The 72089-nt window shown below is 36.9% G+C and overlaps 4 protein-coding genes across 4 annotated transcripts; 2 read left to right on the forward strand and 2 right to left on the reverse strand.

Moving 5' to 3' along the window:
• Positions 1-9757: 9757 nt before the first annotated feature.
• LOC120415731 (uncharacterized) lies at positions 9758-10523 on the forward strand. Its single transcript, XM_039577327.2, has 2 exons — positions 9758-10012; positions 10083-10523. Exons 1-2 carry the CDS (start codon positions 9815-9817, stop codon positions 10248-10250), a joined length of 366 nt encoding a protein of 121 aa, XP_039433261.1. The 5' UTR covers positions 9758-9814; the 3' UTR covers positions 10251-10523.
• Positions 10524-14746: 4223 nt separating this feature from the next.
• LOC128093263 (uncharacterized) lies at positions 14747-15223 on the reverse strand. Its single transcript, XM_052709396.1, has 2 exons — positions 15005-15223; positions 14747-14941 (listed from the first exon to the last, which is right to left on the reverse strand). The coding sequence occupies exons 1-2, from the start codon at positions 15221-15223 to the stop codon at positions 14771-14773; spliced, it is 390 nt and encodes a 129-aa protein (XP_052565356.1). The 3' UTR covers positions 14747-14770.
• Positions 15224-24232: 9009 nt separating this feature from the next.
• On the forward strand, positions 24233-24737 carry LOC128093240 (uncharacterized). The gene is made up of 2 exons (XM_052709321.1): positions 24233-24453; positions 24522-24737. Exons 1-2 carry the CDS (start codon positions 24259-24261, stop codon positions 24702-24704), a joined length of 378 nt encoding a protein of 125 aa, XP_052565281.1. The 5' UTR covers positions 24233-24258; the 3' UTR covers positions 24705-24737.
• Positions 24738-29193: 4456 nt separating this feature from the next.
• On the reverse strand, positions 29194-29847 carry LOC120415732 (uncharacterized). Its single transcript, XM_039577328.2, has 2 exons — positions 29609-29847; positions 29194-29544 (listed from the first exon to the last, which is right to left on the reverse strand). The coding sequence occupies exons 1-2, from the start codon at positions 29807-29809 to the stop codon at positions 29362-29364; spliced, it is 384 nt and encodes a 127-aa protein (XP_039433262.1). The 5' UTR covers positions 29810-29847; the 3' UTR covers positions 29194-29361.
• Between the last annotated feature and the right edge of the window lie 42242 nt (positions 29848-72089).

Genomic DNA, 72089 nt, shown 5'->3' on the forward strand with positions numbered 1-72089 from the left:
ATGCAGCTAGTGCTCAGTGCTCCATCGTTTTTTCGATTTTTTTCGCCGTAATTGATTGTGGTTACCCGCGAGTTTGCTTCTCCAGCATGCCAAAGGCCGGCCGTGGCCGTGGCAGTTCGAGTGCGGCCTCGAAAAACCCGCGAAGTTCGTCTACCGGCCGTGTGCAAAAAGGTAAACAAACCAACGCCGTGTCGGCCGCCATCGCGCAGGGGAGCGTCAGCGCTGAAGGCATCGACAAAAAGCTACTACATCCTGGATATGTCCCAAGATCACCAGTGCGAACCCGTTCCGGTACTTCCGGTGCCACGACCAGTGGCACATCAACATCCGCCAACATCCCCATCAGGAACGAGTTCCAGATGCTGAGCGAAGACGAAGAAAATAACAACTCTGACGGTAGCAGCACTACCGACGACGACGACGACGATGATGGTCGTGCACGGAAAAAAGTGCCGACGTCAAAAAAGAACAACTCTCCAGCGGAACGTAGACCACCTCCAATTTTTGTTTTGGACACGTTAGCGGACGATGTTGACGAGTTGCTGGAAGGCCTCGGATATTGTCTGAAAATCGGTAAGTCGGCAGTGCAAGTGATCACACTGACCAAAAAGAATTTCGACCTGGTGTTTGAAGAATTGAAGCGTAGCAACTTCAACTTCTACACATTCAACCCCGAGAAGCCCCCTGTTAAGGTTGTCTTGCAGGGTTATCAAGACCGTCCGATCTCCGACCTGAAGGGCCACCTTTCGGACGCCGGAATAAAACCGCGGGAGATTAAAGTGCTCTCGCGAAAGACAACGGTAACAGGTACACACACACTGTACCTGTTGTACTTCGACCGCGGCACCGTCAAGATCCAAGACCTGCGGCGGACTAAAACGTTGGACGGTTTTTGGGTAAACTGGCGGTTTTACACCAAGAACCCGACGGACGTAGCGCAATGCCACCGTTGCCAGAAATTCGGCCACGGCTCGCGGAACTGCAACCTCCGGCCCCGCTGCGTGAAGTGCGGTGAGTCACACCTCTCGGAGGCGTGCGCACTGCCACGAAAGGCGGACTTGGGGGACAAGGCAGAACAAACCAAGCCGCGCATAAAGTGCGCGAACTGTGACGGCAACCATACCGGCAATTACCGCGGATGCGTCGCGCGCAAGGCCTACCTCGAGGAGCAGGAAAAGAGGAAGAAGAAAGCGTCCCACCCTCCTCAGCGAAGTACGAGCGCAGCCGTTCCTGCAGCTGGACAGCGTACGGTTCCAGCGGAAAACTCAGCGTTCCCTCCTGGTTGGGGGCGTTCGTTCGCCAGCGTGGTCGCTGCCGGTAGCGGCAGTACGGCCCAGCAAGAAGTCACCGGGGAAGATCTCTTCACCCTGCCGGAGTTCTTTGCTCTCGCGGGGGAGATGATGACGCGGTTTCGGAGCTGCCGGAACAAGGCAGAACAATTCCTGGCCCTTGGGGAACTGATGATCAAACACATCTACAAAGGATAAATTTTCTGTGATCTAGTATTAAGCTTTCTCTTCCTCTATCCCCTTTCCTTTGCAATTTCTGTAAGTTTTTTTAATAGTTTTTTCTTACTCTTGCTAGTGCCTTAGTTAAAGAAATAATTGTTCCTAAATGGATTATGATGCAACACACAGCTGTAAGGAACTCCAAAACTCTGTTATGCACTTCAAAATAACTCATTGTATCTTGATTATTCACCAATAAAACCAAATTGAAATTGAATTAAATCGGACCATTAGTTGCCGAGATATCGACGTTAGAGAATGGTGGGTTGTTTGGGTGAGACTTGGAAAACATCAATTTTTCTGTTTTTAAACCTTTGCATGGCAATATCTCAGAAACTAAGGGCCGTATCAACAAAGTTCAAAAAAGCAAAATATAGAGAGTTTTCTCAGCCTTTCAAAAATATTTATTTCAAGGGTCGGCAAACATTTGCACAAATTAAAATAAAGAATAACTGTGACTTTTTAAAAAAACAGTTATTTAAAAATGGCTATAACTTTAAAACGATAAATACTCTAAAAAATTAAAATTTCACTAAAGAATATTTTTTTTTGAATTAAATATACTTTATTGAATCTTTCTTATAATAATTACATTTGGTTTACATAATAAGTGGTCAGCTGTGGCTCTTCAGCTTTAGTTTGCTTTTCGTGATTTAAACACTGTTCATTTTCTTAACTTTAAAAGTATATGATTTATCATTTTTGTAACACTAGGTACAATGAGAAAAAAAAAATTAAGAAAACATAACCTAACCTAAAACTAACTTAATCTTACCATAAACTAAACCAATCCTTGAATCAAGGGGTATTCAGATATAGCACATTTTTCCCTGAATTTCAAACATTTTTCTTGAATCTTCTGATCCAACATTTTTACTTCTGCTAATTCATGAACCTCACTTGATCTTGTCCAGCCAGGAACATTCAAAACCATTTTGAGTACCTTGTTTTGGACACGCTGGAGCTTCAATTTATGAGTTCTAGCGCAACACTCCCAAACAGGTACTGCATACTCAATAACGGGGTAAATTATTTGTTTGAAAACGGCTAGCTTATTTTTCAAAGATAGCTTTGATTTTCTGTTTATTAAAGGATACAAACACCTGATGAGAATGCTGCACTTGTTCAATATTTTATCTACATGCTGCCGAAACAATAGTTTCGAGTCAAGTATGAGACCTAAATAGACAACATCCTTTGACCAGGGTATTGAAACATCATTCATTTTAATCAAAACATCATCCTTTGGGACAAATCTGGCCGATTTGGAAAGTGGAAAAATGATGGTTTGAGTTTTGGCTGCATTTATGCGAATTTTCCAGTCGCCAAAGTATTCGGAAAGAACGTCAAGACCCTTCTGAAGACGGCCAACTAAATATCTGGTTATTTTACCCTTATAAATAACGGCAGTGTCATCAGCAAAAAGTGACAACACACCATTACCAGGAAGAGTAGGCAAATCAGATGTAAAAATATTGTACAGAAGTGGGCCAAGAATACTTCCTTGGGGAACCCCAGCATCAATGTTGAATAATCCAGAAGCAATCCCATTCAGAAAAACGTTTCTTAATCCACCATTAGGTGGGTGGTGCCTTCCTCTTATATACAAAGTTTTAATGAAATAAGTTTATGAAATACATACATAAACCTGATACAGACTTTTCCAGAAAACATGCAAACTCTCATTTGAAGCAATGTGGCAACCGGGCGTTTCGCATCTGGCGCGACTCTCGCACGTAAACAAAAAGACCCGGCCTTTTGAGGTTATGCAAAAAATCACCCTTTTTTGTATCTACAAAAATCTTTTTCTTGGCATAACTTTTTAAATACTTTACTAAACAAAATAAAACTTAATAGGGCCTTAGGGGGCCCCAAAACAAACAGAATAAGGCGGATCCGGCCAAAATAGGTTCAGTCAGTTCTGAGATAATCGTGTGGAAAAAAAATCGTGTCTACACACATCCCCACAGACATTTGTTCAGAATTTGATTCTGAGTCGATAGGTATACGTGAAGGTATATCTACGAGGTGTATTTAAGAAGTTCATTTTTGAGTGATTTTATAGCCTTGCCTCAGTGAGGTGAGGAAGGCAAAACCTTGAACGATCTCTCCGAAAGATAGTGCTGGATAATTTTGATAAGATACATTGGAAAACCGTATAAATACAGTTTATGTATCAAACCATCATGCCAAACATTGTCAAAAGCCTTCTCAACATCCAACAAAGCCATAGCAGTTGATTTAGACTCAAGCTTGTTCTGCTTGATGATTTTAGTTACTCTCGTAAGCTGATGAGCAGTATTATGCCCCTTTCGGAAGCCAAACTGCTCATTCAAAATTATATTATTATCGTTGGTAAAATCCAAAAGCCTTGAATAGATGACCTTCTCAAAGAGTTTGGACAGACTACTCAAAAGACTAATGGGACGATAACTTGTTGGCGATGTTGGATCTTTTTGAGGCTTCAAAATTGGTATGACTTTGCCCAGTTTCCAATTGGTGGGGAAGTAACCAAGTTGCAAACATTTATTGAAAATATTGGCTAGATGTTGAAAGAACTGATCACTCTGTTTTTTCAACACTAGATTAAAAATGTTATCAAAGCCTGGAGCTTTCATATTTTTCATTTGTTTAACTGCAACTTTGACTTCCTCACCAGAAACATGGGAATCTGCAGAAAATTCAAAGGTAGAGTCATTGATTGTTGAAATACTATTGGCAACTGATGTTTCTTTACGGCTGGTCATGGAAGCGCCAAGATTATGTGAACTAACAAAATGAAGCCCAAGTGCATTTGCCTTTTCCTCGGATGTAATCAAAGGAGAATCCTCAACAATAAGAGGAGGAATAGGCTTTGGTTTGTTTTTAAGAACTTTTGAAAGTTTCCAAAATGGTTTTGAATAATTCCCAAGCTGAGCAGTTCTCTAGGATTTCGGTCATTCGATTTTTTTTGTATTTTTTAATCCGACTGAAACTTTTTTGGTGCCTTCGGTATGCCCAAAGAAGCCATTTTGCATCATTAGTTTGTCCATATAATTTTCCATACAAATTCGGCAGCTGTCCATACAAAAATGATGTATGAAAATTCAAAAATCTGTATCTTTTGAAGGAATTTTTTGATCGATTTGGTGTCTTCGGCAAAGTTGTAGGTATGGATACGGACTACACTGGAAAAAAATAATACACGGTAAAAAAAATTTGGTGATTTTTTTATTTAACTTTTTATCACTAAAACTTGATTTACAAAAAAACACTATTTTTAATTTTTTTTATTTTTTGATATGTTTTAGAAGGCATAAAATGCCAACTTTTCAGAAATTTCCAGGTTGTGCAAAAAATCACTGACCGAGTTATGAATTTTTTAATCAATACTGATTTTTTCAAAAAATCGAAATTTTGGTCGTAAAAATTTTTCAACTTCATTTTTCGATGTAAAATCAAATTTGCAATCAAAAAGTACTTTACTGAAATTTTGATAAAGTGCACCGTTTTCAAGTTATAGCCATATTTAAGTGACTTTTTTGAAAATAGTCGCAGTTTTTCATTTTTTTAAATTAGTGCACATGTTTGCCCAGTTTTGAAAAAAATATTTTTGAAAAGCTGAGAAAATTCTCTATATTTTGCTTATTTGGACTTTGTTGATACGACCTTTAGTTGCTGAGATATTGCAATGCAAAGGTTTAAAAACAGGAAAATTGATGTTTTCTAAGTTTCACCCAAACAACCCACCATTTTCTATCGTCAATATCTCAGCAACTAATGGTCCGATTTTCAATGTTAATATATGAAACATTTGTGAAATTTTCCGATCTCTTCGAAAAAAATATTTTTGGAATTTTCAAATCAAGACTAACATTTCACAAAGGCCAAACATTCAATATTACGCCCTTTTAAAATGTTTGTCTTGATTTGAAAATTCCAAAAATATTTTTTTCGAAAAGATCGGAAAATTTCACAATTGTTTCATATATTAACATTGAAAATCGGACCATTAGTTGCTGAGATATTGACGATAGAAAATGGTGGGTTGTTTGGGTGAAACTTAGAAAACATCAATTTTCCTGTTTTTAAACCTTTGCATTGCAATATCTCAGCAACTAAAGGTCGTATCAACATAGTCCAAATAAGCAAAATATAGAGAATTTTCTCAGCTTTTCAAAAATATTTTTTTCAAAACTGGGCAAACATGTGCACTAATTTAAAAAAATGAAAAACTGCGACTATTTTCAAAAAAGTCACTTAAATATGGCTATAACTTGAAAACGGTGCACTTTATCAAAATTTTAGTAAAGTACTTTTTGATTGCAAATTTGATTTTACATCGAAAAATGAAGTTGAAAAATTTTTACGACCAAAATTTCGATTTTTTGAAAAAATCAGTATTGATTAAAAAATTCATAACTCGGTCAGTGATTTTTTGCACAACCTGGAAATTTCTGAAAAGTTGGCATTTTATGTCTTCTAAAACATATCAAAAAATAAAAAAAATTAAAAATAGTGTTTTTTTGTAAATCAAGTTTTAGTGATAAAAAGTTAAATAAAAAAATCACCAAATTTTTTTTTACCGTGTATTATTTTTTCCAGTGTAGTCCGTATCCATACCTACAACTTTGCCGAAGACACCAAATCGATCAAAAAATTCCTTCAAAAGATACAGATTTTTGAATTTTCATACATCATTTTTGTATGGACAGCTGCCGAATTTGTATGGAAAATTATATGGACAAACTAATGATGCAAAATGGCTTCTTTGGGCATACCGAAGGCACCAAAAAAGTTTCAGCCGGATTAAAAAATACAAAAATTAAAATTGAAGAAAAAAGACCGATTTCGTAGAGAATTGCTCAGCTGGCTTACATGTTTTGAAAATTCTTGATTTCTAATATTGTCAAGTCGGTCTTGTATGATTTTGTTCAAATTGTTAACTGAAATCTTTTTATCATAGTCCCCAGTCCGTTGATATTGTCTCCTATAAACATTCCTAAGTCTAATCAAGTGTTTAGTATCTACGTCAATATCAGTTACCTTAAAATTAACAGGAACCTCCCGAACGTTGGCAGCCTCTGCTTGGTTGATAGCCTGCTGGATCACCTCCAGCGAACGATCAATATCAGCAGAAGTTTCCGGGTGTTGATCATAGTCGATGTTGCTGTCTACCACTTGCTGAAACTGCTGCCAGTCAACGTTGTGGTAATCTTTCCGGGTTGGTTGCCGCTGCGGAGTAACGGAAGCTCCAACCTCCACAACCACCGGATAGTGATCAGAACTCAACTCTTCAAACACCTCAGGATGAGCCACGTTCTCAGCCATATTGGTAATGAAGAAATCGATGATTGAGTGATTCCCAGACCGAGCCACCCTCGTTGGACGATCCGGACTCACAACGTTGTAGTATCCGTTTTGCAGATCGTTGTGCAGAATCACTCCGTTCCGATTCCTCCTGCTGTTGCCCCAAACTTCATGCTTCGCGTTGAGGTCACCAGCGATGATGTACTTTGCGCTCCGCCGTGTCAGCTTCTGGATATCGCCCTTCAGTTTTGCTGCTGAACCATCTCTGGCATTCACCTGACGTGGGCAGTATGCAGCAATGAAGAGTACTGGGCCAACCGAAGTGAGAATTTCCACTCCAACGGCCTCGATGATGTCCAGCTTAAAGTGTGGCAGCCGGCGTGGCTTGAGATCACGATGAACAGCGACAAGCACACCTCCTCCTCCAGACGTGGTCCTGTCGAGCTGCGTCGCAATCTTGTAGTTTTGCAGATAAACTTTTTCACCGGGCTTCAGATGAGTTTCCGTGATGGCAGCTACGTCGATCTCCTTCTCGCGAAGAAAATCCACCAGCTCTAAGTTCTTCCTCCTAATGGAGCAAGCGTTCCAATTCAGCAGCTTGAGGGACCTACGATCCATACTGGATGACGAACGAGGTCAGCACTTCAATCTGCTGGGTCTTGGTTTTGCATCCACGCAGTGCAGCGGACATCTGTTTGAAAATATTGAGGAGTTCGGTTGAGGTGTAAAGATCATTACCATTTTCCTCAACTGCTGGTTCTTGGGTTGGTCTTGGCTCCTGGCTGAAGCCCGGTGGTGGCGGTCTCGGCTCCTGGCTGGAACCCGGCCGTGGATGATTCATCTCAGCTCTCTTCCTGGGATCCAACGGTAACGGTGCCAAGTTCGGGACCTGGCGTCGCGGTTGAAGAGGTGGAAAATTTTGCTCCACCAGGGCTGGAGGAGTTCTACGACGCTGAGGCTGATTCTTCGTCGATGCTTGCTGCCGAATTTTCACGAACTCAGCTCTCTTGGGGCACTTTCGGTCGGTTGACGAATGCTCACCGTTGCAGTTGAGGCACTTCACCAGCGAATCTTGGATGCACTGGGATGTGATGTGCGCATCGGTACCACATTTGGCGCAACGACGCTTCAGGTGGCAGTTCTTACCTCCGTGCCCGAAACTCAGGCAGTTGAAGCATTGTGTGACGTCGCGGTGCACTGGTCGGTATCGCTCCCACGACACGATAATGTTGAAAACCGCTCGAATTGCCTTCAGCTCAGGAAGCGTCGTCGATCCCTTAGCCAAATGCAGCAGGTAGAGCTGGTCACGGTACTTGATGTCTTTGTTGCGTCGGCTCATTTTGTGCACGGCCAACACATCCAGTTTCAAAACTTTTAGCTCGGCAGCTAATTCCTCCACTGGCATGTCGTACAGACCTCTGACGACGATTTTGTACGGCTTATCCATGACGACATCATGTGTAAAGTACTCCGCCTCGTTTTCGGTCAAGTAATCCTTGACCAGTTGATAGTGCTGCCTGGATTGCACCAGCACCTTAAATCCGTCCTGACACAGACGAATGTTGCCTTGGACTTTCCCAGACTTGATGAGTTCAACCAGCCCCGCTCGAAAGTCGATCGTTGCTGCTGATTGCCTCACATAAAAAGGAGGCAGTTTCTCCTTTCGCTGTTTCACTTCATTCTCCTTTGCTTCCGCTACCTGGTCCTCGTCAGGCAGTCCAGTGAACTTGTTGTTCTTCAAAAGCTGCTCCTCGTGCGATGAAGAGTTCTCCTCCTCCTCATCCATCGGTACAGTACCGTCGCTCTTTTTCGTCTTTTTGCTGTTCGATGTCACTTCCAAAAGCACCTTCCTTTTGGAAATTCCCGGTTTTTGGCCATCAGTTGAGGCCTCAACCTTCCTTTTGGAAATTCCCACTTTTTTGCCTGCTTGAGCCGCAGGTAGGGCAATATTGCCGGCGTTTTGCGCCGGGACGCGACGAGTCATGTTGATTCAGACAACCTTCACCAACGAATGCTCGGATAACAATCATTTCACTAAAGTATTTTTTCGAATATTAACAACTCGTTCAAAGATTTTTTGCACAACCTGGAAATTTCTGAAAAGTTGGCATTCGATGTCCCCTTAAACATATAAAAAAGTTGCTGAGTTGAGTTTTAATGACAAAAAGTGAAATTAAAAATCACCAATTTTTTTAAGGTGTATCATTTTTTTCAGTGTAGTCCTTATCCATACCTACAAGTTTGCCGAAACACCAAATCGATCAAAAAATTCCTTCAAAAGATACAGATTTTTGAATTTTCAAACATCATTTTTGCCAAATTTGTATGGTAAACAACATGGGCAAACTAATGATGCAAAATGGCTTCTTTGGGCATACCGAAGGCACCAAAAAAGTTTCAGTCGGATAAAAAAATACAAAAAAATAAATAAAAAAAAGAACGATTTCGTAGAGAACTGCTCAGTAGTTTAATGCTAAGATATCATTTTCGTTACTTTCGCCGTTTTCACAGTATTTATCCGATTGACCGAAACGTTTCCGAAAACCAGTTTTGATCTTAATTTGCCACTTTCATTCTCAATAAAATGTCTCGTCTGCATTTTAAGCCATCCTCTTCTCACAAGTCTGATTTTTTGGGTACGTAGCTCCAAAGTTGTAATCATGCTCAGAGTCACGTACATTTTTCCATTTCCAGTTGTATCAAGTATAAAATAATTCGGGAACCTGTTTTCGGTTTATCTGCAGCGTAAATTTCCTGCACAGATTTGTTTACGCCGAGTCAAAAAGGTCGTAAACATTGCATCTCGAGGGTCCCTTGGCAGTGACCCACATCGCGAGCAAGATTCATTCATTTTTTGGCCATTCAATTAACTTTACTTCTCGTTCGTTTTTTGGGGTCATTCCGCGATATAAAAATGCTCAAAAAACGTAATGTCCTTGCGATTAATGCTGTATAAAAGCTTCGAAGTTCGTTGGCCTTGGGTTAGTGCCGATTCTGTGGTCCGAGATTAAGCAACCATGTCCGGAAATCAGTACCTGTTCGTAGTCGGGGTGGTCGTACTTGTGTGCAGTTTGCCGGCCGCATACGGTTTGGGTACGGCACCAACGCCAAATCTGTCGCAATTTCTAGGAGTGAAAGCACCCGCCAATACCCTCTGCTATCAGACCACGATTCCCAAAGGAACCCGAACGCCGGTAACGGTAGCGAACCCGACGGTAAGTGTCGATCTTTTTTGTCAGCAGTAGATGCAATAAAAATCGCCTTCTTTTAACTTTTTGCTTGCAGCCAGCGGCGGCCATCACGTACATTCAGGCCGTTGCAGATCGATTCAACAAGGCCGGTTTCAACATGAGGATCGTTTCCGGAGCACTTGGAGCAGTCGGTACCATTCCCATCACGATCTCCGGGAAGGCCATTCTGCCGTACAACATAATGGTAGAATATTGGTGTTAACTGTGTGGTGTGTGTGTGTGCTCATGGTTTCTTGGCGCAATTGTTATCCTAAGAAGATAAACATTTTTGGGATGAGTTGTCATTTGACTATTTAATTTCATAAAAGTGCATAAAAGTTGATAGTATCGCGTAAGCCAAAAGAAACAAAAACTATGAGAGAGAATAACGTTTAATAACATAAATTTATTTTGAAAATTTACCTTTGTAGTCAAATTGGTACGGTAAAAGTATGAAAATAAAGGTGACTTGGTGAAGAAAAGGTATTAAAAACAATGATTTATTTATTTGTTGATCGGGGCTTTTAATCACCAACCATGATTCACTTTAGCAGTTACACTCAAAGATTATATTTTCAGATTTCATTTAATAATTTCTAAAACAAATTTGGAAGAAATAAATGTGTAGTTTTCGTTGGAGTCAATTTATGTTTTGAGATGACACTCGACTATTACCTAATGCTTTAACGTCAACTTCGTTTTCCAATAATTGTTACGAAATGAAAATATAACGCATTGCTTCTTGGAGTGAATGAACAGGTTGCAGTTTGATTCTTTGCAAGCCTTTTAGTTACATGACAGGACAACTAAAGTAGCTCCATAAAAAACGCCTCCACTATTTACTCCTTAGCATCAATGCTTGGTCAATATTTTAACATTAAAAGCTTGTTTACTATTTCCATTAAAAATTGAGAAATTAACAATCTGGTGTACTTCCGTCAAGATTTGGAATATATTCAAAGTAAGGTAACACAATAAAAAAAGAATCGAGAAAAAAAAAGTATAACATATTTCCATTTCTCATCACAAATTTTTCTGTAGAAGTCTCTTTACAATAAATGAAACCTGTATGACATGTTTTGCTCTTGTGAATAAAAATAAAATTATGGATGGAAATTATGGAAAAAATTGGTCGTCGTCGATCATGGCCGTTCATCGCCACCCGCGTCAGACACGGGCGACGAAACAAAGAGAAACGCAAAAAGTAACTTTTTCAAAACTTTTTTTTCGTAAAATCACGATAACTCGTCATGTTTATTAGCAAACCCCTTATGTCTATAAATCATTTTTTTTTGAAATTGTCTGCTTTACAACTTTGTAGAACAAAGTTACACTCTAAAAAATAACCCTGCAAAGTTAGAAAAAACATAAAATTTTAAAATGGAAAATTTTGCTCTAAATGAAAAAAATACCCTTCTGGGTCAATGTAGATTCAAAAAGTACATTAAATTTCCCATAAAATGACATGTTTCAAAAATTTTTACAGTCGAATAACGGAAAATGGGAGAATTTTTAAAACTTTTTTAGTGTTTTTTTTTCGATGAAAAATACGTTTTATCGGAATTCTGAGTATGCCATCAAATTGGGCGTCTAATTTTACATAAAAGTCCCTTTGACACCAAATTTCTATCTCATCGCCGTTTCAGGCTGCAAATTATTGAAAAACACCTCTTTTTTCGCATGTTCAAAAATGGAAGGGGTCGTACCGCCCATCCGTCACGAGATATCAAAAAACGAACCTCAGATTCGTGATCAGGGATAAAAGTTACCCCTTAGGACAAAGTTTCACGCAAATCGAAGAGGGGTCGGGGCAACTGCTGTGTGAGTTGGCGTAGAATTACCCAATTACAAAATTTGACATTTGAAAATTGCCAAAATAAGTGTTTGTAGCTTTGATCAAATGTTTGGCAAAATATTCAAAATGAAATTTGAAATTATATCTATCGGAAAGAGCAGGAAATTTCACTTTTAATGGACATTCCCTCAGTTTTTCTAAAATCTATTTTTTGCAGGGCGCTTTTTTCATTTTTTTTTCAAAATGCTAGAATTGAACATTACAAATACGTTTTTGGAAATTTTAATCCGTGTAACAGAAAGTGAAACAAAAAACAGGAAATATTGTTTTCCGTGCAACTCCTTTGTTTCTGAAAAGTATTAATGGGTTTCATAAATGTTGAAAATCTAAACATGTCATATCTAATCTAATCGAATCAAATCAAATCAAACACAAGCGCAGCCAGTCCGAAGAAAGCATCCTGGAAGAACATGTGATTAGATTACGCCCCATGATCTTTCTTGTCAATATTAATGATTGTAGTACATTCGAGCATCCCCGAATCATATTACACTCATAAAAGCGGCCAGGCCAACTGCGTTGCATTAACCGCAGAGAGGATTCTGTGAACGGATCACATTTCACAGAATCTACAGGGGAGGAAGGATGCGTGGACATACCGTACCAAACGCTCCGGATCAGTTTTGATGTGGTGTTGTGTGTTGTATGTGCAGTTGTTGTAAGTGTCGTGAGTTTAGAAAATCTTAATATGTCATATAACTGTTTTTTTTTTAATCCACCGAAAAGATGATTTCCAATCACTCCTGAGAGCTTCATGAAAAAAAGTGGAGTAACACACGATTTAAGGTTTTCAGCTTTTTCTTGCAACACCGAGTTGATTTACGGGTGTCGCGATATTTCGAGATTAGATGGACCAAATTGGCTTAAATTTAGGGTGAGGACTTCAATACATATCCCGTGTGCATGACAAAGCCAGATTTAAACATTTTTGCTTAAAAAATGAAAATTCATAACCCGAGCAGACGGAAATAACTTGGGAATAACATTTTTGATATTAGAAAATACTAGGTCAATAACATTTTTTGTTATTTATATTATGATTTGTTATTCGCCGTTATGATTTTTTTGTTATTGGATTGTTATTGTAATAACAAATTAATAACATGTTGAGTTATTTTTCTAACAAATCTTTGCTATTCTTTTTTGTTATTTTAACAACTAATCCGATCATCCCAATAACAGTTGGAGTTATTTTTCCATAATAAAAAACGTTATTCCAAAGTTGTTTTGGCTTTCAACCAATGTCAGACCAATAACAAATTCAATTATAATAATATAAACTGTTATTAAACTCTTATGCGAAAATGGATTTTGCAAGAATATTCCATAACGCTTTTTGTTATTTTAACAGTATTTGTTATTGAAATGGCATGAATTTTGTTATTACCGTCTGCCCGGGAAAAACATTTTTAATCTTTTTTAATTATCTTTTTTGAAAATCGTCCTTTGTCACGCACACGTTCTCATACCAAACCTTAGCATTTTTGTCGATTTACATGTATGTAACCCCTTAATCATAACCTACAACTTTGATGAAGCCACCAAATTGATTCAAACATTTCTTCTCAAGATACAGATTTTTGCTAGCAAAACTGTATGGAAACTTTGATGAAATATCTTATGACTCAAAATGGCTTCTTTTGCCATAGGCATTGGGATAAAGAAATATAAGAATACAAAATCAATGATCTCGGAAAATGCGAATTTTCACAGTATTACTGCATTCTGCATTTTTTTGTAAGAAATGTTGACGTTAGATGGAAAACCTAAGTGCAAGAGTCATAAAAATGTTTTTAATTTTCTCAATAAAATGTTACCAAAATATTGGAGGTTGTAGAATAAACCTAATGCTAGTAAAGTTAAATGTAGAAGTTAAATGTAGAAAGAAATTTCCTGAAAATTACATCGATAGCACGGAATAGAATCGAGAATCGAGAATAACATTAATTACACGAAATAGAATAGAAACAAATGGAAGTAGAGGGTTTATTTTGCGACTTTAACGATGCATTAACCTTTTAAAAAGTTGATGTTTATTTAAAAATTGTCATCGAATTGCGATATCATAGTGTCACTGCTCAATTTCTCTAAATTTTGCTTCAAAGGTCCGAAATATATCCAATACAATATTCAATAACAAAATTACTAAGTCAGTAAAAACTGGCAAGTGAAAAATAGTGGATAAAAGTAGGAAAAAACAGCATCAAATTCCATTGGTAGGATTAGCAAGGCCTCACTTTTTAACCCCCTTCTTTTAAGTTTTCTTCCCTTTTGCAATTGAAATGTGAGATATGTCGCATGATCACGACAACGCACGGTTGCACTTTTTATCCTCCGTGTCCACAACTAAATGGTCAATAAAATGCATCACCACGCTTCTATTGGCCCGGAAAGTTGCTTCACACAGGGTATTATTTTTTGTGCTGAATTGTGTCCCCGCCATCAACTTCTTCAGACCGTTCTTTGGCCAGGGGCTTGTTTCACAATTCTCGCAGCAGCAAATCGCGCCTGTCATTTGATGACTTAACCCTTCTGCGGACTTTACCTGTACCTTCCATGTGGCGGGGACAAATCTGCGGCCATGGTCGGCTGCAGATCAAAGGAAATTGTAGATGCATGAGAAAAATTGATTTCATCAACAAACCGGCGGCCGTCCGAGATTCCGCGGTCCAGATAGAGGTGAGATATGTTTGGAGTTATTTTTCCACATATTGCGCAAATTGTGCACTGGGTTGCTGTCTTTCTCAACGTTACATCTGGAAGGAGTCTAGGTTGACCTCATTTAATTGGTTCAATAATTTAAACATTTTGAAATTTTTTTTTATTGAAGCCAAATACAGTTCATTAATTTATTTTCAAACAAATTCAAGATGTTCAATTATAACTGATTAAACGCACCAATACTGAAACACGACATTGTACGGCAGGACGGCCTTTCCGGTAAGCTGGAAGTTCAAAGTCACTGTCCCGAGGGCACCACTCAGAATGCTCACTCTGAAGCCGTATTTAGCGTAGCGATCAGCATTAACCGTGACGAAATTGATTAGTCCTGCGGCCACCTAGAGGATGCAACAATTTCAATGTTGAGCCAGTTCAAAATAAGAAAAAGCTTTCAAACTTACCGGATTGGTGTAATACACGTTCACCGGTGTTGTGGTTCCTTTGGGAATGGTCCTCTCGTAGCAAAGAACATTGCCAGCTGGACGAACTCCGAAAAAGTACGACAGATTTGGTGTGTAGGCGCCCGAATTTGGAATAAATGCATCAACATTGTGGAAATTGCTCACCAAAACAATGGCAACAAGCAATATAACAGACGAGAGTGCGAAAAATTTGGCCATTTTTTAGTTAGTTCAGAGTTGATACTGCTGAAATTTTATGCTCATCGATCCCTTTTATAGCGGATCCTTTGAGGTTCTTTTGAAAGTATTTTGCATTGCTACACTTTTTGAATAATGACTATACATTAAACTAATGACCTTTACATGCTTTCCCCGAAGCTTTCACTGAACTTTAATCAATCGCTTTTGCGGTGTGCAGATCGATGACATAATTAATTCACATTTTAAAAATTGTTTTGGCTTTGTTTTAACAACTTTCACTAGTAGCAATTGACAAGGTAAAATTATTTTTAACTTTAGTCCAGTCACCATCCGTGCAAGTGAGATATGCATGTATGCTTCGTCCAAGGAGTCTTTCTTATGCAAAATTAGCTGAACTTTCCGAAAAAATACTTTCAAAAGCACACGATTGAGTTTTATGGGTTAAAAATTCGAAAAACTGGTCAAAAATGGTCAAAATCATAACTTTTTCAAAAAACTTTTTTGTAAAATTCTGATAACTCGTGAAGAATACATGCAAACCCCTTATGTCTGTATATCAAAATTTTTGTTTTTGTCTGCTCTACAGCTTTGTAGAACATTGTTACACTCTAAAATGTAATCCTGCAATGTTAGAAAAAACACGTAATTTCAAAATGAAAAATTTTGCTCTAAATGAAAAAATTACCCTTCTGGGTTATTTTAGATTCGAAAAGTACATTAAATTTCCCATAAAACGAAATGTCTCACGATTTTTGACAGTTGAGTAACGTTGAGTGATTTTAAAAGTATTTTTTAACTTTTTGAGGAAAAATACGTTTTTTTTTTAATTTTGAGTACGCCATCAAATCGGGCGTCTAATTTTACACAAAAGTCCCTTTGACACCAAATTTCTATCTCTTCACGGTTGCGAGCTACAAATCACTGAAAAACGTGTCTTAGTAAAAAACCAGAAAAATGAAAGGGGTCGTACCGCCCCACCGTCACGAGATATCGAAAAATGGACCCCTAAGAGCAAAGTTTCACGAAAATCGAAGAGGGGTCGAATTCGTGTGAGTTGGCGGAGAATTACCCAAAGCTATTTGAAGTTAGTAATTTCAAAAAACGGTCGCCACGATATCTCAACACTGCTTTGACCAAATCGGCTCAAAATTGGCGAAGAATCGTAAACCGATCCTGTATGCATGACGAAGGCTGCGTCTCAAAAAGTTTATTAAAAAAAAGGTTAAAAACATAAAAAAATCGTCAGTTCTAGATTTTTGTATTTTTTTTTAAATAAATAGATCTTCTAAATTGGGCTTCGTCATGCACACGGGATATGTCTTGAGAGTCTTCATCCAAAATATCTGCCAATTTGGTCATGGCATGGCAAAACTTCAAACTTAAATCATCTTCCACTCATTTTAATAATGTAATATCTTCCTGAAACATTCAGCAGTTATTGGAAATCATATTTGCTAATCTAATCTAATCTAACACAAACGTAGCCAGTCCGATGAAAGCATGCTGGAAAGTCTTGTGATTAGATGACGCCCCAAGCACTTTTCTTGTCATTATTAATAATTGCAGTACATCTGAAAACACCCGAAAATGTAATACAAAAATTAAAGCGGCCAGCCCTACTACGTTGCGTTTACCGCAGAGAGGATTCTGAGAACGGATCACATTTCAGAGAATCTACAGGGGAGGAAGGATGCGTGGACATACCGTACCAAACGCTCCGATCAATGATTGCATTGTTGTTGTGTAGTGTGTGTGAAGTGTAGCATTTTATATATCATTTAAAATTCTTACAATCTATCATTTAACAATTTACCTTCATACCATGCTGAAATCTTTAAGAATATATCAAAATTAAATAAGAGAGGACGGAAAGTTATAGATAGTACCAGATTATTCTATAGTAAAAGATCGCAAAGACGTTTTGAATGTTTGATGAGAAAAACTGACATGGGGCGAGGAGAAGGGGGTCTATTTTAAAGAGATTTTCGTTAGATAGACAAGCAATAAGTAAAAATAAGAGAAAATTTTTTGAAAGAAATATTGAATTAATTCTTTAAAATGGATACACTGCACAGCTTATGTTTACTTCCATCAGTGACATAGTTTGAGTTGGTTCTTTTTTCTTCCTTTTCACTTTTTTTTTCTCCGTCCAACCGCTCATTTCTTTCCTTTTCACTCATTCGCAGTTATTGGAAATCATATTTGCAAGGATTTAATGTATTTTCCGAATTATGAATTTTAAGAATTTCTATGTACGATGTCTCGATGCTAACTAGATAAGAAAACCAACAAGCTTAGTACAAGAGAGCATAGAGGCATCGATCTTGTGAAACTTTTTGTTTAAAGAAATTGAAAATTGTGCATAAAATTTGGAGCTAGTTTTTTTTAAACGATTTTTTGACCATACCCTTTAATAGCGAAAAATTACAAAATTTGCATTTTTTTGAACACAGTGTAGGTCTAATGGCCGAACAAAAAAAGGGTTAATTATTCGGTCCAATAAACCACTAGACGAGTGTTGGGCCCGCACAGCCTGATTTATTTGAATCGTACTGTTTTTGTGGGGAACTGCTAAGCGTTTGGGACGGTATGTCCACGTCTTCTTCCTTTCTGATGATTCTATGGAATGTGGGTTCCGTTCATAGAATCTGTCTCATGCGATTAATGCAATACAGAAGGCTAATCGTTTCCTAGATAGTACTTAGGGCGTAGTATAAACATTTTTGCATTTTTTGTCAAAATATCATGAAGTGATGGAACTATCCCAGATTTTTTTTTGCTTGTGAACTTTTCTCACTCGCAAAAGTGAGAGGAGAGAAACACGATACAGAAAATCATTCTACACCCAAAGGAAAAATATATCTCAAAATCTGCAACATTGGATTTGCTGCAAAAAATGTCATATTTTATAACATTTTTTGCAGCATGCCCGTAGATCATTTTTGCCCGCTTGTGAAAATTTCAGCGATCTGCAGTTCTCACCAACACATATAATGCTGGCCCATCCCCGAGCAACACTCCAAAGAGAAGCATATGCTGGTGCTCTTTCACTCACTTTTCATCAAGCGTCCATGGCGTGGTGGACATACCGTACCAAACGCTCCGATCAATGATTGCATTGTTGTTGTGTAGTGTGTGTGAAGTGTAGCATTTTATATATCATTTAAAATTCTTACAATCTATCATTTAACAATTTACCTTCATACCATGCTGAAATCTTTAAGAATATATCAAAATTAAATAAGAGAGGACGGAAAGTTATAGATAGTACCAGATTATTCTATAGTAAAAGATCGCAAAGACGTTTTGAATGTTTGATGAGAAAAACTGACATGGGGCGAGGAGAAGGGGGTCTATTTTAAAGAGATTTTCGTTAGATAGACAAGCAATAAGTAAAAATAAGAGAAAATTTTTTGAAAGAAATATTGAATTAATTCTTTAAAATGGATACACTGCACAGCTTATGTTTACTTCCATCAGTGACATAGTTTGAGTTGGTTCTTTTTTCTTCCTTTTCACTTTTTTTTTCTCCGTCCAACCGCTCATTTCTTTCCTTTTCACTCATTCGCAGTTATTGGAAATCATATTTGCAAGGATTTAATGTATTTTCCGAATTATGAATTTTAAGAATTTCTATGTACGATGTCTCGATGCTAACTAGATAAGAAAACCAACAAGCTTAGTACAAGAGAGCATAGAGGCATCGATCTTGTGAAACTTTTTGTTTAAAGAAATTGAAAATTGTGCATAAAATTTGGAGCTAGTTTTTTTTAAACGATTTTTTGACCATACCCTTTAATAGCGAAAAATTACAAAATTTGCATTTTTTTGAACACAGTGTAGGTCTAATGGCCGAACAAAAAAAGGGTTAATTATTCGGTCCAATAAACCACTAGACGAGTGTTGGGCCCGCACAGCCTGATTTATTTGAATCGTACTGTTTTTGTGGGGAACTGCTAAGCGTTTGGGACGGTATGTCCACGTCTTCTTCCTTTCTGATGATTCTATGGAATGTGGGTTCCGTTCATAGAATCTGTCTCATGCGATTAATGCAATACAGAAGGCTAATCGTTTCCTAGATAGTACTTAGGGCGTAGTATAAACATTTTTGCATTTTTTGTCAAAATATCATGAAGTGATGGAACTATCCCAGATTTTTTTTTGCTTGTGAACTTTTCTCACTCGCAAAAGTGAGAGGAGAGAAACACGATACAGAAAATCATTCTACACCCAAAGGAAAAATATATCTCAAAATCTGCAACATTGGATTTGCTGCAAAAAATGTCATATTTTATAACATTTTTTGCAGCATGCCCGTAGATCATTTTTGCCCGCTTGTGAAAATTTCAGCGATCTGCAGTTCTCACCAACACATATAATGCTGGCCCATCCCCGAGCAACACTCCAAAGAGAAGCATATGCTGGTGCTCTTTCACTCACTTTTCATCAAGCGTCCATGGCGTGGTGGTAGCGTGTCGGATCAATAACCAAGAAGTTGGTGGTTCAATTCTCGTTCTGCTATGTGTTTTTTTTTTGTAAAATACAACCAAAAAGCCGTCGGTAATGTCGATAATTATCGGTAACGGGCAAAAATGTCATACTCCTATATCGCAAAAAATGCATGAGGACAGATTTCATGCAGATTCTGATATACTTTCATGCCGCCATGCATCACAATCATGCGACTGCCAGTTGGGTGTAGAACGTTCAAAAGAACACACAAGAATTTTTTTTCGTGAACTTCACTTCCAAAAGGCTACCAACTCTTGCTGATAAACTATTGTCTTTTATATGTTTATAGGACGTATAAAAAAAAACTCTAGAAATATTCTCAAAATAAACCGTAATTTGCTGAATCAAATCTTCATGTTCTTCCATTTTTTTGTTAAACGTTTACGAAATGTCTAGTTTGCATTTAGAATAATATCGTTCTCAGTGTTTTCACGAAAACATTTCCAGAGTTTTTTTTTGTTTTTGAAAAGTTCCTATAAACATGTGAAACACAATAGCTTACAAGACCTTTTCAAAAACAATTCTAGATTTGTTAATTCAAATTATCACAGGTTTCAACTAGATTTAGAAAGCCTTTCTACCTTTTATTGGATAAATATGTTTTGTAAGGAATTTGGAAAGAACAATTATTGATAATCAACTATGAACTGAAAAAAGAACGATTTCACCCATTCTTTGAAAAGCGGGATTTCGATCAGCAGAGTGTTATCGTTGGGACGATAACGATAATCTATTGTTATCGTTATCGTCATTCCGATGATTCTATCGGCGATAATTTTTTCGACGATAACGATAATTTATATTTAATATATTTCTAAAACTGACTAAATTCAGCAAAATTATGTTAAATTTTCAAGCTTACTCTTAGTAAATATTTCATTGAAAAAATGGTTTGTTTCAAAGTATTAAAACTTAAAAAAATACAAAATACCGTACTTTTTTGAAAGTACTCACATTTTTATAATTTGCAATATGGGTATCAAAGATTCGAAATTTTGCATCTATTTTAACTGTTTTAGAGTTTTTTGAATGAAATACTCAAATTTTCTTAAAATACCGAATTTTCTCGAAAATACTAAAATTTGTATAATCCTCAATATAAGTATCAAACGATTCGAAATTTTGCAAGTATATTAACTGTTTTAGAATTTATTGAATGATGCAAAATTTTGGTCCGTTTGATACCCATATTCCAAATCATGAAAATTTGAGTACTTAAAAAAATACGGTATTTTGTGAAAATTTGAGTATTTCATCCAAAAAAACTTCAAAACAGTGAAAATGCATACAAAATTTTGAATCGTTCATGAGTATTGATTATAATTGCGAATTATAAAAATGTGAGTACTTTCAAAAAAGTACGGTATTTTGCGAAAATTTGAGAATTTCATTCAAAAAGCTCTAAAACAGTTAAAATAAATTTAAAATTTTAAATCGTTTGTTATTAATATTGCAAATAAAAAGAAAAGTTTTTTCGAGAAATTTCGGAATTTTGTGAAAATTAGAGCATTTCATAAGAAAAAACTCTAAAAAACTGTAAAAATACATGCAAAATTTCGAATTGTTTGATACCCATATTGCAAATTATAGAAATTTGAGTATTTTCGAGAAAATACGGTATTTTGTGAAAATTTTAGTATTTCAATAACAAAATACACTCTAAAACAGATAAAATACATGCAAAATTTCGAATCGTTTGATAACCATATTGCAAATTATAATAAAACAGTACCCGCATAAACGAGAACCTTAAAAAAACTTTTTGTTAAATGGTTTACTCACCATTTCAGAGATCGTAACCACTATTTGAAAAATGGTAGGAAAACCTTAAAAATACCATATCGGAAATGGTACCCTACCATTTTTCATAAAGTTCGACCATCTGAGATGAGGGTGGTTAGCAACGGTAACCTTAAAAATCTCCGAACAACGTTTCGTCAGATTACCATTTGTGTAATGGTCAAAATAAAGTTAATTTTCGCGTAAAAGCGACGTTTTTCTTCCGGTTTTTACTATTTCAGAAAAGGTTTTTAAATGGTATTTTAAGGTTGCCGCACAATTTTTAACCTTGCTGCTACTGTTTTACAAATGGTTCGTAAATGGTTTTTTAGGGTTTTTCTTGCTGTTTTTACCGAGCGCTACTATTTTAGAAATAGTTTTCACATGGTTATTTAAGGTTAATTCTATAATTTTCTCCCAGTTCCACTATTTGAGAAATAGTTTTCAAATGGTTTTTAATAGTTTTTCTAGCATTTTTACCTACCTATTTTTTACAGAATTGTTCACTTTTTGACGGATGGTTCACAACAATAATATTAAAACTTTTTTGGCTTTAATTCTAGTTGATTGCCGATTCTGTTCGGTTGATCATACTGCCAAAGTCGTCCAAACCTGAAAAAATAAGAAAAAAATCACAAAGTATCGAGTAGAATGTAACATTCAAATATGTGTACTTATCTGATGATTCAAATGATTTTCTTGCCAATCGTGCGTTCGCTTCGATTTTGTTTTGTCGGTCGGCTGCCGCCGAATCCTCCAGCACCAGCTGTTCCGTTGTTTCAAGTTCTCCACGGCGCTGAAATGATCAACAAGAAAAATGTAAACAAAGTATCTGGTAAATCAAATGATTTGTTTGAAAATTATACCTGCGCACAAAACGTAGACAACAACCAGCCGCACAAACGTTTCACTTCAGACTGTTTTTGCCTGCGCCAGCCTGCAACGAGTGCAGGTAACGAGCATAGCGAGAGAAGAGAAACGAGAGAGCGCGCAAAGCAGAGTAATAATACTCTGCCTGGCGCGCTCTTTCGTTTCTCTTCTCTCGCTACGCTCGTTACCTGCTCTCGCAAATATGCCGTAAATCCAAAATTATCAACTGTTGAAAAATGATTCGCTCATACAATTGAAATAAAGTAACAATTATCACAAACATGATATGCTAAAAATTTAATCGTCAACGAAACTCAAAGGAATTGTAGCGCATCAAAAGGAACCGACATTTTCGAGCCGTTTTGTTCTTGAGCTCCTCAGTTTGTTTTCTCTTTTTGTTGGTTTAGATTCTGTCAATTAAAATTGGTAAACTTCGGATTGCCTTTCTTTGGCAGCTCAAATGTGGGTAAAATCCAGGGCCAAGTAAGCCAAATGATGTCCACATAACTTGGTACTACTGGTGCAGCTGCACGACGAACACTTCACCGTATAGTGAATGCCTTTACCATATGGTTCACAAACTCTCCGCCAAAGTTGTAATTCTTCGCTTTTATCAGCCCCACCATCGTTGAGTAGATCGTACACTTTTCCGGCAACTTAGTCAGACAAAATCTTGTTCCGGAAGTTGCCCAAATCCGACTCCAGCACAAACCCAACCCCTCATGAAGCTACAGACAAAAAAGTTTGATTCTTTCATTTGAAAACAAAACTTAGTCAAATTTGGTAAACGCTTTTTGCAAATTCTAACTATTTTTCAAATGGCTATTTAATGTTTCTATATGGTAATCGTGAATCAATATGAACCATTTGAACTTAAAAATCACCTTATGATTTAGGGTAACCATTTGAGAAAACATCTGCAAATAGTTTTTTAAAGTCATCAAGAAAATTGTTTACCATTACAAACATTAAAATAACTCTATTACTTATGGTGACCATTTGACAAATAGTTATCAAGGTCCGCCAAATAACATTATTACAAATGGTGACCATAACTCATAAGGTTGTTTTAAGGTCCTCACTAGAATTCATATAGTTTTCGTTTATCCGGGTACTTAAAGAATATGGTTTTTTGGTGTTTTTTTTTTTTAAATATTTATGCTTTGAAAATTACCATATTATCAAAAAAATATTTACTAAGAGGAAGCGAAAAAAATATTGCCGATAGAATTATTGGAATAACGTTATCGTCCCGACGATAACGATAGCCACATCCTGCTCATTTGTGTTCTTTTTATTCAGTCCAGACTCGATTATCCGAAGGCTTCGGAAAAATTTCACTTCGGATAATCGAAACTTTGGATTATCGAATCATGAAATTGTTGCATGACCCCTAAACTACGTTAAAGTGATTAAGAATTTTTTGATTCAAGATGGCGGCCAATATGGCCGCGACGAAATATTCAAAAAAATGCATTCAATTATCTAATAGGCAATCAACTATTAAAATTTGACTAAAATCGGGTCGCAGAACTCGAATTTGATGTTTAAAGATAGAAAAAGAAATAAAAACAAAAAAAAATGTTCGCGATTCGATTATTCGAAGTCCCATACCAGCCTTCGGATAATCGAGGCTTCGGATAATCGAGTCTGGACTGTGTATCGTATTTTAATTAAATGCGCCGAATAAAAACCAAAACACTTTCACACGCTGCCCATGACTGTGACCTCTTTTCAGGCTTACTGTCCAATGCGCTAAAAACCACATTTCCCTTTTCATTTCTTTGGCAGCAAAATTATCTCAAAAAATATCGTCCTTTATCTCTTACGCTGTATAAAAGCTTCTGGGGCAGCTGGCCGGTGCGTAGTACCGCTGTCCACTTTCTCCCAGAATGTGCCCCAAAAACCGGTATCTCTTGGCGGTTGCACTCCTGCTTCTTTGCTTGGGTGCAGTCCTCGGATTGAACCCCGTAACGGCCCCAGCCCTGTCATCGTTCGTAGGAGCCAAACCACCCGCCGGCACCCTCTGCTACCTGACCACGGTCCGGAAGGGAACGTCATCGCCGGTTACGATAGCTAATCCAACCGTAAGTTTGACATAATTTAGGTGGTAAATCCGAATTGATTCTCAGGACAAACTTCCAACCCTCAACAGCCTCCAACTTTGGTTGCGTACGTGCAAACAGCGGCGGACCGATTCAGCAAGGTTAGCTACCGAATGTTGCTGGTCAACGGAGTTCTTCCGGCGGCTCCAGCGTCCGTCCCAATCATTTTGACCACCCTCGGCGGAAAGTCCGTGTTTCCGTACAATATTGTGGTCGAGTATTGGTGTGCATAGGGTGGGTCCAATAAAGGTGACGATAAAAGTAAGGTTAATTTGGGTATTTACTTTTATTTTGATCGACATCGCTAACTCAAAAGGGCGCTGAATCTGGATCACCAAGTCAACTGACACGTGATACCTCCCAGGTCCGAATCATGTCGAGACTATCAATTGATTGCAATAAAATATTACGACAGGATCGGCTCAGGTGCTCGCCCCCCAAAAAGCAACGAGTGAACTTAGCTCGAGGACGTAAATTTGGCAAACCCCAACCTGAAACAAAGAAATCCGTCTCTAATTCGATGAAAGAGCAACGAAGGAGGAAGAAGGAGGGCACGTGGCTTTGATCCTTGGGCGATCAAGGGCAACGTTGACATGCTTTATTTGGTTCGGTTAAGCGGCAGCAGCAGATGCATCCAAAACTGGGCGGTTCAGCGGCAATTTGAAGTTTTGGTGGCTGGTCCTCTTGAAGGAGACGTCAGGACGGCACTAAACGGCGATAAATTATTCCCGTTCGGGTCTGTTTTCTGTGTGTGTGTTTTTGTGTCAGGTTTTGGGCTCGTAATTTGTGGGGCATTTCGATCGATCTTTTTTACGAACTTTTTTAGTTGGAGAACTTCGAAACGTCCCTCGCAAGGATGCGCATGTTCTGCCTGTGCCGTGGTGAATAACTGGTAAAAAGGACGAAACATAAAGTGGTGAGCAAGTTTGCATTATCCTTGTGGTGATGAACTTTTGTTGGAAAGCTTGCAGCTGTTTCCACTAGTGAACGCATGATGGCGCTCTAGTTTTGTTTAGGTTAATGTATGCTTTTTTAAATAAGGCACGTTTTTTGCAAAGTTAAAAAAACAGAGAAAATTGTATTGTTATCAGCATTATATAGAATTACGTTGACGGCCTATAGAATGGTTTTCTGAAAATTTTCCATATAAATTTGTATGGGGAAAACATTTTTTTTTTATTTTGATATTTATCAAATCCACGTTTCATGCTTTATATAAAACCGGACTCATATTCGGTTTCTCTGGAATGTGCTCTATAACTTTGCCGATATAGCGATCCTCAAAACTCGTCTAAAACGTGATTTTCGAGCAAAAAACACGTTTTAGACGAGTTTTGAACACGCTGTATCTTTTTTAGGAGCAAGCTAGCACATACTCTCTTCGGGAAAGTTGTAGAGCACCTTCCAGAGCATCCAAATATGATTCCGGTTTTAGTACAGCGTGAAACGTGAGTTTTATTTAAATCAAAATCCAAAAAAATGGTTTTTCCCATACAAATTTACATAGAAAATTGAATCGCTTTGCGCAAAGTGAGGACTTAATCAATTGTTTCCAAACTACGGGGAGTTGTTTAAGACCCCAAAAGGAACTGAACAACTTTATTTTTTGCTCCATACAACCATATTTCACCCTGTTGTACCATACATAAGGCTACGTGTAAAATTTTCACGAAAAAAACTGAATTTCCTCCGGATTTGATGGTTTGACACCAACTGTAGTCAAACGAGCGGGGTCACTTATTAGTTTGACACCCTCTTTATTCGGAGCTCTTACACACTACCAAACGTTTGGTAATTCTCTACCCACTCAGACAAAATCGGGAAAAGTTGCCCCGACCCCTCTTCGATTTGCGTTAAACTTTGTCCTAAGAGGTAACTTTTGTCCCTGATCACGAATTCGAGGTACGTTTTTTGATATCTCGTGACGGAGGGGTGGTACGACCCCTTCCATTTTTGAACATGCTAAAAAAGAGGTGTTTTTCATTAATTTGCTGCCTGAAACGGTGATGAGATAGAAATTTGGTGTCAAAGAGACTTTTATGTAAAATTGTACGCCCGATTTGATGGCGTACTCAGAATTCCGAAAAACATGTCATTTTAAGGGAAATTTAATGTGCTTTTCGAATCTACATTGACCCAGAATCTAAAAAATTACCCTGCAAATTTAGAAAAAAAACACGAAACTTTAAAATAAAAAAAAATGTTTTAAATGAAAAATGACCCTTCTGGGTCAATGTAGATTCGAAAAGCACATTAAATTTCCCTTAAAATTACATGTTCCAATTTTTTTACAGTTGAGTAACGGAAAATGGGAGAGTTTTAAAAACTTTTGTAGCGTTTTTTCGATGAAAAATACATTTTTTCGGAATTCTGCGTACGCCATCAAATCGGGCATCTAATTTTACATAAAAGTCCCTTTGACCCCAAATTTCAATCTCATCATAGTTTCAGACAGTAAATTATTGAAAAACACCTCTTTTTTCGCATGTTCAAAAATGGAAGGGGTCGTACCGTCCCTCCATCACGAGATATCAATAAACGGACCTCGAATTCGTGACCAGGGACAAAAGTTACCCCTTAGGACAAAGTTTCACACAAATCGAAAAGGGGTCGGTTCAACTGCTGTGTGCGTTGGCGGAGAATTACCCAAGTGTAAGTCTCGTGTAAAAAGTGACAGTTCGTCACTTAAAATTATTTATATAATTGTATAATACTCTCGAAGTGTCATGTTTTTCTCAGTTATAATGAGTTTGATTTGGAACATGGACTGCATTATTGGGTTCATTGGACAATTTTACACTCAACAGTTAAAATTAGTGTCTCAGCTTCAAGTTTCTAGTGTTATTTAAACAGAATTCAAAAATACTTTTAGATGTATACGGATTTTCAGTAGAACAAGTCTCTGTGAGCAGTTCTCTACAAAATCGGTCTTTTTTCTTAAATTTTAATTTTTGTATTTTTTAATCCGGCTGAAACTTTTTTGGTGCCTTCGGTATGCCCAAAGAAGCCATTTTGCATCATTAGTTTGTCCATATAATTTTCCATACAAATTTGGCAGCTGGCCATACAAAAATGATGTATGAAAATTCAAAAATCTGTATCTTTTGAAGGATTTTTTTGATCGATTTGGTGTCTTCGGCAAAGTTGTAGGTATGGATATGGACTACACTGAAAAAAATGATAGTATTATTAAAATTAGAATATTATTTTTTTGCAATTTAAGTTTTAGTGACAAAAAGTAAAATTAAAAAATCACCAAATTTTTTTACCGTGTATCATTTTTTTTCAGTGTAGTCCGTATCCATACCTACAACTTTGCCGAAGACACCAAATCGATCAAAAAATTCCTTCAAAAGATACAGATTTTTGAATTTTCACATATCATTTTTGTATGGCCAGCTGCCAAATTTGTATGGAAAATTATATGGACAAACTAATGATGCAAAATGGCTTCTTTGGGCATACCAAAGGCACCAAAAAAGTTTCAGTCGGATTAAAAAATACAAAAAAAAATCGAATGACCGAAATCTGAGAGAACTGCTCAAGTGCAAAAAATAGGAAATTTATAATTTTATGAATATCCTCAAATTTATATAAATCGTATCAAAAGTTAATAAAGTTAATATAACGAAGGGGAGACAAAATCAAAAAATCAAAATCAAATTATTCGCTCTACAGCATTGCCTTGGCGTTCTCGATTGCGAGATTCCTACTCGAAACTAGGTGTCCGAAGGTTTGGTTGTTGAGGCAACTGCAAACCTCTTTTTACACCTTAGCTTCCATCCACCCCGGGATTCGAACTGACGACCTTTGGATTGTTAGTCCAACTGCCTACCAGCGACTCCACCAGGACAGGACCCAGGGAGACGACTCCTACACCTGGACTGAGCTAACGACCTAACCTTTTTTAGGTTAGTCCGGGGCCAACATTTACTTCCCGTCCGACGGAAGGCGTGATCAGACAAATCTCGTCTCAAAATTTGTCACCGGGACCTTCTGGGATCAAACCCAGGCCGACTGGGTGAGAGGCAATCACGCTTACCCCTACACCACGGTCCCGGCTCGAAACGAAGGGGAGACAATAACTTGAAAAAAATTGCAATGGCATTAGAGTGACACAAAAAAATAAGTGACACCCACTGGCTTGATTCCTTATGCGAAGTTAAGATTCTGTACCAATTTTGAGCCAATTCGGTTGAGGTTTTGTAATCGCTGTAGACAATTTAAGTTGACGAAAAAAAGTTAATTGCGTCACTTTAAACCACTAATTACTTTTCAGGATCAGTACGGATCGCTTTGCACTCTTCGACAAAACTGTAGAGCGTTTATCTAATATAATCTAATCAGACCCTAGCACAGCCAAAACTGTAGAGCGTGAAATTTAAAATTTGAATTTCACTCTTGACCAAAGTACCACACAATCAGCACCACCTTCCGGGAAAAATTGAATATTTTGTTTTTAAAAATTCTTATGAAGCCTTCAAGTCTTAATATCGATTCTAAAAGTTAAAAAATGCTAAATTTTGCTTAAGTAATCGAGCTAGGGGGTGTCACTTAGGATTTTACAAAATTTCCATTTTTCTTGTCCCCCTATTGTACATACAAGGGTGAGAAGGGGGCTGACGGGGGTCTATCTGGTTTGCGTGGTTCCTCCAAAAAACTGTCCATCATATTCGTACCACAATGAGTAGAGCCAACAAGTTATTTTTTTTTTGGTAACATTCCTGATTTTATTTTTTTCCTCAATTTTTGACAAGATTCTCTTTTATGATGCAGGATTAGATTTTTTTCTTAGGTCTCTTTAATAATTAATTTAACCTTTTTTTCTCTCATTTTTACTGTTAAAAATGCAACATACATTTCAAATCTTTTGTTTAACATAAGCTTAGCTCACGGCGTGCACTTCATGATAACAATGATATCATTCAGGAACACTGGTTTCCCGCTGGATTCGGTCACCTGCAACGTCAACATGGCAGTGGCAATGGCTCCCCTAACGATGGTAGCCGTAATCCCGGTCGCCCGATAGATGGAATTGCTGGCATCAACCAGTACGTAGTTTATGGGCATGGCCTGCAAATTTTGCGGAAATAGTTAAAAACTTAAAAGTGATAATTTTATATTGCATAATTCTTACCGCAGGCATCGTGTGGGTGATCTGAATGGGGCTGGCCTGTCCCTTGAAGATTTTCTTGAAGAAGCACTGCGTGTCGGCGGCATTGTTTACACCGATTTCCACCAGCAAGTTGGGGGCGGTTTGCGTTAGCAGCAATGAATCGGCACCTCGTTGAACCGCAAAAACGGCCACCAAAAGTCCCAAAATGTACCAATTAGCCATCACTTGATCTTGCTGTCTGTTTGGATGCACTGAACGATGCACCAACATTTGGGACCCCTTTTATAGGCTTTTCTCCTGGCCAGTTCCAGATCCCGGAATCTCCAAAACCCTCCAAAACATGTGGGATAAATTCCTTGTAATGCTTAACCTCCTTTTTTTGGCACTAAATTTACAGTTAATCGAAAAGTTTTACTTTTTGAGCGACCCAAACCGGTCCCGGAATTTCCGAATCGAGAAGTTTGGGCGCGCGAAGTGCACCATGCAGTTCGGACGAATCACATCCGCGAGACGCGGTTGGTAATAAACGGAGGAATTAAGAAGACAAGGGTTGATAAAAAACTGTTTGCGAAAAGGCCTAAAACAAATTTGCACAATCCAATGCACAAACATGGTTTGAGTGCATAGGACATGGCATGACAAAAAACTATTCAAGCACATTTTATAATTTGAATTCAAATGAAGATTGTCCAATTGCTTTTTGAATATTCAAGACATTGAATTTAAGAGCATGTCCCAGGCATCAAACTTGATAAACAACAGTTCTGATTTGATTCTCAATATAACGTTTGACCTAATGATCAAGGTTGTTCATCGATAGAATTATCGCCTATCGATAACGATAACGACCACGCCTTAACGGACAATAATTCATTTTTAAAATCTTTCTTAAACTGACCTAATCTATCAATATCATGTTTAATTTTAATGCATTAATTTTGAATATGTGTTTTGATTATGTAGTAAGTTTCAAAGCATAATTACTTTAAATAATCACAAAATACCTTATTTTTGAAAATAGTCAACTTTTTATAATTAGCAATCTGAATAACAAACGAAGCAAAATTTGGTTTGCTTTTACACAGTTCCAGGTTCCAGGTTTTTTTTAAAGTTAAATGACCAAAGTACAACATAGCGTTTTTTTCGAAAATTCTCAAATTTGTACAGCCCAAAAAATCAGGGCGCAAAAAATATTTTTTCAAAAAATTTACATTATCAATGAAAATTTAAGTGAAATCAACTTAAATCAATTAAAAATGAATTCCTTTGCGTTTAGAATCATTTTTATTATGTTTGAGTTAATTTAAAATTATTTTCAATCAAAATGAATTTTTGATGCAAAATATTTTTTTTTCGCAAAAAATGTTGTTTTCAGTTTATTTTTTACTTTTTGAAAACTTATGCTGGCATATCAACGGTACGGTTGCATAATGCTTCAAATTCTGACTTGTAATTTCAATTTTTTTTCTATATTTTTGACCACCCCCACGATTTCGGCCAGAGCCGTGAGACAAAGACTTAGAAAAATATTTGCATAGGCCTTTTGAAAATCAGTAGTGCAGTGCCTGTGGGGTCGCGTAGTCCTGCTTTTTTTGTGTTATTTTCCGTCTCTTTTGTGTCGCTATTTGTGTACATGGGGTGATTGGTTTTCTTCTTCTTCTTTTTTCATTTTTTTTAGTTCGCGCGTTCGTTGGCCGATGAGTTTTTGTTCTCTTTATATAGTTTTCGATAGAAACGATCCGATTTTTGTTTTTTGAGACAAGCAAGTCGTATTGCTGGATTAAGTCCTTTCCATATCATCGAGGATCGGAAGGCACGTCGACGAATATGTTTTAAGGCTCATGATATAAAATAAATTTAATGAATGAAGCCCTTCCTACATCACCGTTGATCGGAAGGCACGCCGAGAGAGAATTTCTGGAGAATCGCGGTCGAATTAATACTATATTTAAATCTCTAGATAGCTATCTTTCCGCAGCCGGCTGCCTAAGATTTTTAAAATTTCAACCGATAAACAAATTACTCATGGTCGCATCACCTACCACAGTGAATCCTGACCTCATACCCGTCTTACTAACCCCTCAAAACTCATGTGATACTTTGTCGGAGACGCAGCCGATTTAGCGGTCCTATCACTCAATTATCGGCTAACATTCCCATCCACTTCCCCGTGTCTTACCTCTGGTCGTGGCCGGCGTTGGTATTGATCAGCACGATAGGGACCTTTTGAAAATTGCGAACGGGTGATGATTGGTTCCTACTTTTCATCTGTGGTCCACGGAGCAATGTTTGGGGGTCCTGGTCAATAACGAAGTAGCAGCTACGGGTAGACACCAATGCTATGCTATGCTATGCTAGGCCTTTTGAAAATTTGAGTGCTTACAAAAAAATTCTGTATTTGGTGAAATTTTAGTACTTTTATAAAAATACGGTATTTTGTGAAAATCATAACATTTCATTCAAAAAACTCTAAATCAGTGAAAATGCATACAAAATTTCAAATCGTTCGATACCCAAAATACGAAATGTTGTAAAAATTTAAGTGTTTTATTCCAAAACATTCAAACAAAGAAAATGCATACACAATTAAATCAATCAAATCGTTCTAAATCAGGGGTGACCAATGTATGGTCCGCGGGCCAATCGTGGCCCTCGAGGTCATTTTTTGTGGCCCGTGGAGCCATTTTGGATGATCCTGTAAAATGGCTCTTTGACGCATCTTTAAGTTATTTTATAATTCTCAAAAATGAACCTTAATTTAATGCCGTTTTTGTAAAAAAAATTAAGATTTTGTTAATATAAAACTAATTGTATAATCGGGATCAAAGTATGGAAGAACCACGCTCCATTCCAATAAGATTTGTTATGTATGGAAATTGTCCACAAGGCGGGGAGGGGAGAGCGTCTGAGATTTCAAAAAAGGTCCACGTGTCACACAAATCCATATTTGTGAAAAAATTTAGTACTTAACAAAAAAAAAAACTCTAACAGAAGTGAATAGCATACCAAATTTCGATTGACACCCATGATGCAAATTTCCGAAAATTAAGTATTTTCGAAAAATACATTAATTTTGTGTATTGTGGTATTTTTTTTTGTATTTATACTTTAAAACTTATCATATAATAAAAAAAATACTCTGAAGTAGTGAAAATGCCTGCAAAATTTGAATCGTTTGATAATATGGGTTTTAATTATCAAAAAATTGAGTATTTTTTAGAAAATATGGCATTTGTGATTTTTGAATGTATTTATACTTTCGAACTTACAATATTGGAAAAACATATTTTCTAAGAAAAAGCTTTGAAAATTCAACATAATTTTGTTGGATTAAGCCAATTTTAGAATTTTATTAAAAATAAGTGTCCGAGCCATTAACTTTAACATGACGAGACGAGATTTGTCTGATCACGCTTTCCGTCGGATGGGGAAGTAATTGTTGGTCTCGGTCTAACCTAAAGGCTAGGTTTTTTGGTCAGTCCAGGTGTAGAAGTCCAACCAGCGAATTTACCGCAGTGGGAAGTGAAGTTGGGTTCACAATCTAAAGTCCGTCAGTTCGGGGTGTATGGGAGCTAGGTGTAAACACATATTTGAATTGCTCTACCGTTTAAGCCTTCGGACACCTCCCAAGCAGCATCGCGCAACATGTTGAAATTGTCTAAGTCCAGTTAAGTTTCATCAAAGGCGCAACGAAGTTGCAAATGTTTCCAAATCTACCGAAAATCACAATAAAGTTTCAGGGAAACATTGTTCAATATGAAATAGTTACAATGATTTTCTGGGCTACAAATCGATTTCGTTTATTTTTGTAACGTTTTGGTGACATTGTTGCAACAAGCTTGAAACAAAAAAAAAACCTTTGTTCGTTTTGTGCGAAGAATGTTGCGAATTGGTTGCGGCAATGTATCCTTGATAAAACTCAATGTAAACATTGTCTGCCAAGAAATGAAAACATCTTCAGTAAAAAAAGCATTTCTGCGCAGTTTGTCCAGGTTTTCAAAAGAAATTCACAATGAAAATATAAATCTATTCGCTTTCTAACAAATAGATTTTGGGAAAAATGTGCATTCCACTAAAACTAACGAAAATGGTGTGTAAAACGGCCGAGTCGTAAGCGCGGATTTACATCTGCAAGGATTGGAGCTTGCATATTAATTTTTACCTAGATTTTTACCCGCCCCTGTCGACGGAAAGCAGCAAACAACATTTTCGAAGATTCTTTGTGGAAGCAAATTCTGCTGCAGGAGGATTTCCCGAATCAAAAGCGAATCTGTGTGATTTTTGAGATGATGCCCGTAGGATGCCGTATTCGGTACATGCAATGAAGCTTTATTCTTAAATTATTTGTCCACACCTCGGTCCACACTTTCCGAACAACTTTATTCATACAGACTTGAAGAACTTTGTTAAAAACATCCACCAAATAATGATCAATTCCGATCCCACTGTTTCCGACGAAGGGGATTGATTATTTCGTTTGACAGTTCTGTAGAAAACTTGAATGATGGCAGGGGATGCCGATTGTTGCAATGGATACAAATATGTAATGTTACCATTATGCTTCCACGACGTTACCCAATTATAATAAACTTAGAAATGTGGATATTCAACTCAAACAATTTTGTAACGTATCTGAAACATTGTTGCAACATACACAAAGTGCGACAATTTGCTCAAATCAGAATAACCAGAGACGTATCAAGGATGTAATATTTTGAAATCTTAATAAATTTAATCAATTTAATGCGCAATGTTTTTACTGAATAAAGTACAGCGATGGGAAAGGAGGAGGGATACGTAAATAAAACAGTAAAATCAAATTATTTGCTCTACTGTATGGCAAATTTCGTACTCGGGACTAGGTATCTGAAGGCTGTAAGGCAAATTCGGAATGCGCTGAATTTGATTAAAAATTTAAAGATATAAGTTACACAATTATTGTGAATATTCAACAATTGATTTATCAAGTATAAAATATGATAACGTAATTTAACTTTACTCTTCTTTTAATTCCTGTGCTCACCAACCTCATGGAGACGATCATTGAAGCCGCTATTACACTATCACAAACAAACAAACAAACTAGACAAGACATAAAACAAAAACGCTTCGCAAACAAACAAACAGTTTGATTGCCCATTACACTACAGCATACATGTTTGGCAAACTTATTAAGGAAAAGTTTGGGCAAACTTACACGCTTATGAACTTTTAGAAATTTGTGTAAACCATGTTGTATTATTTTACAAAAAGAATTTCTTTTTGCATATCACGGTATTTACACAGACTGTCTTTGGTATTTCTGTGTGTTTCCTTTTGTTAAACAGGTATGAAAATCAACATACTAAACATACTAAATTCTAAAAATTATTAGTTCTTTATACTGAAAAATAAGACAAACTTTTTAAAATAAAATGATATCGTTTCTGAATTGGAAACCTAATTTTTTTTGCCTCCTTGATTTTTCGGGCCGACTTTGGCGGGGGAGGGTATTAGTGTACCAGCCTAAAATCAAAATTAAACAATGAAACCGTTTTAGAAGTTGCAAATTAGCATTTACTTAATTTTTATGTCCATAATGTACACGTTTTTGCAAGCGATTTTACAATAAGATTTGTTTGTATCTAGATATGACATACAACAAACAAATCAAGTGTTCTGTGTTTTGTTCCTATTGTTGTTTTTCTTCATAACAGTTATATTGCACTAACAGTGCTTGAAATTTCTGTCGACAATAAATATCTACGGCACATTTCTTAAAGAGTAGTTGACAATATTCGAAGCTACTTTGATGGCACTCAGTAAACATACATTTTTGAGTAGTAATCTTGCATTAGAGATATCCACGACACGTGGGTTGCACTCTCGTGCTCAACAATCTATTGTAAGTATTTATTTGTGTTCTTAAAAAAAGTATGCTTTCCTAGTTTGCATAAAAAACAATAAAAAAAATCATGCCGCTATTTTTTACTAAAGGTTCCTGAATACAACCCTGTGCGTACAAAGCGCCATGATGGTAGATGTGGAAAAAAAACTTTAATAATCAATTTTCGGCTATTTGAATACACTTTTTATAATGTTTTGCAACAGAATTGACATTCTACGTAACTTGCATTGAAACGCAGAAAATTTTCATATATATTAGACAACTTTTTAAATTTTCATACTAAAATGGCTCCAGAAAAGATAGCAAATTTTAAAAAGATTGAGGGCGCATTAAAAAATCATGAGTAGAATGCAATTTTACTCGGTAAACTTGAAATGGCCATAGAAATAAACCTTCTATACATTTAAGAAAACCAATTTTGTTTGTTGTCGACGAAAAATGTGACAGGTTTATTTTTCCAGACTTATCCATTTTTGTTTTGTAGCGAAATCAAAGTGGAAACATATTTATTGAGAAATTAATTAGAAGTTTGTTGCGCTTGAAATCAATTTGGGTGCACGATTGATTTCAAGCAACCAAAAATTTCACCAAAATGGTGACATATTTGCAACATATTTGTTACATTGTAGCAACACCATCAATTTCTCCTACAAAAATTAGCATCGCATAGGAAACATTGCCACGACACGTTCACAACTATCTTGCTATTGTTGCCAATCGCGTTGATGTCGTGCGCTTTTTTTGTCACCAGGAGTGTTGCGTGCATGTTGCCACAGCGATTTTGGATTGTTTTGAATTAGTTGCAAATAAGGCTTGGCAACAATAATTGCTGCTTGGGGCTAGTCTTGAGCAAAAATCTTGCAAAATACCATGATGGTGAACCTAAAAAAGCTACTAGCTACTTCTTATTGTGGACCATGAACAAAAAATACAACAACTCCTGTTCCAAAAATTACCCTAATTGCATGGTCAATTTCAACACCCTCCTCCAAATTCAATTGAACTCTGCCCTCTGCACTAATCAATTTCACCTTGACCTCCAGCGAAACGTCGGAAACGGGGCCGGAATCAGTTGTAAACATCTGGCCTGGGGTCTGTGTCTGCTGGTCGTCAGCAGCCGTGAAAAACAATACTTCATTACACTGGCTGGAGGGGGAAGACGGGACGAGACGACGATCTGGAACAATTTTCTAATTGCATTTTTTTTTTGCTCGCCGTTTTGGCTGCACTTTGATGCGATCGATTGAACTCCCACTTGGCGGCCGCGACGGTGGAATCTAACATGCAATTTGCCAATTGTTTAGAAGTATTGAATAGTTTTGAGTGGCACCGCCTCTGGGGATCGATTTTTCCGGTCTGAGGCACGGCTGCTTAAAAAACACAAGTGTGGAAAAAAGTGAAGTTCAATTGTTGCCACTTCAATTGCCGTCAACTTGAGGGGATGTTTGAGGAAACCGTATAATGGGGGTACGTTATAATTTTTAAGAAGGTCGCTGTAAAATTTGAAACTGTATGCCTCTCGATGGCATCACCCTAAAGTTCGGGTTAAACTGCGATATCTCGACAACTGCAAGTCTTAGAAGGTTGATCCAGGTAGCCCTGACATTGGTACAAATGACCTCCTTTGTACGGTGTCGTACCCCAGTCAGCAAAAACCCCTTCGATGCAGTTCACCAGGTTGTCCCTTTATGCATTACCTTCCTTCCTTCCGTCCAGAGTTCAGAGCACATGGCGTGTGCAATTGCCGCCGTAGAGTTGCGGTAAGCGCGCAAGACTTCACTTTCGCTTTCGACGGAACTTTTGCGAGTGCTGCACTAGGGTGTCCAAACCAAGGTCCAAACCTCCTGAAGACTTAACAAATAAATAAAATATTTCACCGCATTTTTTAATATTTCAATCAATACAGAATTAGTTGCCACCCTAACGTGTGCAATCACCAAAATCTGCACTCGCTATGCCCTTCGCGGGCCAAATTAGGGAACCAGGACACCTCGGCGCAACGCAACGGATGTAACGTAGACAGGCCGGGACGCGTCGGTCGTCTCGGGAGGATTTTTTTTTACGGAGGGCGTCACCTGATGGGCTTTTGTTTCAAGGGACGTCGACGAGTAATTGTTTTGAGCAAGTAGGTAGGTTCCCAATGTTTGGCGGGTCGCACTTCGCACAATTGTTAATTATGCAGAAATTGTTGGCTTTGCGCAGATCTGCGTCGCGAAGTTCATGTCTGGTGAACATCTGGACGCAAATTGAAATGTTCGGCGATGTCAACTTCGTTAGAACTCAAAAAAAAAAAATAATGGCTCAAGACGGGAATTGAACTACCGACCTTTCGGTTATAAGAACAATTCCGTATACATTGTACAACGACAGCGCATCAGAAACCTTGATAAGTCCAATCCTCACCAAATAAGGCATTGTTCAAAGCCACAGTCCATTGTGCCCCAATTGAACGGGGATTAAAGTCCGAAACCCCTTTTCAAAAGCCTCTCTCTCTGTTTACCAAACAATCCAGATTTCCGACCAAAGACTTCCCATTTTTTGCCGTCCTCAAACGCGGTCACACTCACACGTAGTTCCGATCAATTGGAAATCGTTAAACGTCGAAGAGTGCAGGAACGCCCCTCCGCACCGAGCAGTGACATTCCCCTTCGCAAAGCCAACCGCGTCGATAGAGTCACCTCTTACCCGGTGTGTAAACAAACAGATTAATTCCCAATCGATCGGGGAAAGGGGGAAAACGAAATTGACATGAGGGAGAGAAAATCTATTTGAATGTGAATTAACCGACTCGACAATGGATTGAAGGTTACAGAATAAGAGGATGGATAAGATTTATGAGCACTTGAAGCGAGTTTAAAAATGTAAAAATGAATTTGTTTTATGAAAGTGACTTATACATATTCTTTGCAATGTATTAATGATTTCTGAAGCAATGGTTACGTCGAAGGGAACAAAGGAAATTTATTGAAAACAAAGAAATAATTCACAGGCAAACTTGAATGCTTAAAAAATGCAAAACAGCACATTGCAAAAGTGTGCAATATTATGCAACTGTCAGGCTAGAAAAGGTCATATAAATTAGGCAATAAATGCAGATGCAAATTTTGAATGATCTGATAGTTTATGTATTTGTTTTTGAGGACAATGGTACGCATTCAAGTCTTAATAACGATGTTCTAAATTTATTGTTTGTTTCCCGATTTGCGAACATAATTTATTTACAATGGTGTAAGTGTTAAGAGCGAGTCCACGAAGAGAGCATACCCAACTCGCATTGATCTAACCAATCTAACATTTTGAGGGGTTGTTTGGACATATACCTTTAACTAGCATCTTGGCCAAATATGAGTAAATCTGGACACAAAGTTTGATGATTTATTAAATTCAATTCAATTTATTTTTAAATCGAAAAAAATATCTTCATAAGTTGCTCTATACCCCCGACAAAATTTTTCAGTTTACCCCCCCCCCCCCCCCCCACCCTCTTTCACGATGCCAAATCTTAGTTTGTTCTACAAAACACACCGTGCCTTGAAAAGAATTACCCTCCATAAAGTGGCCAGGCCTACTGTGCTGCATTAAACATAGAGAAGATTCTGTGATTATAACATACAGGAGAGATAGGTTGCGTGGACATACCGTACCATAAGCTCTGGAATATCAATTTATTTCACTTTAAAAACTGTTTGAAGTGGCTCAACTACACATTACAATAAGTCAATGTATGTACAATCAATTTAGGCTTGTTCAAATTGTATTTAAAAAAAATCCCGCACAAGGTTGTTCATCGATAAAATTATCGTCGATAATATTAACGTCTGACGATAACGATAATGGTTATCGTTATCGTTATTTCGATAATTTTATGGACGACTCATTTTTAAAATCTTTCTAAAATCGATTAATCCAACCATATCATGTTAAATTTTCAATGCTTTCGCTTAGAATATTTTTTTTTAATGTAGTAAGTTTCAAAGTGTAAATTTGTACTCAAAATTGTTCACAAAATACCTTTTTTTAGAAAATACTCATAGCGAAATTTTGTATGTTTTTGCAATTTATTAGAGTTTTTTTAAATATAAAACTGTTTACAAAACACCATTTTTTTTAAATACTCAAATTTTCAAAATATGTAATCTGTTGATACCCATATTGCATATCTTGATTTTTTTTTTAAATTTTTGTTTTTTTTTTCCATATTGCATTTTTTTATATCCGAAAATACGGTATTTTGTAATTTGTTTTTGCATTTCATAAAAAAGCTCTATTAACACTGGAACGCCCAACGCATGTCCAACTTACACGGACGCCCAAGCCTACCAAAAAAGGTGGAACGGTAACTTCAACTCGCTGGTTCTCGGGCATTACTCAACCAATCGGGACGAATCTTGTTTCCAGTGATTTCCAGTAATTTCTGCGACCGAAATCATCGTTCCACCTTTTTTAAAACGGCTGCCTCCGCGGAATTTTTGGCGATTTTTTTTACACGTGAAAAAAAAATGTTGGAACGATGTGGAACGATTATCGCAAAAATTACAGATTTGATCAAATTGAGTTCTGCAAAGTCCTAAAATCATCTAGACATCCTAACAAATCACTGGAAAGAAGAATCATCTTGATTGGTTGAGTTATGCCCGAGAATCATTGAGTTGAAGTTATCGTTCCAACTTTTTTTGAGCCTTGGGCGTTGGAATGTTAATGTGAAAAAGCAAACCAAATTTCACTTCGTTTGATACCCTATATTGCATATTTTGAAAAATTGAGTATTTTCGAAAAATACGGTAATTTGTCATAATTTTTTGATTTTCCAAGAAATACTTTGCACTATTGCATATTTTGTTTATTTGAGTATTTTATAAAAAATACGGTATTTTGTGATATTTTTTTTATTTTCAAAAAAAAAAGAAAATTATTGTGAAAAAGCAAATTAAATTTAGCTACGTTTGATACCCATATTGCATATTTTTAAAATATTAGTATTTTCGAAAAAATACAGTAATTTGTGATATTTTTGTATATTCAAAAAAAAAAAAACTAATAAAGTGAAAAAGAATGCAAAATTTCGCTTCGTTTGATACCCATTAGGGTGGGTACGGATTTTGAAAAATTCTCAAATCAAGTTCTGGTGTGGTTCCCCTTGTAGGGCATACCCGTAGGGACTCTCACGTCAAATTTCAGTTCATTTGGTTGAAAACTGGCTTGTCTCATGGGTTTACATGGGATTTACCATGGGAAATTTTGAACTTTTGTTCATTCGCTTCTATAGGCCTGGGTAAAACATGTAGAATCTTCTAGGATGGCCAGAAATGAGCGGAATCGTCTGGAGAACAACTTTCCCGAAGAGACCAGGTCGATTCGTGCAACCCTCATCGGGCTCAACGGCAATAGGCAAGAAAACCGTGACGTAGCAAATGAACTCAAAGAACTCAGTATTCATTTTGTGAGTGCCATTCGAGTGGTTTGACAGGTGTCAAATCGGGACTTAACATTTTTTTGAATTTGAATTTGCTTCCGAAATATTTGAGAATGCTACACCCAACTGGCAGTCGCATGATTGTGATGCATGGCGGCATGAAAGTATATCAGAATCTGCATGAAATCTGTCCTCATGCATTTTTTGCGATATAGGGGTATGACATTTTTGCCCGTTACCGACAATTATCGACATTACCGACGGCTTTTTGGTAGTATTTCACAAAAAAAAAACACTTAGCAGAACGAGGAATGAACCACCAACTTCTTGGTTATTGATCCGACACGCTACCACCGCGCCATGGACGCTTGATGAAAAGTGAGTGAAAGAGCACCAAAATATGCTTCTCTGTGGAGTGTTGCTCGGGGACGGGCCAGCTTTATATGTGTTGGTGAGAACTGCAGATCGCTGAAATTTTTACATGCGGGCAAAAATGATCTACGGGCTTGCTGCAAAAAATGTTATAAAATATGACATTTTCTGCAGCAAATCCAATGTTGCAGATTTTGAGATATATTTTTCCTTTGGGTGTATTCACTAACATTTCAGTCCAAATTTGTGCGATTCATTAGCAAAAACAACTGTCCGGAATTCGGAGCAAAAGTGTCCGGATTTCGAATCAGCTTTTATCAGTTTCCGGGATTCGAAGCACAACAAATAATTTTAATTTGCAAATTCTGATGAAAAATTGTTAGAAAAGACATAATTTGCATGCATTCTCTTTATACTGACTGTTTATACTACATCCTGATGATATTTCTTCATTTCCAACTTATTATATGATTTTTTGTCAGCTGTAACGAAAATGATATGCTACTAAGTGTCCGGATTTCGAATCATGACGTTATATAGGGGAGAGTGGGGAGACTTGATCCCCGGGGAGACTTGATCCCAAGCCTGTATCTCGTCAGCATGTGGGTAAAACAATTAGCGTTGTTCCAGAAAGTTGTGTAAAATTGACTAAAACTCATTGTAGAAAACAAAGAAAAAAATTAAAAAATGTTTAGATTGAGTTACACACATTTTTCTAAGAAGTGCTGCAAAAAACATCCAAGAGAACTTTTTTCTTTGTTTTGATAAGTATAGAAAACACTCAACAATTATTCAAAAAAATATTTTTTATACATGAATTGTTTGATAAACATATCAACTCCAAAACCCTTGCGCATTTGACGTTAAATTTATCGTCATACTATTTTTACAATCAATTGTTTAAAAAAGTGCGTTTAGGGAGACTTGATCGCTGCATTTTTACAGTCACTGTTTCCTTTAATATAGTTGTACATAACTTACAGCAGTTTAAATCATTTTTCAAAAGTTCAATGTGAAATTGTGTAACTTATAGAAAATTAAAAGTTTGGATGAATAAGAAACATTTTGCTTACGATTTCTTTAAAATGTTGAAAGGGGGATCAAATTACCCCCAATATTTTGAAAATACCGGTTTAAAATATTTTTAAGACGCTTGGCATGATTCGAAGAGTAGGGGAACAGCATCTAATTCCAGCGTGCCTCTAATGTTGTTATATCAACACATTGACATTAAATTACAGCTCATAAAAAGCGTTTTCAACTGAAATCGAGTGATAATCAGCTCAATAGGAAGTGAGCAAGCAAAATGCTATCAACAGTTTTGCTAAATTAGTTTTTTAAATAGTGAAAATCAACAGATTGGATGGAGTTAGGAGCGAGCGTTTAACCTGCCAAACATACGAGAATTTTCCCTATATCTGATGAAGTACCCTTATCAGCCAAATAAAGTTGAATGTTTAAGCTTTCAATTCATGCAAAAAGTTCATAGTTTTGTGAGAAATTGACAGAGTTATGTGCGATACAAAAAAGGGGATCAAGTCTCCCCACTCTCCCCTATTTTTTTTAAACTTACTTAATTTAAAAAAATGTGCTTAGTGGAAGCATTGAAAATTTAACATGATATGGTTGAATTAATCGATTATAGAAAAAAAATTAAAAGTGAGTTATTAAAAGATAGATTATCGTGCTTGTTCCGACGATGACGATAGAATTATCGTTATCGTGATCGAGCCTCGATAATTTTAGCGTTAACAACCTTGGTCCCGCAGTACTGTAAAACATTTATAGAAATCTGAATGGACAACAAAAATTGGATTATTTAGGGGAGCAAAAGTTAAAAAAAAAGAATTTTTAACTTTTCTTTAAAATACTAAAAGGAAACCAAAAATATTGAGATAAAATTTGAATTTTAAAATCATCTATAGATTCCTTTAATTGTGTAAAATTATATAACTAAGCTTTACCAAATTAAGCTGACTTCAGTCACCTGAACACACTTCGTACTTTCCCAAAATATTATAATATTGATTGCTTCAGCTTTTTAAAATGATCAATACCGCAAAGAGTACCATTTTTACCTTTTCACTTTAAACTGACAAGCACTTCTTTACGGAAACAAAACTCCCTTGGGTAGACATTCTTTCCCGTATATTACTTTCAACTCCCACCCACCATCCCATCCTTCTCTCTCTCGACGCATTTCGTTTTTCAATCTCACTTTGCTCACTTGCCTCAGTCCTGATTCTGAATGCAAAACCACCAGGCGCTACCAAGTTTATGAACCGTACCTTGCAAGTATAAAAAGGCGAGGGGGGTGAAAACACAGCCACTTGAAATTTACATTCGCCGCATCCAGCTGGAACGGAAAAAAGGGAAAATCTCTCCCAACGGCGGCGCAAGGGTGATGCCATCTCGCGTGATTTTTCGTATGTGTGTGTTCGAGTTGAACTTTGGCGAAATTTAAACTATGGCTAAAAATTGATGTTTGTAGTTAACCCTCTACTGCCCATTTTTACGTTTTTTTTTGTTTTTCTCGTGTTTAGGAGGACAGTTTGAGCAAGTTTTGTTCTACGAAAATCTTAACTTCTCTTGTTTTATGTTTTTCTTGTTTCTATTCTTTCTTAATTTGCATTTATCCTAACAGCAAAAAATTCGATGGTAAAATCGCATGCAAAAACACATCACCTTCGTCAAAACAAACACTTAATATTACACACTGCTTGTACATTTTTTGCAAACACAAAAAAAAGTTGCAACCGACGGGATTCAAACCCAGCACCAACAGTAAGGACTGGCGCCTTAGCCCACTCGACCATCAGACCGATGAAAAGCTGTAAAGATAAACGCATATATGAGCTTGACATTTCGGTCAAGTAGGTTTCCCATACTGATGGGCTACAAATTTCAGGGTGTAAAATCACATAAGATTGCGTAAAATAATGCAATATTTATTTTACACCCAGGTCTTTTACACGCAGCTGGATTACTATTTTTTAGCTGTGCTGTTAAGTTTATGATTGTTTTTGGTAGTATTTGGCCTATTCTACCACCTACGATCATACCATTTTGCCTTTCTAATGTTTTCATGTTTTTACAGACACTTTTTAAATTTTTTGCTTGTTTTCACATTTTCTGTTTAAGGATGGCACCATTATCAATAAAATTGTAAAAAATGCGTAGAGGCATAGTCTGAGACACTACAAAAATTGCTGCATACTTCATTCACCTTAAAATAAAGGAAATGTTAGTAAAAAACAAATATAATTTTGGCGATTTTTTAAACCGAAGTTGTAGATGGTTAATTAAATATGATAATAGGAAATTTTATGTTTTATGTTTTATGTTTTATGTTTTATGTTTTATGTTTTATGTTTTATGTTTTATGTTTTATGTTTTATGTTTTATGTTTTATGTTTTATGTTTTATGTTTTATGTTTTATGTTTTATGTTTTATGTTTTATGTTTTATGTTTTATGTTTTATGTTTTATGTTTTATGTTTTATGTTTTATGTTTTATGTTTTATGTTTTATGTTTTATGTTTTATGTTTTATGTTTTATGTTTTATGTTTTATGTTTTATGTTTTATGTTTTATGTTTTATGTTTTATGTTTTATGTTTTATGTTTTATGTTTTATGTTTTATGTTTTATGTTTTATGTTTTATGTTTTATGTTTTATGTTTTATGTTTTATGTTTTATGTTTTATGTTTTATGTTTTATGTTTTATGTTTTATGTTTTATGTTTTATGTTTTATGTTTTATGTTTTATGTTTTATGTTTTATGTTTTATGTTTTATGTTTTATGTTTTATGTTTTATGTTTTATGTTTTATGTTTTATGTTTTATGTTTTATGTTTTATGTTTTATGTTTTATGTTTTATGTTTTATGTTTTATGTTTTATGTTTTATGTTTTATGTTTTATGTTTTATGTTTTATGTTTTATGTTTTATGTTTTATGTTTTATGTTTTATGTTTTATGTTTTATGTTTTATGTTTTATTTTTTATTTTTTATGTTTTATGTTTTATGTTTTATGTTTTATGTTTTATGTTTTATGTTTTATGTTTTATGTTTTATGTTTTATGTTTTATGTTTTATGTTTTATGTTTTATGTTTTATGTTTTATGTTTTATGTTTTATGTTTTATGTTTTATGTTTTATGTTTTATGTTTTATGTTTTATTAGTTGGTTTGTTGATTTTTATGTAATTTCTTTGTATGTTGTGTTTTTGTTTTATTGTTTTCAATTATTGACGCATTTTTTTTTTTGTTTTTTCAATCATACCACCACGACTGGTTTATTATTGGATTTAATTTTTTACTGGACATATCATGCCAAATAAATTTATGAGTTGAGAATTATAAGATGGATCAAATAGTTTTAAAATCTTTAAATAACATTATTCTTTTTTTTTGTACAGAAATCATGTGTTTGATTCCAAGAATAGACAAAAACAAAAAGAATCGCTCATAACCACGGCAAACACTTCCACCCAATGGGAGAAAACGAAGGAAAATTGCTACATGTGTAGTATGCTTTGGGTGGGTGGGGGTCGGACGCTGCACGAGGCCAACAATATGCATGTAAGTAGCGTTATGCTGAATGGGTGATGGGTGCTGGCATCCACACACGACACCGAGAGAGAGAAATCCGTAACTCCTCCCCCAACTCAGTCAACCTTGGCATTTGTCGACGAAATAAAAAAAAATGCCCAGAAGATTTGCCAAAGGCGAAGAAAAGCCTTTTTCCACTTTATTCTTTCGTGCATTTCCCCCTTTTTTCCGTGTGGGTAAGCACCACATGTCAAATCTTGCGACTTTTGTGCAAATTTGGTGTGCAATTTTCTTTTATTTTCTTATTTTTTTATCGCTTGCTGGTATGGGTGTGTGATTATTTTGATGACAGGCTATTTGCGAAATGGGTAAATTTTCTTTTTCTTGGTGAGGGGGAGACGAAATAATGCGATTCTTTTTTTCAACGGTCTTATTACTTTCCCAGTGGGTGGAGGAAGACAGCACCACCCACTTGGGTTGGACGGTGTGCGCATATGAGGCTGGGGAAAAGATTTCTCGCATGATTTCACAAGACAGAAACTAGAGTTGTTCTATTATCAAAAATTGATAAATTTGCAAAATACAAGCTTAATTAGTTCTGTTATTTTCAATCTTTAATGTTGATAAACTTGAGAAATCTTTGAAAAATATTTGATTGTAAATTGCTGTTGAAAATTTTAGAAACGGTAGAAACATTGTTTTGCAAGTTCTATTTTTGGAAAAAAAAGTTAGCGTAACCACTCTAGTTTCCCTACCACCACACATGCCCATTCTAACCACCACCCAGAAGGGGGAGGGATTTCCACCCGCTTTTCACCACAGCCGTCAACACGTGTTGCTGTGCGCTGGGCATACGTGAGATTTAGTTTCCCTCCACGGCGCTTCTTTGGGCATCATCTTTTTTCATGCCCGTTTTTTTTTCTCGCGTCACATTCTTCACATGTTCTTTGGAGAGCAGAGGAAACAAACATGGCGCATGCGTTTTCCCGCCAAAAAGCCACCACTTGAGCCCTGTATCTCATCCCCAGCCACTTGAGGGAGAGCAGAGACGAAGGAAAACCCCTTTCCATCTTAGATCATGTATGGCGGCGGCCTGGCAACAGCACACATGAGGAAAATGAATCAAAAAAAAAAAAACTGCAGGAAGATAGAAATCGTCGACAGGAAAAGTATTCGATAATTGGCGCGAGATGGATTGCTGATGCTTAGCCTGTTGTCTGAATGAACTTTTTAATTGATTAATTGGAAACAGTTTTAAACTTTTCAATTGAATATTTTTTTCAAATTTTTGTTTAATTACATCATTCTATTATTTTTCTATAAATTAATTAAAGAAATCCTCAAACATTTGTTTTATATTCCAAGTACTTTTCGACATTTTTATATAAGCTGCTGTTACGAGGCACAAACAAAACTTCTTTTTTAAGTTTCTTTAGCTTTTATTGGTGTAACCTCTGAGATATCATAAAAGAAACCCAGTAATTCTCTAGATAATCTAGTCTTCGACATTTTTATTATATATTTGGGTAATTCTCCGCCAACTCACACAGCAGTTGCCCCGACCCCTCTTCGATTTGCGTGAAACTTTGTCCTAAGGGGTAACTTTTGTCCCTGATGACGAATCCGAGGTCCGTTTTTTGATATCTCGTGACGGAGGGGCGGTACGACCCCTTCCATTTTTGAACATGTGAAAAAAGAGGTGTTTTTCAATAATTTGCAGCCTGAAACGGTGATGAGATAGAAATTTGGTGTCAAAGGGACTTTTGTGTAAAATTAGACGCCCGATTTGATGGCGTACTCAGAATTCCGAACAAACGTATTTTTCATCGAAAAAAACACTAAAAAAGTTTTAAAAATTCTCCCATTTTCCGTTACTCGACTGTAAAAATTTTTGGAACATGTCATTTTATGGGAAATTCAATGCACTTTTCGAATCTACATTGTCTCAGAAGGGTCATTTTTTCATTTAGAACACAATTTTTCATTTTAAAATTTCGTGTTTTTTCTAACTTTGCAGGGTTATTTTTTAGAGTGTAACAATTTTCTACAAAGTTGTAGAGCAGACAATTAAAAAAATTTTGATATATAGACAAAAGGGGTTTGCTCATAAACATCACGAGTTATCGCGATTTTACGAAAAAAAGTTTTGAAAAAGTTGGTCGTCATCGATCATGGCCATTCATGGTCACCCGCGACAGACACGGACGACGAAACAAAGAGAAACGCAAAAAGTAACTTTTTCAAAACTTTTTTTTCGTAAAATCGCGATAACTCGTGATGTTTATAAGCAAACCCCTTATGTCTATATATCAAAATTTTTGTAATTGTCTGCTCTACAACTTTGTACAACATTGTTACACTCTAAAAAATAACCCTGCAAAGTTAGAAAAAACACGAAATTTTAAAATGAAAATTTTGTTCTAAATGAAAAAATGACCCTTCTGGGACAATGTAGATTCTAAAAGTACATTAAATTTCCCATAAAATGACATGTTCCAAAATTTTTTACCAGTCGATTAACGGAAAATGGGAGAATTTTTAAAACTTTTTTAGTGTTTTTTTCGATGAAAAATACGTTTATTCGGAATTCTGAGTACGCCATCAAATCGGGCGTCTAATTTTACACAAAAGTCCCTTTGACACCAAATTTCTATCTCATCACCGTTTCAGGCTGCAAATTGTTGAAAAACACCTCTTTTTTCGCATGTTCAAAAATGGAAGGGGTCGTACCGCCCCTCCGTCACGAGATATCAAAAAACGGACCTCAGTTTCGTGATCAGGGACAAAAGTTACCCCTTAGGACAAAGTTTCACGCAAATCGAAGAGGGGTCGGGGCAACTTTTCCCGATTTCGTGTGGTTTGGTAGAGAATTACCCATTTTAAAAATTTAATAATCGCTGTAGGGGCATTTTATATTACAAAAAAAGCTAATTTATGTTTTTTAAACGATTCATATTTTGAGATACACCCGTTCGAAATGTTAGTTTAGGCCAAAATTAGCTACTTTGTCGACCATTTTACAAAAGAACTATTGAATAAACAACTAAACCAATACATGTATCTTGAAGATCACGTTTTCCCCTTTTTATTTATTTATTTATTTATTTATTTATTTATTTGGACACCAACAGGCTCGGGCCCCAATGGTGTTTTACCTTACAAACTAATACATAAATTAACGTCTAAAGAACAACAAGAATTTCCTTTTGATAACATCACGAGACAAGTTAAAATCGAACAAAGAAGCGACAAAATTAAACGCCCGGTGTAGCCCTGTCAGTGCACTGTACATCGCATAATTTGTTCGACGGATAGGGACACGTAGGAATGGGGAGTTCCGAAAAGTCCGAATGGGGGCGAAAATGTTCAATCCACGGAGAATGGCCGGACACTGCACTCTCGAGGTCAAAACGTCGGCAACTAGGAGTGATCGGCACACATTTCGTCGTACTGCTAGCGTGTCCAGGTTGATCAGCTCACAGCGACTTTCGTAGCTGGGCAGTTGGAAGGGATCCCGCCAGGGTAGAGATCGAAGGGCATATCGGATGAACCTTCGCTGCACACTCTCGATTCGCGCTACGCTGTTCTCGTAGTACGGACTTCACACAGAACAGCAGTATTCTAGTGTGGAACGGACCAACGCACAAAAAAGTGCCTTCAAACAGTAGATGTCAGTAAAGTTTTTGGCTGTACGGAAGACAAAACCAAGTTGCCGCGATGCTTTGGAGACGATGTAGGAGATGTGCTGCTTGTATGTCAGCTCCGTGTCTAGCAGCACACCCAGGTCCTTTCTGAAACACCCCTGGTTTTTTTTAAATTTGATTGTTTCTACGCATATTTATAGCCATTTTAAAATAATATTTTCAGTTGGTTCTCATTCAAGTTTTTCCAACTTGCATGCAAGTCAAATTTTGCTGGGATATCAATAATAAAAATCAAAAATGCTTTGCAGAACGTTAAATAAGTTTGTTATAGTTATTCGCTTAGCAACGAAAGAGGGCTAGTCTGGCTTTCAAACAAAACTAGTCCAGTTTAAACGGCCCCAAGTAATAGTTTTCGATCTTTTTTGTGAAAATCGTAAATATTGTCTTTTTTGGATCACCCTGACACGGCATGAACCCCCCTTATGGTAAAACAAAAATATGTGTACAACTTATTGGGCAGAGAGTCACAGACCACATTAGAGGCCGATCCGAGCACTTTTGTTTGGCCCATGCCGTTTACGTGGGAAGATAACATTTTTATTTAATAATACACTTACGTCACTTAGTCGATTTTGTAAGATGTATCGTAAACCGGGGTGACATCGATAGGATTTAAATTTATTTTTCAAATACTATTCGAACGGTAAGACTATTCTCATGATTTAAATTTAAAAAAAATGTACTGGGGTAGGGCACACAATGACCATTTTTTCAATCGTGATTAAAAAAAAATCGATGGATATCGTCATTTTTAAAACCGGGTTGACTATCAAAGTCACTGTATTTCTTATTTATATCAGCCTACAAGTGTGCATATTGGATTCTTTGACCATTCTGTGCATTGCCCGAAGTTTGGTTGAATTTGGTTGCCGGAGTGCCGGGTTATAATTGAAATGTTTACGCTAGTCTAGATTGTACGTGTGTCAAACCTGAAATCCCTTTGGCCAATTGTCGCAATTACATCTATTTTCAGGCTGTGTCAAGATAGCACGACAAGATTGGAACTTTTTTCATATGAAAAGTGACACAAATTTTTCGGAGCCTTTTTGGTTTTTATTGTATATCTCTGGATTGAAATCGAATTTTGGGGATCTGTGAAGGTCAAAAGATGAGGCATTGTGAGCTGCACAAAATGGCGTTCCTAACTCAATTTGGCCCTAAATGCACGACGGCGACGAGTTGTTAACGGGTTTCTTTTTCTACAGATAAAATATGTTTCAAATTCAACTCAGGATTTTTGATTTGTCGTGTTGGAAATCATCGCAGCTGTTTATGTCATGGAAGGTATAAATATTGCAGAATTTTGAAAATTTGCCTCTTTTTGTACACTTATATTGTAATAACTTTTCATAGATTGGTTTTAGCTTGGCTTAGTTGACCGTAATCTAGCCGAGCATAAAGCTCGCAATAGGTAGGTTGGCGCCGATAAGGAAAATAAATGCGTCAGTAATGTGTCATTACACATTACCACTCATTTGTCCTTTTTGGTCGACTCCTCACGATCAACGGGGGAAGTGGGGGAGGGATGTGATGATTGGATACCCTATAGAGATGCCTAAGAACTTAGACGACCTCCAAGATATCCGGATTTGGAAGGGGAAAGGGATTTATGGGATACTCCACCGACGAATGAAGTAGTGGGAATTGATTGTTAAATATAATTAAAATTGAAATGCAGTACAATAATAAGGACAAAACTAGAACGCTCTCACCCAAATCCTGGGATCATCCAACCCGCTCCGTAAACACTGGTTGAACTGGTTTCCAGCTTCCGCAGCCACCTGGCCCTGATTTCCTCCGGATTGAGCTCCATCTCGAATTGCTTCTTCTTCGCTTGAGATACTTTACGGCAATTTCTTCTTATGCTAAATCAATAAGCCGGATATTTTCAAAAAATCGTGACGGATCGAAAAATAAACGGGCCCGCACACCACGACTATTTCGATCTCTCATATGTCATATGGCTCTGTATTATTTAAAAATAGTTGGTGTCGTTGCTGGTCATATTTTTGAATAACTTTTCAGATATTGATTTTGTTAGTAATATCCTCTGGTAAATTTATTCAAGATGTTATTTGTTAAAAACCTTCATAATCAGAGTTCATAAACACAAGGCGTATTGATATTTCCAGATGGATTAGAAAGAAATAGGAAAACACCTATTTTTCAGCTTCTATCGAACCTGACGACCGAGATAAACATTTTTACATGATGTAAGATATTGAAGACATGTTCAGGGAACTCAAAACTAATGTTTTGATGAAATAAGACTAACAAATATCTTAGTATCAGTGAAATATTTGATAGTTTTTCGTGAAGTTGGCTAAAATATATGGTATAAAACTTCAAAATGAAAAAAAAACAATTTTCACCGATAGATGATTTTGAAAAACTGTTTCCCTGACTCGGCACAGTTCCCCCAACAAGCTTTGGAGTGAATTAACGAGATCCATTCAAGTTCGATAAAAAATAACTTTTGGACAAGCCGTGTGAAAAAAAAAATACGATTTTTGTCCATTTTCATCCAAAATGCTCAAACATCAACTGATTGTAACTTTTGAACCCCGGGGTTTAGATAGTTGGTCCAGGACACTTTTTTCATATCTCGGCGAGATCTGTCGAAGTTGGTCTAGTTCGTGTACATTCTTGGACCAGCTCCAATACAAATTTGCCCATTCTCCTTCATTTAAGATTCAAAAAAATACACTAAATTTTCCATAAAATAACATATCCCACAATTTTGGCAGGAATGGCAGCGATTTTGAAACTATTTTTTTTATGTAAAATACGTTTTTTTCGTAATTTTTAGAATGCCATCAAATCGGGCGTCCAATTTTACACAAAAGTTCCTTTGACGCAAAATTTCTATCTTTTCAGGATTTCGAGTTACAAATTTGCTACAAATCACTGACTTAGTAAAAATCCAGAAAAATGAAAGAGGTCGTACCGCCTCACCGTCACGAGATATCGAAAAATGTACCTTGGATTCGTGATCATGGACCAAAATTACCCCTTAGAGCAAAGTTTCACTTTAATCGAAGAAGGGTCAAGGAAACTTTTTCCGATTTCGTGTGAGTTGGCGGAAAATTTTCCATTTATTTTTGACTAGTTCAATATTTACAGTACAAATTTTATTTAAAATTTTTGTCACTCCCCCATCAAAATTGGCCCGAAAAATCAGGGACAAAAATCATATTTTTTTAAACTTCAAAATTTCAATGAAAATTTAAGTGCAATTAGTTGAAATCAATTTAAAATGCATTCCTCTGAGTTTGAAATTGTTTTTAGTATGTTTGAATTGATTCAAAATTCTTTTGAATTTTTGAAAATTTTAGATGTAAAATATCGCAAAAAGTTTTTTTTTGTAAAAATTTTTGTTTTCCTCCAATCTTACATTTTTGAAAACTAATGATTTCTAAACAACTGAACTAAAAAACTTTTTGCAGACTATGGCTTGCTGTTTCGATTTTTTTGACTCCGGTCAGAACAGGGGACAAAAACTTTTGAAAAATATTTTTATCGGCCTTATGCATTTTTATTAAAGGATTATGAGAGTTTTAAACTGTTAAGTTGCAACTGCAGACTATTCGAATCTAATTGATAAAAAAATGTTCTAGATAACTTTACCTCATAAAATATGATTTTCACAAAACGGGTTTGTAACATAAACTGCTGCAATTAGTTAGATTGCTTCGCGTTATTGTCAACTTACAAATCTTTGCTCTTAGTTTCAACTGGCGAGGCCATTCATTCGCATCCTCTCAGTAATAAGCGAACCAGACATTTACTAAATAATTACTGCCAACAGAAAGAGAGACTATTATTTACATTCAAGGAGTACACACACATACACTATACAAAGAGCACTGAAAGTACTGTGTTTTTGTGCAAAATTTTAATAAGCACTTTACCTATGTTTTTGTGTGACGGTGTGTGTGTTTGTGTGTGCACGTCAACATTTGAAGTTTCATATCTGTATCAAAAGGACGCACGAGGCCGAGAGATTCTTTTCAGCAACTTTGTAAACACTTTTACAAAACAGGCAGTCACTAGTATATCTCACAGCCTGAAGGGGGCCTAAAACAGACAGACAGAAAAGAGGAGAGACTCCTTTCGTTTTTGAGTGCTAAAAAGCATGACAGCAGCAGCAGCAGCCCCCAGGAGGACGAGTAATTAGTAGATGGATTTCGGAGGATTTACCTACACCTCTTCAGTTCTGGCAGCAGCAGCAGTGCACGAACAAAGCACACGTCGAGCCGGGAGAATAGAGCACTCGAGGTGGAACAAAACGAGAGAGATAGAGAGAGAAAGAGTGCTGGAGGAAAAAAATAGCCGTCTACAAAACACTTTTTCAAACAAGCAAACATAAAAATTGTGAAAAAGGGAAAAATGTAGTCAGGAATGCGACAAGCTTCTACTGCTAGATAGGGGAAAGGGGTATACGATGTATGTATGCGTAAGTTTGAAATAAATATTTATAAAATTGGGACACTCAGGCCTGCAAGAACATAAATGGGATTATTGGCTTTGATTTACCCAACTGAACGCAAATATTCAGGTTCTGGAATTATTTGCTGGGATATTTTTTTCCAAATCATAAATGCGAATCCAATTGTTAAAAATCTAAAAGAGCCGAGACAAATATGTTTAAAAATGCCATCTGTTAAACGTCCATAAACGCTTCATACAGTATGTAAAAAAAGTATTTACACCCCTAGGGCACTATGCACATTTTGTGATGAAACATGTAAAAAATTTAAAGTTTGACAGGAACCTAGTATTACGTTTTGTTCAGAAACTCATGCCAAACATTTTGCTCTAAAAAGCTCATGAAAAGATGATTTCTATATAAAGTTATATAACAAATACTATTACGAAAATAAAAAAGGTGCAAAAAAAGTTTGTACACCTTTCGAAAAATTAACATATATAAAGTTTTTTGTTGACAAATCACCATAAATCCAGTCTCTCAACTCCAAATAGGCATCCTTGACTGATTAAAAAAATAATTTGGATTGAATATAAAGTTTACCAACTCCTAGTGTAAAAGTTTATATAACATTAGAAATTCTAAATAAAAATTATCTAAACTTAATTTGCAAACTTTCAATTCAACTAAATGTCAATATATTACCATAGAATTGTAAAATAAACATTTTGGAGAGGGTATAACACCGTTTTGGCGGTATTTGTATCGATAGAATAGATTTTTCGTTGGAATTTCGTACCAACCCGGAATTACGTCGTCGGAAAATCCGCCGGCATCCGAACCGGTCCACGATTCACAAGTCAACCTATGTGACATCGGAAAGGGCATAAAATTTCCGATCTTTTGATACCCAAACATCTAGGTTTTCTTTAAAACCTACGTTTTTAAATACCTGGGCAAAAAGTAAGTTTGATTCACGAGAACAAAAATTACGAAATTCCATACATTTTTGGAACAAACGTGGGTTTTATAGAAAACCTAGATGTATGGGTATCAAAAGATCGGAAATTTTATGCCCTTTCTTATGCCACATAGGTTGACTTGTGAATTGTGGACCGGTTCAGATGCAGGTGGATTTTCCGACGACGTAATTCCGGGTTGGTACGAAATTCCAACGAAAAATCTACTCTATCGATACAAATACCCCCAAAACGGTGTTATACCCACTCCAAAATGTTTATTTAGCAACATTATGGTAATATATTGACATTTATTTGAATTAAAAGTTTGCAAAATTAAGTTTAGATAAGTTTTATATAAAATTTCCAGAGTTATATAAACTTTTATACTTAGTAGTTAGTAAACATTATATTCAATCCAAATAATTTTTTAATCTGTCAAGGATGCCTATTTGGAGTTGGGAGACTGGATTTATGGTGATTTGTCAACAAATAACATTATTTATGTTAATTTTTCGAAAGGTGTACAAACTTTTTTTTTGCACCTTTTTTATTTTCGTAATAGTATTTGTTATATAACTTTTTATACAAATCATCTTTTCATTTGCTTTTTGTAGCAAAATGTTTGGCATGAGTTTCTGAACAAAACGTAGTACTAGGTTTCTGTCAACATTAAATTGTTTAGATGTTTCATCACAATATGTGCATAGTGCCCAAGGGGTGTAAATACTTTTTTTACATACTGTAGGTTGAACAAATTTTGAAGAAAGCGATATTCTCTAATTACATGCCTAGCCCTTCTTTATTGTTTTTCGTTTGTTAGAAATTTGAGCACCTTATTTTGTTTTTTTTCTGTTGTTAAAACTATGTAGAACATTCAATGTACCATTGTAAAAAAACATAATAAAAAAAAACTCTTCAGTATTTTGAATAAGTTCTAAAAACAAATGCATTACAAAAGCATAAAAGACCTTAAAAAACTCTAGATCTTTAAAAAAATCAAACTATTCGCTCTACAGCATTGCCTTGGCGTTCTTAGATAATGCTTGAGCTAAAACAACGTTGGGATAACATTTTTTGTTATGGAAGAATACCTCCAACTTTTATTGGGATGATCGGAATAGTTGTTAAAATTAGAGGTGGGCAAAATCGCTCTTTTTTAGGAGCCGCTCATTTTCGTTCGCTCATTAAAAAGAGTCGCTCTTTTGAACGGTTCTTTCACTCTTTTTCAAAATTTGGATGAAAAATTGGGTTTTTTTTAGAATCGTGTGATTTTATAAGTTATTTTACATTGGACTTTTATAAATTATGTATTTGATTGGCAAAAAATAAAAATTAAAACGAGAAGATGCCCTCGAAAACCATAGGTCTTGGTATGATCTCTTTTCTATACATACTAAAGTTAATCGGACAAAAGGATATATATTTTCCAAAATCTCTAAACTATTCAGTAGATTTTTTGTAATATTTTACAAATTCTGCAATTTGAAATGCTCACATTTGTATTCCGATAAAACTATAATGTACAATCAGTTGTACAATGAAAGTTTTTTTGTTTTGTTTTTAAAATCATTTATTTTTGGGATTAATTTTTATAAGCTTTGAAATATTTGAAAATGCCTTTTCAATTCAATTCAGTTAAATACTATTTTTTCGGAAATTCAATAAATTATATTCACAACAAAAATAATACCATCTTAAACCGGAGTATAAAAAAGAACCGCGGTTCTTTTTTTGTGAGCCAAGGTTCGTTCGCTCTTTTCATAGAACCGGCTCGCTGTTTTTTTGCCCACCTCTAGTTAAAATAACAAAAAACTAATTACAAAGATTTGTTCAAAGAATGACTTAAAAAATCTGCTGCCGAGTTATAATTTTTTGAAAAAATAGTGATTTTTGGATAAGTTTGAAATTTTATGCAAAAAAAATACCTAAATTTTTTAAGTAAAATTCAATTTGCAATCGAAAAGTACTTTACAGATGTTTTAATAAAAGGGCTACGTTTTCAAGATATAGCCACCGAATGTTTTATTTTAGCGAAATATTTGCAGATTTTTGATTTTTAAAAATAGTGACCATTTCTAAAAATATTTTTTTTTAAAGTTCTGAAAATTTGCTTTAAAATTGTCTAAGAGTCATTGAAGATTGGACCTCTGGTTACTGGTTGCTCACCCAAACAGCCCACCATTTTCTAATGTCGATATCTCAGCAACTCCGATTTTCAATGTTAAAACATGAAACATTCGTGAAATTTTCCGATCTTTTCGAAAAAAATATTATTAAAATTTTTAAATGTATGCTAGCATTTTAAATGGGCGTAATATTCAATGTTTGGTCCTCATCAATTTTTTTTTGCATAAAACTATGATTTTTTCCAAAAATCACTTTTTTTTCAAAAATTTATAACTTGGCGGCTGATTTTTTGACTATATAGTTCTATAGCTCAAAAGTTTTTTTTCCCCTTAAACATATAAAAAATCTCGAAAATCAAAAAAATACGTATTTTGGAAAATTGAGTTTTTGTGAAAAAAAAGTTGATTAAAAAATCTGCATTTTTTCCCGTGTACCTATTTTTTCTCAATAGTCCGCAACAACACATACAACTTTGCCGAAGATACCAAATTGATCAGAAAATTGACTCAAACGTTACAGCTGTTTGAATATTTACGTTACCAGCTATTTCCGTCTGCTCGGGTCATTAATTGTATTTTTCTGTGGCCAATAAATTAATTTATAAAAATTGCTCCTCTTTGAATAGAAAATCATAATAATAATCAATAAATAATTCTTACATAATATTGTAAATTACTTCCAACATAATTATCGCAAATAACGACCTAAACTCCCAAGCTCGAGAAAATGGTGGAGTTTAGGTGTTAAAAAAATCGCTAAAATCTTCCTTGAGCCTTTGAAAGTTGAAATATTTTCAACCAAATTGTGATCTTCAAAAAGCGTTGGAAAAAATTCAGTTTCTATTAATTGTAAGGATGTAGTGCTCTGACTTGTTTTTTGTTACTACGTCTTAAATACCGTCAGTGGGGGTGACTATGGGTCAGAAAACGATACACCTCTCGTAATTACTTAATAACAAAAACAATTTAAATAACATCGAAAATCTTCCAACTTAGATTTGTTCTTAGATAGTTTACTAACATTTTCCCAAAATATGGTGGATTTTGATGAACACTACCTTAAATGCCAATAGTTTGAAAATTGACCCAATCTCACCCCTTAGAGGGGGTGACATTGGGTCAAATGAAACAAAAATGATGCTCAAATACAACGATATGGTAAAAACAAGTCATCCAACAGTGTTTCTTGTTCGAGGGAATCGTATTGACATGCTACAATGTTTGAAGTGGAGATTTTCAAACATTTGGGTAGTTTTTGAGCAATCCCAACAAAAATTTTAGAAAAATGATTTCCCAAGAGGTCATTTTTGGCCAAAACCGTACCTCAACTTTAGACAGCTATCAAAATAACAGGATTTGCTCTAGGAACGAGATTTGTTCAGCGAAGCCATTCTAAGATGTCCCCTACCCAACCCTCCCAAGTAACATTTTTTTTCAGGAGTTCTACAAGAGCTCTTCAAGATAGCTACAGCATAGCAGTTTGGACCACGGTAGGATAAAACTCTCTTCAAGTACTCTTCCAAACTCCTGAAGAAGTTTTGAAGAGATTTTTATCCTACCGCGGTCCAAACTGCTATGCTGTAGCTATCTTGAAGAGCTCTTGTAGTACTCCTTGAAAAAAATGTTACTTGGGCTTTTAACAGAATTCAGTTTAATTGAGAAGAATCTGAGAAATGGTGAAATCCGTAAAAAATCAATTTGACCCAATCTCACCCCCAGACCCAATGTCACTCCCACTGACGGTACTTAAAATAGTGAATGATAAAAAAATAATGCGAAGGCATGAATCTGGCCAAATATTATTAGAGCTTGTAGATAAGGCCTTTAACATGAGTAAAACATTCTAAAATAGGAAAAAAGTGCGCTTGAAAATACTAAAAATAAATGAAGCAACCCTTAAAACAAGAAAAGTTATGTTTTCATAGCTAAACCGACGCACTTTTGTTATAATTGAAATAAGGTAGCAAAAATGTCATACCAATTTATATCGAAAATAAAAGAAAAAAGTTGGCGCCTCTCCGGTAGGCGTCACATTCCGGCTCTGAGACTGGATTTTTGCCCATGGAAACAGGACTCCCGGCCTTGTGATGCCTCTTGTATATCGCACCACGACGATGGGACCGCCTGAAAGCAATTTTTTCGTATGTTTACATTGTATTCAGCTGCAAATTACATGGCATTGAAATCGTCATCCAGTCACCCCTTGCCGAGGCACAAGCTTTTCTTTTAACAGAGTGGGTGGTGTTAGCGGGGGTGGCTCATCAGGATGTTGCAGTGAAAAAAAAAATACCTCCAATGGACCACATCGCTCTCTCTCTCTCCCTCGAGAACACCCCGTTTCCTGTGTTGTGTACATTCAAGCTCACCCAAGCCGAAGCCCTATTCATAAACTTGCACATACTATTCTTTCTTGAAATGCTTCTCAGCCAGTCATCATCATCCCCCACCCTGTGGCCACTTGCGGTGGAAAATGACACCCCACTTGGCCAGCTTTCGCACCCCACGTGTGTGTGTGCGCTTTGAAGGTGGGGGTGGACCAGCCTTTCGCTTTTCATTATGCACGAAGCACACACACATACTGAAGTACAACAGCATCCTGGAGCACTTTTGAAAATTACATGCACGACAGCAAAAAAAAGAGGAAAAAAAAGTCTAAATAGGGAACGGGAAATCCATTGCTCTCGAAAGAAAAGAACGTCAGGAAAAATGAGGAAAAAAGGAGAAAAAGAGAAATCAACATCAAGTATGAAAAAGCATCCGCACTTGAGATGAAAAGCAAAGAAAATGCGAATCCGGCCGGCGCAGATTAAAATCAAAGTCATGAACACGGTGTGCGATACTTGAGCGGCAGTGTGGGCAGATGGGTGGCTTGTTTTGTTTAAATAGTTGGTGAAAGGATTGAAAAATATACAGGAATTAATAAAAATCTTCAACATTAATATTTAGTTAATGCTCCATTTTTTAAGGGGACGAGGAAAATTCTCCAAATAAGTTTCGTGAGAAGATGGGAGGTTGAGTAGGTAAATGGACTAGGATGCGCTCTGAAGGGTAACCCAAGTAACATTTTTAAACCAACTAGCCACCACCAAGTTTTATTAAGGTGTTATAGTAGCATCTTGATTGCTTAATAGCAGAGGTTGCTGGTTTAAATCCCGCGGCGGGCGTTCTAAAAATTATATGCCATACTCTCGAACACTTAGGAGCCCTGGGCGGCGAAGTCCTTATAGTTAAAAAGAAGACTCTAGTGGTTGGTATGTACTAGCAATTGTGGCCGACAGCTACAAAGTCAACTTTGTTTACATATTATTGCGGGCGTTAATAATTAGAGTTCACGCGCGGTGGTACGACCGCAAGATATTGTCGATTCAAAGAAAAATGGCCATCTCGCCGGCGACGGGGCATCTTGTTCTTCTCCGCGCTAGCCTAAAAACTAATGTTTTTGAAACAAAACATCAAGGATTTCGAGTTGCTGTGAGGAAAAACTGCTGATTTTCAGGCAGTTAGGCAGATTTCATGCAGTTTTTCGTTGCTGTTTTGCAAACCCCTAAGGTTTTCATGCAGGTTTTTGGTGACGAAATATTTTTTGGTTTGATTTTCGAGCTGCGCGGAGAAGAAAGCGACGGAGCCTTTGGACACGTTTCATTTATTCGGCAATAATGGTCGCATGACAACCGCAGAACAAATTTTTGGCAGTTGTCAAAGGTTGCCTTGAGTTTTCGGCTGACTTTTTGGAAAATTTTCAAAACAAACCATGTTGACAGCCAAATCAACGCAGATTTTCAGTTCAACTTGCTTATTTTTACACTGCGGTAGTTAGGCGGCAATAATCTCCTGTCAATCACAGTGTTGGAGAAACGTGATTTTATCTCGCAATAAGCAATAAAATCTGGTGGAAATAAAAGATAAAAGAATGATGAATTTCTGACATCGTTAGCGTATCCATAGAAGTTTAAAAACAATTTAAACATTTTTGCCAACAAATGCGAATATTTTTTTAAATAAAATCTGTGATTGCAGAAAAGCAGTTTTCTCAGATTTCGGTAATTCGTTTTTTTTTTAATTTTTTAATCCGACTGAAACTTTTTTGGTGCATTCGGTATGCCCAAAGAAGCAATTTTTCATCATTAGTTTGTTCATATAATTTTCCATACAAATTCGGCAGCTGTTCATACAAAAATGATGTATGAAAATTCAAAAATCTGTATCTTTTCAATGAATTTTTTGATCAATTTAGTGTTTTCGGCAAAGTTGTAGGTATGGATATGGACTACACTGGAAAAAAATGTTACACGGTAAATTTTTTTGGTGATTTTTTATTTAACTTGTTGTCACTTAAACTTGATTTGCAAAAAAAAACACTATTTTTATTTTTTTTTTGATATGTTTAGAGGACATCAAATGCCAAATTTTCAGAAATTTCCAGGTTGTGCAAAAAATCTTTGAACGAGTAATGAATTTTTTAATCAATACTGATGTTTTCAAAAAATTAAAATATTGGTCGCAAAAATTTTTCAACATCATTTTTCAATGTAAAATCAAATTTGCAATCAAAAAGTACTGTAGTGAAATTGAATTCAAAGGGCCAAAGCATTTGAAAAGGGCCAAACATTCAATATTACGCCCTTTTATAAAGTTAGTCTTGGTTTAATCATTTTTAAAATATTTTTTCCAAAAGATCGGAAAATTTCACGAATGTTTCATATTTTAACATTGTAAATCGGACCATTAGACCTGAGATATCGACATTAGAAAATAGTGGGTTGTTTGGGTGAGTAATAATTAGATTTTTTGAAAAAATCAGTTTTGATTAAAAAATTCATCACTCGATCAAAGATTTTTTGCACATCCTGGAAATTCTAAAAAAAAGACCGGGACCGTGGTGTAGGGGTAAGCGTGGTTGCCTCTCACTCAGTCGGCTTGGGTTCGATCCCAAACGGTCCCGGTGGCATTTTTCGAGACGAGATTTGTCTGATCACGCCTTCCGTCGGATGGGGAAGTAAATGTTGGCCCCGGTCTAACCTAGAGGGTTAGGTCGTTAGCTCAATCCAGGTGTAGGAGTTGCTGGTAGGCAGTTGGACTAACAATCCAAAGGTCGTCAGTTCGAATCCCGGGGTGGATGGAAGCTGAGCAGTTCTCTACGGAATCGGTATTTATTCTTTAATTTTTGTACTTTTTAATCCGGCTGAAACTTTTTTGGTGCCTTCGGTATGCCCAAAGAAGCCATTTTGTATCATTATTATCATCTTTTTTTTATTGAATGGTTTTGACAGCTATTTTCGCTATCTATTATGTTTGAATTCTCGATTAAATTTTCAATAGGTCTTATCTGCATAGGAAACCCATGACTCATAGGTTGTTTTGAAAATTTACTATAATTTTGGCGGTTGCGAATATTTTTAAACGCATTTGTCAACCTCGCCTAGTGTGGCCTTAAAAATATCAGTGGTTTTTTTTTTTCAAAAACCATCAACGGAAATCAATTGAAAACAATTCAAAAATACATTTCATTATTTATCATCAGTTTGCATGTTTTGTCGGTTTAAAATATTGTGGGTATTTGTGAAATTCCGATGAACAGTAACACAGTTATATTCCGCAAAAAAAAAAAAAAAACGTTACGTCATGTAATAAAAAAGAAGTGTTTTTTTTTGAAAAGTTGAAAAAAACCTAGGCAAATTGTTACAATTTCTGAAATGTGATGCTACGTATTGACAATTATTAACTTTGATATACATTATGTCACGACATCTGGCGATCACAATGAGTCCATTAATCTCGTCAGATCATCAATCATCAGTTGGTTGGCACAACCTGTTGATTTACAGCTCTGTCAAGTGTTTGATTCCGGGCCACTATCTCCAATACGATAGCGGTGTGCTCTCTTATACTAACTGACATTTTGGTAGTTGCGAGAAAATCGATTTTTAAACTTTGAATTACTGTTTCTGGAAAACTATTCGACAAACAATTGTTCTAACAATTTTAAAGTATGCACCTGACATTACTTAAAGACATTGTGAAATATAAAAACTTTTGAATTGCTAGAAAAATTTTGGCAGAGAAAATACGAAAAAAAATCATGCTTGCAATTGGCACAAGTGTGTTTTGGGAGGTAATTTGTATGAGTTAGCACAAACGTGCACAGGGCTTTGGTACAAAAGCGTGCAAAGTAAATTTATTGTTAAAATAGTTCAAATTAGTTGTTTCAACGTTATTTTTTCACGAGTTGGTTAATTTAAGCGTAAGAAAGACATTTTATATCAAAACTTATTTCAAACACTTATTTTAGTTTGAATTTGTTAGGAAAATTGACCTTTTGGAAAAATTAGCATTTAAATCAAAATTTTTAAATGAAAAAATTAGTGAAATTATATTTTTTATGAATATAATTGTAAAACCATCCATAATACATCAACTATGACGAATACTAGGTTGATGTATTCCTAAAAACATAAGAAAAAGATGTTGTAAAAACTTTTAGCTAGTTTATTTTATTTCAATTATATCATACGACCTTTCAAAAACGAATGGTATCCAAGGCACAAACCGTTATTTATATTTATGGTGAATTGCAGTTGGAACAAGTGTGTCTCATGCAATGGAATCGATGAATGTATTGAATAGAACAAATGTGCCTCAAACAAATTAAATACGTAATATTTTTAAGTATGGACGACCCATACAGTTGTGCCAAGTGTGCAAATCAACTATGAAAGATATTGTTACGTAATTTTTTGCATGGACGACCCCTGCAGTTGAGCTAAGAGTGCACAACGACTTGAAGAATGGTAAAATTTGACTTTTGGGTTGGGTTCAGTGGGTAATGGGTTGGGGAAAATTGTTGTTACGTCGTTTTTTTTGCCTGGACGACCCCTGCAGTTGAGCTAAGAGTGCACAACGACTGGAAGAATGGTAAAATTTGACTTTTGGGTTGGGTTCAGTGGGTAATGGGTTGGGGAAAAATGTTGTTACGTCGTTTTTTTGCCTGGATGACCCCTACAGTTGAGCTAGGAGTGCACAACGACTTGAAGAATGTAAAAATTTGACTTTTAGGTTGGGCTAAGTGGGTAATGGGTTGGGGAAAATTGTTGTTACGTCGTTTTTTTTGCCTGGACGACCCCTGCAGTTGAGCTAAGAGTGCACAACGACTGGAAGAATGGTAAAATTTGACTTTTGGGTTGGGTTCAGTGGGTAACGGGTTGGGGAAAAATGTTGTTACGTCGTTTTTTTGCCTGGATGACCCCTACAGTTGAGCTAGGAGTGCACAACGACTTGAAGAATATAAAAATTTGACTTTTAGGTTGGGCTAAGTGGGTAATGGGTTGGGGAAAATTGTTGTTACGTCGTTTTTTTTGCCTGGACGACCCCTGCAGTTGAGCTAAGAGTGCACAACGACTGGAAGAATGGTAAAATTTGACTTTTGGGTTGGGTTCAGTGGGTAATGGGTTGGGGAAAAATGTTGTTACGTCGTTTTTTTGCCTGGATGACCCCTACAGTTGAGCTAGGAGTGCACAACGACTTGAAGAATGTTAAAATTTGACTTTTAGGTTGGGCTAAGTGGGTAATGGGTTGGGGAAAATTGTTGTTACGTCGTTTTTTTTGCCTGGACGACCCCTGCAGTTGAGCTAAGAGTGCACAACGACTTGAAGAATGGTAAAATTTGACTTTTGGGTTGGGTTCAGTGGGTAATGGGTTGGGGAAAATTGTTGTTACGTCGTTTTTTTTTGCCTGGACGACCCCTGCAGTTGAGCTAAGAGTGCACAACGACTTGAAGAATGGTAAAATTTGACTTTTAGGTTGGGTTCAGTGGGTAATGGGTTGGGGAAAAATGTTGTTACGTCGTTTTTTTTTTTGCCTGGACGACCCCTACAGTTGAGCTAAGAGTGCACAACGACTGGAAGAATGGTAAAATTTGACTTTTGGGTTGGGTTCAGTGGGTAATGGGTTGGGGAAAAATGTTGTTACGTCGTTTTTTTGCCTGGATGACCCCTACAGTTGAGCTAGGAGTGCACAACGACTTGAAGAATGTTAAAATTTGACTTTTAGGTTGGGCTAAGTGGGTAATGGGTTGGGGAAAAATGTTGTTACGTCGTTTTTTTTGCCTGGACGACCCCTGCAGTTGAGCTAAGAGTGCACAACGACTTGAAGAATGGTAAAATTTGACTTTTGGGTTGGGTTCAGTGGGTAATGGGTTGGGGAAAATTGTTGTTACGTCGTTTTTTTGCCTGGACGACCCTTGCAGTTGAGCTAAGAGTGCACAACGACTGGAAGAATGGTAAAATTTGACTTTTGGGTTGGGTTCAGTGGGTAATGGGTTGGGGAAAAATGTTGTTACGTCGTTTTTTTCTGCCTGGATGACCCCTACAGTTGAGCTAAGAGTGCACAACGACTTGAAGAATGGTAAAATTTGACTTTTGGGTTGGGTTCAGTGGGTAATGGGTTGGGGAAAAATGTTGTTACGTCGTTTTTTTGCCTGGATGACCCCTACAATTGATCTAAGAGTGCACAACGACTTGAAGAATATTAAATTTGCCTTTTAGGTGGGTAATGGGTTGGGGAAAAATGTTGTTACGTTGTTTTTTTTTGCCTGGACGACCCCTACAGTTGAGCTAGGAGTGCACAACGACTTGAAGAATGTTAAAATTTGACTTTTAGGTTGGGCTAAGTGGGTAATGGGTTAGGGAAAAATGTTGTTACGTCGTTTTTTTTGCCTGGACGACCCCTGCAGTTGAGCTAAGAGTGCACAACGACGACTTGGTTGGCAGGGTAATGGTTGGGAAAATGTTGTTACGTGTTTTTTTGCCTGGACGACCCTCAGTTGAGCTAGAGTGCACAACGACTTGAAGAATGTAAAATTTGACTTTTGGTTGGGTAAGTGGGTAATGGGTTGGGGAAAAATGTTGTTACGTTGTTTTTTATGCCTGGACGACCCCTACAGTTGAGCTAGGAGTGCACAACGACTTGAAGAATGTTAAAATTTGACTTTTAGGTTGGCGTCTAATGGTGGGTAATGGGCTGGTGGATGGAAGAAAAATGATTGTTGGGTAAGTGGAATGTTACGTCGTTTTTTTTTGCCTGGACGACCCCTGCAGTTGAGCTAAGAGTGCACAACGACTGGAAGAATGGTAAAATTTGACTTTTGGGTTGGGTTCAGTGGGTAATGGGTTGGGGAAAAATGTTGTTACGTCGTTTTTTTGCCTGGATGACCCCTACAGTTGAGCTAGGAGTGCACAACGACTTGAAGAATGTTAAAATTTGACTTTTAGGTTGGGCTAAGTGGGTAATGGGTTGGGGAAAAATGTTGTTACGTCGTTTTTTTTGCCTGGACGACCCCTACAGTTGAGCTAGGAGTGCACAACGACTTGAAGAATGTTAAAATTTGACTTTTAGGTTGGGCTAAGTGGGTAATGGGTTAGGGAAAAATGTTGTTACGTCGTTTTTTTTGCCTGGACGACCCCTGCAGTTGAGCTAAGAGTGCACAACGACTGGAAGAATGGTAAAATTTGACTTTTGGGTTGGGTTCAGTGGGTAATGGGTTGGGGAAAAATGTTGTTACGTTGTTTTTTATGCCTGGACGACCCCTACAGTTGAGCTAGGAGTGCACAACGACTTGAAGAATGTTAAAATTTGACTTTTAGGTTGGGCTAAGTGGGTAATGGGTTGGGGAAAAATGTTGTTACGTCGTTTTTTTTTGCCTGGACGACCCCTGCAGTTGAGCTAAGAGTGCACAACGACTGGAAGAATGGTAAAATTTGACTTTTGGGTTGGGTTCAGTGGGTAATGGGTTGGGGAAAAATGTTGTTACGTCGTTTTTTTGCCTGGACGACCCCTACAGTTGAGCTAGGAGTGCACAACGACTTGAAGAATGTTAAAATTTGACTTTTAGGTTGGGCTAAGTGGGTAATGGGTTGGGGAAAAATGTTGTTACGTCGTTTTTTTTGCCTGGACGACCCCTGCAGTTGAGCTAAGAGTGCACAACGACTTGAAGAATGGTAAAATTTGACTTTTGGGTTGGGTTCAGTGGGTAATGGGTTGGGGAAAAATGTTGTTACGTCGTTTTTTTGCCTGGATGACCCCTACAGTTGAGCTAGGAGTGCACAACGACTTGAAGAATATTAAAATTTGACTTTTAGGTTGGGCTAAGTGGGTAATGGGTTGGGGAAAAATGTTGTTACGTCGTTTTTTTGCCTGGATGACCCCTACAATTGATCTAAGAGTGCACAACGACTTGAAGAATATTAAATTTGCCTTTTAGGTGGGTAATGGGTTGGGGAAAAATGTTGTTACGTTGTTTTTTTTTTGCCTGGACGACCCCTACAGTTGAGCTAGGAGTGCACAACGACTTGAAGAATGTTAAAATTTGACTTTTAGGTTGGGCTAAGTGGGTAATGGGTTAGGGAAAAATGTTGTTACGTCGTTTTTTTTGCCTGGACGACCCCTGCAGTTGAGCTAAGAGTGCACAACGACTGGAAGAATGGTAAAATTTGACTTTTGGGTTGGGTTCAGTGGGTAATGGGTTGGGGAAAAATGTTGTTACGTTGTTTTTTATGCCTGGACGACCCCTACAGTTGAGCTAGGAGTGCACAACGACTTGAAGAATGTTAAAATTTGACTTTTAGGTTGGGCTAAGTGGGTAATGGGTTGGGGAAAAATGTTGTTACGTCGTTTTTTTTGCCTGGACGACCCCTGCAGTTGAGCTAAGAGTGCACAACGACTGGAAGAATGGTAAAATTTGACTTTTGGGTTGGGTTCAGTGGGTAATGGGTTGGGGAAAAATGTTGTTACGTCGTTTTTTTGCCTGGATGACCCCTACAGTTGAGCTAGGAGTGCACAACGACTTGAAGAATGTTAAAATTTGACTTTTAGGTTGGGCTAAGTGGGTAATGGGTTGGGGAAAAATGTTGTTACGTCGTTTTTTTTTGCCTGGACGACCCCTACAGTTGAGCTAGGAGTGCACAACGACTTGAAGAATGTTAAAATTTGACTTTTAGGTTGGGCTAAGTGGGTAATGGGTTAGGGAAAAATGTTGTTACGTCGTTTTTTTTGCCTGGACGACCCCTGCAGTTGAGCTAAGAGTGCACAACGACTGGAAGAATGGTAAAATTTGACTTTTGGGTTGGGTTCAGTGGGTAATGGGTTGGGGAAAAATGTTGTTACGTTGTTTTTTATGCCTGGACGACCCCTACAGTTGAGCTAGGAGTGCACAACGACTTGAAGAATGTTAAAATTTGACTTTTAGGTTGGGCTAAGTGGGTAATGGGTTGGGGAAAAATGTTGTTACGTCGTTTTTTTTTGCCTGGACGACCCCTGCAGTTGAGCTAAGAGTGCACAACGACTGGAAGAATGGTAAAATTTGACTTTTGGGTTGGGTTCAGTGGGTAATGGGTTGGGGAAAAATGTTGTTACGTCGTTTTTTTTGCCTGGACGACCCCTACAGTTGAGCTAGGAGTGCACAACGACTTGAAGAATGTTAAAATTTGACTTTTAGGTTGGGCTAAGTGGGTAATGGGTTGGGGAAAAATGTTGTTACGTCGTTTTTTTTGCCTGGACGACCCCTGCAGTTGAGCTAAGAGTGCACAACGACTTGAAGAATGGTAAAATTTGACTTTTGGGTTGGGTTCAGTGGGTAATGGGTTGGGGAAAAATGTTGTTACGTCGTTTTTTTGCCTGGATGACCCCTACAGTTGAGCTAGGAGTGCACAACGACTTGAAGAATATTAAAATTTGACTTTTAGGTTGGGCTAAGTGGGTAATGGGTTGGGGAAAAATGTTGTTACGTCGTTTTTTTCTGCCTGGACGACCCCTGCAGTTGAGCTAAGAGTGCACAACGACTTGAAGAATGGTAAAATTTGACTTTTGGGTTGGGTTCAGTGGGTAATGGGTTGGGGAAAATTGTTGTTACGTCGTTTTTTTTGCCTGGACGACCCCTGCAGTTGAGCTAAGAGTGCACAACGACTGGAAGAATGGTAAAATTTGACTTTTGGGTTGGGTTCAGTGGGTAACGGGTTGGGGAAAAATGTTGTTACGTCGTTTTTTTGCCTGGATGACCCCTACAGTTGAGCTAGGAGTAAACAACGACTTGAAGAATGTTAAAATTTGACTTTTAGGTTGGGCTAAGTGGGTAATGGGTTGGGGAAAAATGTTGTTACGTCTTTTTTTTTTTTGCCTGGACGACCCCTGCAGTTGAGCTAAGAGTGCACAACGACTGGAAGAATGGTAAAATTTGACTTTTGGGTTGGGTTCAGTGGGTAATGGGTTGGGGAAAAATGTTGTTACGTCGTTTTTTTGCCTGGATGACCCCTACAGTTGAGCTAGGAGTGCACAACGACTTGAAGAATGTTAAAATTTGACTTTTAGGTTGGGCTAAGTGGGTAATGGGTTGGGGAAAATTGTTGTTACGTCGTTTTTTTTGCCTGGACGACCCCTGCAGTTGAGCTAAGAGTGCACAACGACTTGAAGAATGGTAAAATTTGACTTTTGGGTTGGGTTCAGTGGGTAATGGGTTGGGGAAAATTGTTGTTACGTCGTTTTTTTTTGCCTGGACGACCCCTGCAGTTGAGCTAAGAGTGCACAACGACTTGAAGAATGGTAAAATTTGACTTTTGGGTTGGGTTCAGTGGGTAATGGGTTGGGGAAAAATGTTGTTACGTCGTTTTTTTTTTTTGCCTGGACGACCCCTACAGTTGAGCTAAGAGTGCACAACGACTGGAAGAATGGTAAAATTTGACTTTTGGGTTGGGTTCAGTGGGTAATGGGTTGGGGAAAAATGTTGTTACGTCGTTTTTTTTGCCTGGATGACCCCTACAGTTGAGCTAGGAGTGCACAACGACTTGAAGAATGTTAAAATTTGACTTTTAGGTTGGGCTAAGTGGGTAATGGGTTGGGGAAAAATGTTGTTACGTCGTTTTTTTTGCCTGGACGACCCCTGCAGTTGAGCTAAGAGTGCACAACGACTTGAAGAATGGTAAAATATGACTTTTGGGTTGGGTTCAGTGGGTAATGGGTTGGGGAAAATTGTTGTTACGTCGTTTTTTTGCCTGGACGACCCTTGCAGTTGAGCTAAGAGTGCACAACGACTGGAAGAATGGTAAAATTTGACTTTTGGGTTGGGTTCAGTGGGTAATGGGTTGGGGAAAAATGTTGTTACGTCGTTTTTTTCTGCCTGGATGACCCCTACAGTTGAGCTAAGAGTGCACAACGACTTGAAGAATGGTAAAATTTGACTTTTGGGTTGGGTTCAGTGGGTAATGGGTTGGGGAAAAATGTTGTTACGTCGTTTTTTTGCCTGGATGACCCCTACAGTTGAGCTAAGAGTGCACAACGACTTGAAGAATATTAAATTGGACTTTTGGGTTGGGCTAAGTGGGAAATGGGTTGGGGAAAAATGTTGTTACGTCGTTTTTTTGCCTGGACGACCCCTACAGTTGAGCTAGGAGTGCACAACGACTTGAAGAATGGTAAAATTTGACTTTTGGGTTGGGTTCAGTGGGTAATGGGTTGGGGAAAAATGTTGTTACGTCGTTTTTTTGCCTGGATGACCCCTACAGTTGAGCTAGGAGTGCACAACGACTTGAAGAATATTAAATTTGCCTTTTGGGTTGGGCTAAGTGGGTAATGGGTTGGGGAAAAATGTTGTTACGTCTTTTTTTTTGCATGGACGACCCCTGCAGTTGAGCTAGGAGTGCACAACGACTTGAAGAATGTTAAAATTTGACTTTTAGGTTGGGCTAAGTGGGTAATGGGTTGGGGAAAAATGTTGTTACGTCGTTTTTTTGCCTGGACGACCCCTGCAGTTGAGCTAAGAGTGCACAACGACTGGAAGAATGGTAAAATTTGACTTTTGGGTTGGGTTCAGTGGGTAATGGGTTGGGGAAAAATGTTGTTACGTCGTTTTTTTGCCTGGATGACCCCTACAGTTGAGCTAGGAGTGCACAACGACTTGAAGAATATTAAATTGGAATTTTGGGTTGGGCTAAGTGGGTAATGGGTTGGGGAAAAATGTTGTTACGTCATTTTTTTGTGCCTGGATGACCCCTACAGTTGAGCTAGGAGTGCACAACGACTTGAAGAATGGTAAAATTTGACTTTTGGGTTGGGTTCAGTGGGTAATGGGTTGGGGAAAAATGTTGTTACGTCGTTTTTTTTTTTTGCCTGGACGACCCCTACAGTTGAGCTAAGAGTGCACAACGACTTGAAGAATATTAAATTTGCCTTTTAGGTGGGTAATGGGTTGGGGAAAAATGTTGTTTCGTTGTTTTTTTTTGCCTGGACGACCCCTACAGTTGAGCTAAGAGTGCACAACGACTTGAAGAATATTAAATTTGACTTTTGGGTTGGGCTAAGTGGGTAATGGGTTGGGGAAAAATGTTGTTACGTCTTTTTTTTTGCATGGACGACCCCTGCAGTTGAGCTAGGAGTGCACAACGACTTGAAGAATGTTAAAATTTGACTTTTAGGTTGGGCTAAGTGGGTAATGGGTTGGGGAAAATTGTTGTTACGTTGTTTTTTTTTGCATGGACGACCCCTGCAGTTGAGCTAAGAGTGCACAACGACTTGAAGAATATTAAAATGGATTTTGGGTTGGGCTAAGTGGGTCGTGAGTTTTTTTTAATCTTTTTAAGTACTTTGTATGGAATTTTGTATGAGCTTTATTGCGCAGGAAACATGTAAGCAAAGTTTCAGCTACATAACAACATTTTACAAGTGGGTTCCAACCCAAAAGACCAAATTGAAAACATTCTTTAAGTCGTTGTCCGCTCTCAGCTTAACTGCAGGGTTCGTTTATGCAAAAAAAAATACTACATACCGTTAGTGGGGGTGACACTGGGTCTGGGGGTGAGATTGAGTCAAAGTATTTTTTTACGGATTTTACCATTTCTCAGGTGCGTCTCTATGACTCTAAATTCTGTTAAAATGGTATAATATTGTATAGTAGCCCAACTCAAAAGTCCAATTTGAAACATTATTCATGTCGTTGTGCACGCTTAGCTCAACTGAAGGGGTCGTCCATGAAAAAAAACGACGTAACAACATTTTTCTCCAACCCATTACCCACT

The sequence above is a fragment of the Culex pipiens genome, chromosome 3 (assembly GCF_016801865.2).
Source record: "Culex pipiens pallens isolate TS chromosome 3, TS_CPP_V2, whole genome shotgun sequence".
Lineage (NCBI taxonomy): Eukaryota > Metazoa > Arthropoda > Insecta > Diptera > Culicidae > Culex > Culex pipiens.

Excerpts from the sequence above, each read along its gene's own strand:
- LOC120415731 (XM_039577327.2), top strand. The coding sequence starts at position 9,815 with ATGTCCGGAAATCAGTACCTGTTCGTAGTCGGGGTGGTCGTACTTGTG. Across the intron at positions 10,013-10,082 it reads TAACGGTAGCGAACCCGACG|CCAGCGGCGGCCATCACGTA; the intron begins GTAAGTGTCGAT and ends TTTTGCTTGCAG.
- LOC128093263 (XM_052709396.1), bottom strand. The coding sequence starts at position 15,223 with ATGGCCAAATTTTTCGCACTCTCGTCTGTTATATTGCTTGTTGCCATT. Across the intron at positions 14,942-15,004 it reads ACGTGTATTACACCAATCCG|GTGGCCGCAGGACTAATCAA; the intron begins GTAAGTTTGAAA and ends TGCATCCTCTAG.
- LOC128093240 (XM_052709321.1), top strand. The coding sequence starts at position 24,259 with ATGTGCCCCAAAAACCGGTATCTCTTGGCGGTTGCACTCCTGCTTCTT. Across the intron at positions 24,454-24,521 it reads TTACGATAGCTAATCCAACC|CCTCCAACTTTGGTTGCGTA; the intron begins GTAAGTTTGACA and ends AACCCTCAACAG.
- LOC120415732 (XM_039577328.2), bottom strand. The coding sequence starts at position 29,809 with ATGGCTAATTGGTACATTTTGGGACTTTTGGTGGCCGTTTTTGCGGTT. Across the intron at positions 29,545-29,608 it reads TCACCCACACGATGCCTGCG|GCCATGCCCATAAACTACGT; the intron begins GTAAGAATTATG and ends CAAAATTTGCAG.